General features: G+C 40.4%; 1 pseudogene; it reads right to left on the bottom strand.

The window, feature by feature from the left end:
- Positions 1–14,991: 14,991 nt before the first annotated feature.
- On the bottom strand, positions 14,992–42,496 carry LOC143594722 (BTB/POZ domain-containing protein POB1-like; annotated as a pseudogene).
- Between the last annotated feature and the right edge of the window lie 29,593 nt (positions 42,497–72,089).

Raw genomic sequence — 72,089 nt, 5'->3', positions numbered from 1 at the left:
TATAATGATTGAGATTAATTTACAATAAAATTGGTACAAGTATAAATAGAGATTGAGATAACATAAATCATGGAGGTCAATCTCTATCCTAAAATAACAAACAATTACATTCAATACATTAACTGATGTGCATAATTTAAGGGATGCTATTAGTGCATAATTTAAGGGATGCTATTACCCCCTTCAATCTAACAGGTGGTGGACCAACACGTAGCATAGCACGGAAGCGTTCAAACAACGGTCCAGGTAAGCTCTTTGTAAAAATGTCCGCTACCTGGAGATTGGTAGGAACAAATTTAGTATATAGCCAACCAGAGGAAACCAGTTCTCGAACAAAATGATAGTCTATGTCAATGTGTTTTGCTCGTTTATGTGACACGGGATTTTGACTTAAGAAGATGGAACTTTTGTTATCACATAACAGAGTTGGACGATCGGGAGGTAAGGCATGGAGCTCACGTAGGATATGTGTAAGCCATATGATTTCAGCTGTTGTATTTGCCATTGCCCGATATTCCGATTCACAACTTGATCTAGAAACGGTTGGTTGTTTCTTAGCACTCCAGGACACGAGATTACCACCAAGATAAATAGAATAGCCATATGTTGAACGCCGTGTTTCAATGCACCTAGCCCAATTAGCATCATAGTAGCCAACGAGAGTAGTGGTAGTGGGTTTATCAAAAGTTAAACCAAATGAGATGGTCCCTTTGACATAACGCAAAATACGTTTGACTGATTGAAAATGGGCTATAGTAGGTAACTGTAAGTGTTAGCTGGCTTGGTTAACCGCATACGAGAGGTCCGGATGAGTAATGGTGAGATATTGAAGGGCACCAACTAAAGACCTGTAGAGGGTGGGATCATGAAAAGGCACACCTTCAGACACAAAGGTGTCGGTGGTAGCAAGTGGAGTGACAACCGGTTTGGTGTCCAAGAGACCAGCACGAGACAAAATATCATAGGCATACTTCGATTGGCCTAAAAATAAGCCCGAGTTAGTATGCGTCACATCAAGACCCAAAAAATAACCCAAGGTTCCCAAATCTTTAATAGAAAATTCCTTGTGAAGTTGAGAAATAAATGCTTGAATAAAAGAGACATTATTACCGGTCAGAACGATGTCATCAACATAAACTAGGAGATAAATAAGCACGTTATTTCGCTTATAAATAAAGAGAGACGTATCTGCTTGACTGCAATCAAAACCATGGTTGATTAAGAATGTACTAAGTCTTTGAAACCAGGCTCGTGGTGCTTGCTTTAACCCATAAATAGCTTTCCAAAGATGACATACACGATCGGGATAATGTTTATTGATGAAACCGGGTGGTTGCTCCATATACACTGTTTCAGTGAGATTTCCATTTAGGAAGGCATTTTTAACATCCGATTGATGTAAGGGCCATTCATATATAGTGGCAAGAGCAAGAACCACGCGAACTGTTGAGGCTTTAACGACCGGACTAAAGGTGTGAGAAAAATCTAAACCGGGAATTTGGGTAAAACCTTGAGCTACTAGACGAGCCTTGTAACGATCAACAGTTCCATCAGCTTTGTATTTAGTACGATAGATCCATTTGGAACCGACAACATTGGAATCTACCGGACAAGGCACAGGTTCCCAAGTTTTGTTATGGTTCAAAGCTTCCATTTCTTCTTGTATTGCATTGACCCATTTTTCGTGTTTAGTAGGCGATTTGTACCCTTTAGGATCATGTGCTACAAAAAGAGCATGATGAATACGAGCTGAAAAAATTGAAAGATCAGCATAGTGTTTAGGTTTGTATATGCCAGATTTTGATCTAGTTTTCATGGGATGAAGGGATGTGTTTGATGGTTGGGCCGATGGAGCAGATGAATCTGTGATAGAAGGTGAAGATGATGGACTGGATTGGGTGGAAATCGGGCTTGAGTGAGTGAAGGAACTGGGAGAAGGGGCTGATGGGCTTGAGGAAGCAGATTGGGTGTGTGGTGGAGGTGAATGGGAGGGTTGGTGGGCTGGGCTAGTGTTTTGGGCTGGTGGAGAAGTTGAATTGTGTAAGGGAGTTATAGTGGGCTGGTGTAATGGACTGGTGGGCTTGTGTAGGATGTTGCAAAGGTGTGAAAGTGGGTGTTTGTATTTGATGCTGTGTAGGAATTTGGCATAACACACATGTGGAGGTGTGATCTGCTTGGTTCAATGTGGTAGTAGGTGTGGGTGGGTTAGGTTTCATGAGTGATAAAGATGGAATGGACTCGTCAAAGTTAGAAAATACCAATTTTGCCTCGTCAACTGGTGGAATATTCCCACCAAATGGAAACACATCTTCGTCAAACTGAGCATGACGAGTAATATAAATTCGGGAGGTAATTGGGTCCAAACACCTATACCCTTTATATTTAGGACTATAGCCAATGAAGATACATGAAGCACTTTTTGGAGAAAGTTTATGTTTGGCATAGTCGCGTAAATAAGGGAAAACTCGACACCCAAAAATTCTAAAATTTGCATAGGTTGGTGTTCGACCGAAAAGCACTTCAAACAGTGACTTGAATTCAAGTAGTGGGGTTGGTAGCCGATTTATAATATAAGTGGCTGAGGTGGATGCATCTACCCATAAGTTTGCCGGGGCATGAGAGTTAAATAACATAGCCAACCCGGTTTCGGTGATATGCCGATGTTTCCTTTCAGTTCACCCATTTTGCGAGGGTGTGTGTGGGCACGAGAGCTGATGATGAATTCCTTCTTGTTGGAAAATTTTTTGCACACGATTGTTTGTGAATTCAGTGCCACCGTCACTTTGAAATATTTTAACATTGCACGAAAATTGGTTTTGAACGAATGGTAAAAAAACCATTAAGGCATTGTAAAATTCTGCTTTAGTTTTTAATGGGTAGAACCACGTGAACCGGGAATAATCATCAATGAATATTATATAATACCAATAACCGTCTTTAGACATAATAGGAGCGGGTCCCAAAAGATCACAATGAACTAAATCTAAAACATGCAATGAGCGTTTAGGATTTATATCATAAGGTAATCGATGTGACTTAGAAAATTGACACGACGAAGAAAGTCCTGGTTTGGGTAACAAAGAAGTAACACATAAATGACCAGTTTTATGTAATTTGGAAATAACATCAAATGAAACATGACCAAGCCTGCTATGCCATCTATCAAAAGAAGCTTTAAGATGGTGTGACGATATAGAGGCGACAAGTGCTCCCTGTCCCTCCCGAAGGATATAGAACCCATTTTCACACGTTCCCCGTGCTAGAACTTCCTTAGTGTTCCGATCCTGAATGTTAAAGAAATGATTAGAAAAAAGGACATCAACACGGGAATCATTTGTAAGTTGGCTAATGGAAAGTAGACTTTTGGTTAAATGTGGAACAACAAGGACATTTTGCAATGGCAGACGATTTTTTAGAATAGTATTACCGATTTTGTTAACCGGTAAAGATTGTCCATTACCAAAGGTAACAAAATTATTACCCGGATTTGTGAAAGGAGGATGAATGTCATTTGGATTTGGTGTCATATGGGCAGTGGCGCCAGAGTCGGCAGTCCAATCCGGATAGTTTCCATTGACGTGGCATTGAGCTTGAAAAGCTTGTGCAAGATTTGCATCAAGCGGGGGAGCTCGTTGAGCATATGACGAAAGGGTGGGGCATGAAGAGGCAAAGTGACCCTCTTTTTGGCATAGTTGACATTTTGGTGGACGCCGACCACGACCCCGACCATAGTTGGATCCGTGTGACCGTCCCCTATTCGGATAGGAGGCGCCACGTGAGGGTTTGTTTGAATTGTGTGATCGTTTTGGTGAGCAACAAAGGCGGCTTGAGGTGTTGAAGAGGAATGAATGGTTTGCATGAAAAGCTCATGACTTTCTGCCTTGGACAGAATATCACGAAAGGTAGATTAACCCGGTAAGGCCCGATGGGTAGTAGAGAAGTTCTCAAAGGCTGATCCAAGCCCGCAAAAGAACCAGTGACACTTTTCACTTTCAGTCACGGGTTCCCCAATGGCGGCGAGTTGGTCGCAAAGGAGTTTGAACTTCCGTCCGTATTCCGAAACAGTGGAAGAGCCCGTTTTCAATTGTCTGAGAGTATCCCGAAGGATATGAATGCGCTCCAAAGAATGATTGCTGTAGGCTGCCTCTAGAGCTTGCCATACTTGACGGGCAGATTGTAGACCAATCACCTCTGCCATAGCTTCTTCAGATAGGGTAGACTGAACAAGTAGTAGAGTCTTTTGATCAGACTCTTTCCACGTGATAAAGGCTGGATTTGGGGTGGTTTTGTCATCTTCGGTGATAGTTTCTGGTGGAGGCGATAAGGATCCATCTATATAGCTAGTGAGATTCTGAAAGGTTAAGAGTGGAAGAATTTGATTTTTCCACATCAAGTAGTTTGTGGAGGTTAGTTTCATGGAGATGAGATGGAGAAGAGTGGGGATGGGAAGGACAGATGATGAAGGAGAGGTGGTGTCGGCCATTGAGGTTACCGAAAAAAAAAGATGAAAACCGGCTGTGTAAAAAGGGATGGATCGCCAAGTTAGGTTGATACCATGTTATAATAATTAAGATTAATTTACAATAAAATTGGTACAAGTATAAATAGAGATTGACATAACATAAATCATGGAGGTCAATCTCTATCCTAAAATAACAAACAATTACATTCAATACATTAACTGATGTGCATAATTTAAGGGATGCTATTAACAGCAGCTTATAATTGTTCAAAAAACATAACATATTGTTATTTTCTAATTCAGTTATGTAAAATCATGTTACAATGAATTTTTTACACACCTCTTTCATCTTCAAAATCGGAACATAGAACACAACATTTTAAATGAATAAAACCGAACTTAATAAAATTGATTTGTTTTACATGTAAAATAACGTGTAACATATAATAGTATACCATCAAATTTGAGCTTTCTAGTGGTTAATTCTAAACTCATGTTTTTTTAATTTTCTTATTACTTCTTTTACCATTTGTGTACGAAACAGATAAATCAACATGTGAGTCTCAAATATATTAGAAGATGAAGTTCTTGTCGATCGAGGACTGAAGAAACACTAAGCGACCCGGTACAGATTATAGATAATCTGGGGGTTAAGTAATGTTTCCCACGGATGAGATCTAGCTGAGAAGGCTGTTCTTCAGGAGACCTGCAAAACAAACACCGTAAGCTCGTCACTGAGAAGGGGGGGTTCCTCCTTGTGACCACCCTCCGGCGTGAGAATCAGACTAGGTTGCTCTGAATATAAGTGTATATTAAGAGATTGCTAGATGACTGGATAGCAGATGATCTTACCATTCCAAGATGTTGGAGTATTTATAGCCGAAGGTAGGTTTCCAAGCAGGTACAGCCGGCTGAATAGTATTCCTGTTCTACCAACAGTGGACTATGCACAGGCCATACTGGTTGGTGGGTAGGTTACGGCCAACAGTGACAAAGTCGGCTGCACTATTCCACCAACTGTAGATTATGCACGTCCCACCTACTGTGGATTGTACGCAGGCCATGCTGGTTGGTGAAAAGGTTACGGCCAATAGTAACACTATTCCACCAACTGTAGGCTGCGCATGTCCCACAGTAAGGGTTGGTGAGTAGGCAGCGGCTAATAGTGACAAACAGTACTAGAGGGTGCTCCTCCTCGCACTGTTGTCGGTGAGCTGTCACCCTGTGATTGGCTCATGGGCTGTTCTGGTCAGATCGTCTGTCCTATCCATACCTTGGTAGGTATAGTACAAAAGATCTTTCAGAATCATACAGACTGGCTCATTTAGGCGGGATTGTTCCCGCCTTGCTCATTCCTTCATGTGACTACTGAAGTATCTAGTGTCTTGTGCGTGTAGCCCTGCTGTCTGCGGGTAGCCTTCCCTGATGGCTTGTATCCGCAACTGCGGGAACAGGCGGGGTACTTCACCATTGGGAGGCTTTCCCTGCGTGTACAGCTTGCGTACTGCGCGTAAGATTCTATGAGCATGGTGGGTCCTGCGGGAGCAGATGGCCTTTGCGCAGACGTCCCTGTTCAAGGTGAGTCTTGCGGGACCAACTGGTCTCTGCTGGGACCTACCTCTTCAAGTCCCCCCAGTCCAATGTTCTTCTCATGAATGTTTAATGAAGTGAGGTGAACTTTTGGACTTTAAGCAAGGGGTTTTGAAAAGGGTTTTTAGTTTTAAGGTTCTTCGTGGGGATTCTTCCCGCGGGTTTCCTAATGTCACTTGCAAAAATTCCCGATTTTTTTGCTTGATCTTTGGGTATGATGCGGGTAGGTATGTAACCTTCTCGCAAGTCAGGAGCGTTGAGTCTCACTTGTGTGGATTCTCCTTGAGGTTTTAGTGGTTTTGAACATAGTGATCAATTATGTTTAAACCACCAATTCCATCCTGGAGCCTCAAACAATGTAGTTCTCGACGTTCCCGCTATGCGGGGATGTTATTTCCGTTTCCGCAAGCATTGCCCAGAAGATCCTTCTTGGTTTCAATTCCCTGCGGAGCGCTAGGTATGTGAAGGGTTTTTGCTTTAACACTGTACCCGCGCTCGTCTTACGGTTACTTTACTTTCAAGGTACCCCTGGCGTCAATTCCCTGCGGGTGTTAGGTATGTGAAGGGTTTTGCCTTGACACTGTACCCGCACCCGTCTTATAGTTACTTTGTTGCCGGGGTATTCTTGGCTTCAATTCCCTGCGGGAGCTAGGTATGTGAAGGGTTTTGCCTTAACACTGTACCCGCATCCGTCTTATGGTTACTTGGTTGCCAAGGTAAGGGGTATTTTCCCGCTTACTTTTGAACCTTTTTGAATTTTGAATTTTGAAATTCGAAAGGTTGATGAGGATAAGGACAGTCCAAACATCTGAAACGTCGTGCGACAGTTTCTTCTGACTGTGTCAGGACGTGCAGGAAGTTATGGTGACGTGACAGTACATGGTCATTCCAGACGCTTTTTCCGGCGCGTGGGCGCGATTTTTCGGGCGCGTGGCCGCGAAATTACTGGCACGCGTCCTTTTGACAGCTGTTGCCAGGTTGCTTTTTGCCACGCGTCATAGTTTCATTGCACCTTCAATTTCTCTCTCCTCCGCATTAAATTCACCGCATTAATTGCGATTAGTATATAAAGGGGGTGGAGGATCCTTTCCAATTCATACTTTCACATTTTCTCTTCATCTTTACAGCGATTTCCGGTGAATACTCTAATTAGTCGAGCATTCCCCTGAAATCGTTTTCTTCTTCCTTTTGCAAGATGTCTTCACATGATTTCGAGCCTACGAACGATGATAGGAGTACTGCTGGCGAGTGCCAGTGTGCTCTGCCCGGCGATCAGTACTGGTATGTTGTTAGGAAGTTCATGCTCGATCCTCTCGAGCCTGAGTTTCCTGAATCCCACTAAACCGTGTACGATGCCCCCAGAGGCAAGATCGGGGTTTATGCAGCATTCTTTGTCTATGGGAATCTTAGGTTCCCATTGACAAAGTTTGTTTACCGTGTCCTTGAGAGGCACGGTGTTCATTTGACCGAGCTGCACCCTATGGCGGTCGCCAAGATTCGCCACTTCGAGTGGGTGTGCCGGATTCTGGGCATCGAGCCCCATGTGGACCGCCTGATGACCTTCTATACCTGGAGGTGCATCCAGGGGTGGTACACCCTGACAACCCGTATCAAGGGTTTAAAGATTTGTGCGACCGAGCGCAGTCTCCGATCGTGGAAGCGGGAGTTCTTCTACATATCCGCCTGCGCCGTCCCCCTTGCCATGAAGTTTAAAAATGGCCAAGCAATTCCGAGCCTTCACGCCCCCAACTACCAGGAGGCGGAATGGTTCTCGAAGATATCCCTGGTCCAATCTCCGGTTTACCGGTTTGCGGAGTCCGGGATGGTGATGCTGGGGATGAGCCGGGTGTGGAAGGAGGCGTCTCAGGTTCCCATCCTTCTCGAATACGGTTTGAACTCTACTCCTTATGGTATGTCTTGTCTTTCTTGCTGATATGAGTTTGTCTTCTAACTGTTTCTTTTCTCTTAGAGGGGAACAATTTGGAGTCGCTCCTGTACCCGCGGGAAGCTGACGATCCTGTGCGGATGGGTACTCGTGCTCTTGATGAGAACGAGTTGCCCATCCTGGAGCAAACAGCGGATCGGTTTGTGGAGGTTTATCCGCTGGGCCACGAGATCCTGAGCCACCGGCGGCCAGGTAAGGCGTTATTCTCCCCTCCACCCCTCAGTGCTGTACCCGCTGCTGGAATTCCTTACACCCTGTCTTCTTCTGAGGAATCCGCAGATGGTCCTTCGTTAGTGCGGAAGAAGCGGGCTGCCGGCGGGAAAGGGAAGGAGAAGGCGGCCTCCACAGCCGATCCAGTGCTCCTATCTGACACTGAGTCAGATAGTGAAGAGGCGGGGGGGAAGCCCGGTGGTGAGAAGACCACTGTTCCGGAGGCTACGACTGTTACCTCTGGAGAACCAATGACAACCACGGTGACCGGCATCAAGAGACCGGCTCCATCGGGTCCGTCCCCGCCCGTCCGTACGTTCAAGCGGAAGAAACCCTGTAAGTACAACTCTCTTAGCTTTTATCTTCATAGTTTAATCTTCAAGTCTTTTTAACACTTTTCTTCTTTACGCAGGTGTGGATGTTGGCGCATTCCAGGGTGAGGGGCCGAGTACAACCTCTCCGCCAATGACGGTAGGCTTGGTCAGCCTACCTGAGGCGTCGACCCAGGCGCCTGCGCCTGCTTCCGCTGGTTCAGTTGCTCATTCTGAGCCGACTGTTCCAGCCGAGATGACGTCACCGCCGGCGGTGAGTGCAATTTTTACAGCATCGTTCACCGAGCCGGCGGTTACTGTTGCTGCTGACTCTTCGGCGGCGTCCGCGACGGACACCATGCCTCCGCCATCGACTGCGGCGGAAACCATGCCGCCTCCGCCATCGGCCTCGACGGCTGGACCTTCAGGTACGCGCGGGGCTTCTCGCCGATCTTTGTTACCTTCCCATCTGCCTGACCTTTTGGATGGATTTCCCTTAGGTTCAGGTGATGGGTTCGGTGGCTATCGGCCTGTGATCGACCCTACAGGTGCGTAGGGTTCTTTTGTCCTTTATGTAATTTTTATCATCTTTTCCTAACTGCTTTGTTTCTTTTGCAGTGTCGGATTCCAATGAAGTGTATGTTCCAAGATGGAACATACGCCGAGGAACAACCCTTCGTACACCTGTGGAGTGCGTGGACTGGGCTCGCCACGCTGCTCCCCATGGTGCGTTGGGGGAAGCCATGGTTAGCTACCAGGAGGGTAGGCTAACCAACGAGCTTCGGGTTCTCCTGGCCCGGATGCAGCCACGCGTCGAGCTGCTTTGTCGTGAAAACGACAAGTTGAAAGCAGCTCGTGTTAAAGAAATATCTCAGGCGCGTGCTCTCCGGGAGGAGAACCAAAAACTGACCGCAGTATCTGCGGAGAAGGAGAAGGCCTTCAAGGCCCTCGAGGTTGAGGTTCAAGCGCGACTCGAGGCCCGCTCCAAGGCTGCCCAAGCTGTTAACGAACAGCTTCGGCTAGCTAAGGAGACTGCGAGGAACGCGACCGAGAGGGCCACCAAGGCTGAAGCTGTTGCTGAGCCTCTCCGCCTGGAGAATGAAGAACTTAAAGCTAAGTTAGAGGCTCTTCAACAGGCTCATGATGCCTTGGCTATGGAGGATGCGAAGAAGCTTCAAGAGATCCTGGACTAGAGGGGTGTGCTTGCGCAGACCGAGCGGAAGCTTAAGGGCGTTGAAGAGGCCGCTGCAAAGGATGTGCTTCTCGCCAATCTTAATAAGAACGAAGCTGAACGCGCCTGCACCCAAGCTCTGGCTGCCAAGGAATGGCTTCTTCGAGAAGCGTTGCCTCAGGTATTTTAGCTTTATGTCGTCACGCTTTCCTTTGTAGAATAGAAGTTCTTATACTTGTACATTTTTTGTAGGTTGTGCATCGGGTCTTTTCAGAGACATCTTACGACGATGCTATGAGCGCAGCCCTCAACGCTTCTCATAAGGATGGGGAACGGACCGGCTTCCTGCTTGGTCTAGGGTTTGCTGAGAAAGGCGTCCCGCCTTCCAACTTCCCTTTGTATAATGCGGATACCGAAACTATTTATGACCAAGCAGTGAACCATTATGCTGCCTTCCCGCATCCGGTGGTGGAGAAGGTAAATGAAATTGCTGCTGCTGATGATGGGCTTGCTGTCCTTAGAGCTTTCCTTGAACCGTCACACTCTGCTGATGGTGCGGGTCCAAGTGGGAGTGGTCCTGAAGCATGATCCAAAAGATCCCTTTCCACCACTAGCGTAGATATTTGCTCTTGTACTTCTTTTGTATGCGGGTATATACCCAGCAATGTTTGTAATATTCAAGTTGATGAAATAAAGAATGTGTTTGTCCTTTTCTTTATTTAACGCATGTTTACACTTAGCAATTTCTTTAGTACTTAGATAAGTTAACTTTTTGACATGGTAAATTATAAGTTTATTTTTGCTTCCTCTTTCATGATTGTGCGGGTAAGACCGTCACTTGCACTTAGTAGGATGGCTAAACTTACATTTATCCTGCGTGGAAGTTTTCCTTATCTTTTCCTTGAAATTTTCTAAGTGTTCAGAATAAGTTAACCTTTGAACGTGGTAGATGATAGGTTGAAGTTTTGCTTCCTTGTTTGTGATTGTGCGGGTAAGACCGTCACTTGCACTTACAAGGATGGCTAAACTTTACTTACATCTGACCTGCGTGTAGGTTTTCCTTAGAACTTTTTAACATTTTTAGCGTTGTGTTTATGCGGGTTTTGCCGCCTTCCACACGCAACTACTTACTTCTTCACGCATTGGTGCGGTGAATACCGGCACATGGGAAGTTCATAAGTTAAAGGTAAGGCTATCAACACATTGTGTAAGGAGAATCATTTCCATTAGAAGTGGCTCTAGGCCTTTTCTTTACAAGTTTGGAATTGATCTACATATAACATTTGCGTAATTGAGCTCCATTCCATGTTCTTGGGATAGGAGTGCCATCGAGCCTTTCAAGCCGGTATGCGCCTTTTCCCAGGACTTCTTTGATAATGTATGGCCCTTCCCAGATCGGGGCCAGCTTTCCTGGGCGCTCTTGGTTTGAAGCCTCGTTGTTACGCAGTATGTAGTCTCCTTTATATATTAGAAGATGAAGTTCTTGTCGATCGAGGACAAGAGTAAAATTGACGTCATGGCTGTATTTTCTAATAAAAGATTAAAAATGTTTGACAATCTGCTGTATCAACACAAAAGCTTAAGAGCACCCACAAAGTGGTGTGGGTGCCGAGGTTTGTGCTGATCGAGTTGGAGCCAGACATACAAGAGAAAAATGGTGGGGCGGCGTTGCGGCATGAAGTATGTTGACTTTGGGCCACGACAAAGGACTTGCCCACCTATTCCACGTGAGCAAGATTAAATAAATAAATAAATAAATAAATAAACTAATTTAACTTTTTAGCAACCTTCACCTCCTGACATTTAAAAAAATGTTAAAATAAATAAAATAGCCCTATGGCTAAAAAAACAAATAACAAAATATTTTTAAATTTAAAATTAAAAAAACACCTACAAATTTACGCTCCAACCTACTTAAAATTTACTTACAATTATTTTAAAAAATCACAATGCAATCTCTCTAAAATAAGAATGAGTTCTATTGATATATATTGATGAAGTCCAACAATCTCAGCCTCTACCTCTTGTTATTTCTTTGACGATCGAATCCCAAATGATTAGTGTTGCCATGGGTTTGTATCAGAAGTTGGTGTCCGCTGCACTATCCACTATTCATGAGAATTGTGAACGATGTGTTCGCAAACTATCCATCTATGGTCTATCAAACAATAGGTTTAATGTAACTGTTTTTTTTTAAGTTTAATGTAATTTTTAATTGTAAGTTTCAATTTAATGTAGTTTTTTCTTTTAAGTTTAATGTATCTTTTTTAAGTTTAGTGTATTTTTTATTTTTTAATTTTATATTTCTATTTTGTTTTAAATGCGTGTCTTAATATTTAATTTTATCTATAATATATATATAAATGAAAACCCAAAAATCCTATGTGTCGCGATATGGTCGTTCCTCCCCTTTTATGGAAGCCACCAGATTTCTTGATTTTTAAATAGAGGTCTCTCATTGATTTAACCCAAATTCATGGGTATGAATCTTACCAAAACCAGATAGCTCTTAAACGGGTTATAACATCCCATTAAATTAAAAATTAATCTTACCAATTATTTGATATGAAAATCATACAAAATAGGAATATACTAAAATTTAATATCCAATTTAAAAATAAAAAGATATTATTTATAATTAATAAACAATTTTATAGTAAAAAAACATAAGCGGGTCATGGGTCACCAAATCCAGATAGCTTTTAAACGGGTTATAGCGTATCATTTATTTATGAAACCCTTTCATCATCAAACCCTAAGTATATTATTAACTTTCTTACAAAAAAAGAAAATTAAAATCCAAAAAATAAATATTAAAAAATGAAAATTGTAAAACAACCATTCTCTCAAGCCATCAGATTACTTTACTTGTAAATGAAAGCTTTTCACGCATTTGACCCGAATTCACGGGTAAAGGTCTCACCAAACCCAGATAGCTCTTAAACGGGTTATAACATCTCATTATATTAAAAAATAATCCCATCAAATATTTGGTATGAAAATCCTATAAAATAGGAATATACTAAAACTTAATATCCTATTTTATTTTAAAAAAAAGATATTATTTATAATTAAGAAACAATTTCATGATAAAGAAATAAATGGGTAATGGGTATCATCAAACCCAGATAGCTTTTAAACCGGATTATAACATATCATTTATTTGTTAAACCATTTCATCATCAAACCTCAAGTATATTAATTATTAACTTTCTTACAATAAATAAAATTAAAATCCAAATATACATATATAAATATTAAAAACGAATAATGTAAAACAACCCCCGTAATACGGGGGATAAAATCTAGTATCATATATAAAAAGAAGGGGAAAGTGAATATAGGGTTGTTAAAGCATTATCAACCCATCCCCTATAATTATGTAAGTGGAATTTGTAAATTATAGGGTGGAGTTGTAAGTGCAAATTATAGGATGTAGAGAGAAAATGTAGTGATTTTTTTGTAAATTTATGGAAACTTTGTTTGCCTCTATTTATTTTTTAATATTTGTTGAAGTGGTTGTGAGTAGAGGAGAGCGAAAACTGTAATGATAAATGCATAAAATATATTATTTAATTAGACATGAGAGAGAATAGTGTAATTATAGATATGGAGATGGAGGACGGACTAACTTAGATATGAAACCCATCAAAACTACACAGTTTTGATTAAATCTAACTAAAATATAATTCCATTCCTTTTATTTCTCTGCATATTTGAGTTCTTTAAATTGATGAGCACCAATCATTTTTCCTACCTCTCCAAATCGATTAGTTGGTTTTAAGGAACAATAAGTTGCAGTTTAAACAATTCATTTTGGCTCTAAGAGCATTCTCATCCTCTCTAATATCTCTAAATCCAAAATTATACTAAAAACACTAAATTTTTTCTCTCATTTTCAATCAAATAATACTTTTTCATATCTTTATCATTACCTTTCTTTTTCCTATACCCACAACTACTTTCAACGAATATTAAAAAAAATTATAAGGGGTGAACAGTACTTTTCAAATATACAGAAAAATCGCTTTATTTTCTCTCTCATCTACTCTGCTACTCAAAACACCCTAAACCATTCCTTAAATTATAAAAGCCCACTCATAAAATTTAATAGTTTGAATGTGAAAGCTCTAATTACTCAAATGTATGATTAGCAATGACGCTCAATAGTCTCGCGTTTCCACCATCCATGGGCATGGAGATATAAATAGTTCATATATACATGGGTAATTTTTCTAATTAATGATTCCCAAAAGAAAACCGATGATTGGATGAGGATTAAATGATTTTTTTTTAATGTTTAGTGGTTGCTATGATTCATCAAATTCGATTTGGAAAGGTAAGGAAGAAATACCAGCGTGAAGAAACTGATGGAGAAGATTGAAATTAGGAGGAACCTAATGAACTCGTTGGAGAGCAAGAAATCAATGGCAGTTACAAAACATTGTTGCAGAGCGTAGCTTAATAGAACATAAAGTAGGACATGATCGATGGATGGAATAATAGGGATTTAATTAGGTTTTAATCAAAACTACGTATTTTTTACTTTTGATAGGTTTCACACCAAACTTAGGCTTATAAGAGTATTCTCATCCAACCCTTGATTTAATGTGAGAGGTGTTTTTATAATTTAGAAAGTGATTCAGGGTGTTTTGAGTGAAGAGTTTTTATATTTTAGAAAAAATTAGTGGTTTTTCTGTATATTTGAAAAAGTTACTGTTCATCCCCTATAATTTTTTAATATATTTTGAGAGTGGTTGTGAGTGAAGGAAAGAGAAAATGTAATGATAAAAGGTATAAAAAGTATTATTTAATTGAAATAGAGAGAGAAAATGTAATGAGTTTTAGTGTAATTTTTGGTTTAGTGATAGAGGGTGGGATGAGAATGCTCTAACAACCTCATATATATTCAATTTCCCCTAAAACAATATATGCTATAAAAGTTATTTGATTAATTAATTGTGAGGGTAGGCGACGATGTGACGGTTTGCAAAGGATTGGTTTTATATTCTTGTGAAAGAAAATAGAAGTTTATGAGAAAAATTTATAATCTGATGTGATGGTTTATAGAGTTGTAGCGTTGACAACAAATCTTCTATGTGAATGTTCTAATGAAAGATATATTTAAGAACTTTGTTTTTAAAAATAATCAAAACAAATCAGCACACAGTCTCTACTAAGCTTACTAATAAAAAGATCAATATGACTTTTAACTGTCACATGAGTTACTTTTCTAATTTCAAAAACTGCGTTCTAAAATCAAGTCCCATTAGCATTCCCTCGTTCAATTTTCATTAAATTATCACGGTGTTCTTTTTAAGCTCAACCTAAGATGAAGAACACCATCAACGAAATAAACATTATCCTCCCCAATAAACAAACCCCAGGGGATTCCAAACAGATTCGGGCACCCAACCTTCTTTCCACACTTATATGTATATCTTCCTTTGAACTTGCTAACAAACTCTTCACCTGCCTTTAACTGTACTGCAAACTCATAGTCAAACACTGAAAAGTCAAGGTGAAACCATGAAGAAACTTTTTCCTTTTCCAGAAAAATCCCAAAACCTAGTTGCTCGTTGTTACATTCGGCCATCAGGTAAAACCCATGACCCTTCAAGCTAAATGGTTCAGAACGAACCATGCCCGATGGAAAAATACTGGCACATGCATCATGTTTTAAATCCAAGTACTTATAGGAGCCTCGTTCCACCAACCTACGGGAGTTTTCATCCTTGATACCCCGTGAAATAACCTTGGAATGTTCCGGGCGTAGGGTATTAGATTTGAAATAACTTGCTTCCAGCGTTACATAAATAGCAAAAACACCGTCGAACTCCTGGTTACATCTGACTTTTTGAAGCTCTCCACGCGTCATGTAAGGGTAGCGGATAAACTTTCCAAGGCGTTTCGTGATGATTTCACGCCGGTCCTCTATTTTTGGATAATGGGCCCGGGCCCATTTGAGAACAAACCAATAAACTGCATCTTCTGATGTCACCTTTAGATCATCACTAGCTATAATTGCCTCAACACCAGCAAGTGGCAAGCCAAGAAGCTCATCTTCAAACCTGCCATTGTTAGAAAATAAAATTAAGTTATTTTAGTAATATTAATAATTAAACATTTGTTTTTAGGAAGGTTAATTACATGCTTATGTCTTTGTAATGGACAGCATACAACTGCTTGGCAACAACAGTTAGCAACTGAAATGTTTTGGCCATTAAAATAGTGGAAGGAAGGCCAATATAATCTAGTACATATTCTGGTGTCATTGTCGGCAGATGTCTTAATAGACGACTACAAGCTCTCATGCATGAAGCAACATCAAACTTGTTAGCAGCCATTAGTACATCAAGCACAGCAGGAACAGTTGTAACCCTCAAACTGTTGCTATACATAAACTTCAATAGTTCCATGAGACCAGCTTCCTCTGTTAAAAAACCGCGGCTATAAATTATCCACATATGTAAAACACAAATAAAACATTACTAATAACCTGAGGCATTAATTCGCAAGTTTGCATGTTTTGACCCGTTTGAAAAGAGCTGCATAAAGAAACAATGAGAAAAATGAATAAAATAATGAAATCATCAAGTATGAAATCTCACCTTGTAGAAAAATGGACTTCTTGCCGCTAAAATTGGAGAGCTAACGTTCAGCGTTTTTATTCTTACTGTCCACAATCCATATTCCAATTTGAATCAGATAAAATACAGCCAATATTTGAACAAATATTATAACTGAACGGGCTATTGCTAGTTACTAACCCTGAGATTTTGAATGCCATCAACCGAGTACTAAAAATACACATATATGAAAAGAACAATTTAAAAATTGATACATATGTTTTGTAAATTGTTTAAATGTTATTATTTTGAGATACACATATATATATATATATAGAGAGAGAGAGATAAGGGTTTAATTAAAAATTAATATTTTTGTAGGAAGATATACGGTTAGCATATACTATAGATCTAAACCATCTACTGCCTTGGTTCAAAGTCATAGATCTACTCTTAAGCTTATTGAAAAACTAGGCATTCTTCCCATAACCATATTCTATTTATATACACACACGTATATATAATTTTCAAAATTTTTTAAACCCTAAAACCACCCCCCCCCCTCCTTGAACGGGCCCTAGCGCATAGCGGTAGCCCATCCCTTCCCCAGTCCCCACCAAGTAGCCGGCCTAACGCGACCCAAAAGCTGATTATTATTTCAACCTTCTTTAAAATTCAAGTGTTTCTAAAATCAAATAAAAGGCTGACATTGTATTGTGATAAAAGTATAGAAGCAATAGTTTTACTTATATAAGTGATTGCAGTAGGTGATGAATACCCGAGGTGGAGTGCATATAGTCAGAAATAATACAGATGCTAAGAACACGATCAGAGAAATTGGTATCGTCGAACGCAAAAACGAAGTCATGATGGTGGCAGACATCTTCAGGACAATCCATGACCACCGTTCTAGGATCGAACACATCAAAATTCGACTCTCTCATCTCATATAAGTGATTCAACCAATTGTTTTTCGCAAACCCTGTCCAACGAAACAAGATATTAAGACGATGCCAAGTTTTGGATATCTTTTGAAACTAAATATGTAAATGTAGATTTCGATACATATAATAAATAGAAAATTTAATCAATCACAAATATTAATTTATTTTTATTTTTTAATTTAAAAGGGTAATCTACCTAAACAAATATATATATATATATATATATATATTTGCTTTTTTTTCTTTTTATTTTATAATTTTATATAATTTACAAAACTATAGTTCAACAACAACTGGACATATTTTGCTACGCTTGCTAAAATTATAGACTTTTTATTAAGTTAATAATGTTATTATATTTTGCTACGCTTGCTAAAATTATAGACTTTTTATTAAGTTAATGTTATTGGTTTTGTGATTCTAGTCCAAACAGTGTTACCAAATACTTTTTTTATGAATAAACTAGGATAGTAGCCTGTGTTACACACGGGTGGAAAAAATTTCAAACCATATATATATATATATATATAGGGAAAGGATCAAGAGAAAACTCACCTTTAGAGAGAAAACTAAAAAACTCCTAAAAACTCTTAAATAATTATTTTTAATTAAAAATAAAAAAATATTTTCAAAATTCGGTTTTAGCCATTATTCTTATATTTTCTTATATTTCACTCGAAAAATATAAAAAAAAACAAAAAAAAACGCTGTAATGCACATACGTATTACTGTGCGATACCGTTGTATTACACATGTGTATAACTATGTATTTTTGAGTTTAATAGTGTTTTATTGCATATATTTAATATTTGTGTATTGTATATGTGTAGTAGTGTTGTATTATATGGAAAAAAAACTAATAATAAAATAAAAGTCGATGTGGTGCACATGTGCGTTAATGTTGTATTACACATACGTACTAATATGTATTCGATGTGTGTATTAGTCTTATATTGCATATATACAATAGTGTATATCAAATATGTGTAATAGTGTTGTATTCTATGCAATACAAACGCTTTTGCATATATGCAATGCATACTATTACACATGCGCACTATACCGACGAGGTTACCGACAAGTTTTTTTTTTTTTTGAACCAATAACAACATATAAGAATAATGAAAAAAAATGAAACCTCAAAAAAAATTTAAAAATAATTAAAAATAGTTTTTTAGGAGTTTTTAAGTTTTCTCTTTTAAGAGAAGTTTTCATTAGAACCCACCCCTATATATATATATAGCTATTATAAGAATTCTTTACATTATTTTCTGCAAAATCACAAGATGTAGGAAAAATATGTATATATGGTGTGAATGAGAAACTGTATAAATATAGAAATAATTGAATTGCTAAAGTAATAGTCATACTAAAAAAGGTAGCAAAAATTAGTTATAAATAATTATAAATCGGTTTTTAAATCATTTGAAAAGAAATAGTTGGTTATGATTATAAAAAACATTAATTAGTGAGGTTATGATTCTAGAAAATATTAATTAGTGAATTATGTGGCAATTCTAGAGATGGAAACCTTTTAAGCTTATGTAGACATCCTATTTGAAGGTCATGTGGATATCTTGTTTTGCTTTAATAGTATAGTAAGAAGATTAGCATTATGATTAAAATTAATTGATTAATTATGTGAAAATTAAAAGTACGAAAAGTGGATGACATGAAACATTAGGTGGACACCCTAGGAGAAGGCCAAGTGGACAAATTGGTTTTGCTTTAATATATTAGTTAGATTAGATGTATATAAGTGTTTATTTAATGTGAAATTATTCGCTTTTCAGATTATTTAAAATAATGACAATATCTATGTATAATGTTATGTAAACGGTTCCATCTTTATAAAGTCCGAACAATGGTTTAGAATTTAAATTATGATTTTAAACCAAAAAAAAAGGGCTACTGTTTAACAAACATGTGTATTATGAGTGAACACCATGTACCTTCGAACTTAAGTCACGTTAATGTTTGTAAGTTCCGCGCCATTTACTTTTCGCGTAAGGATTCTATTTGGTTACTGTTTGTAACATCCCAAATTTCATGAGGTATTTAAAAGAATCGAGTTTAAATGAATTATGGAAGATAAATGAAATTATCTATAGTACAGGGGGTTTAGTGTCATTAGATGAAAAGATAAATATGAAACCCTACCCCTTCCTATATATATATATATATATATATAGCGAACATCCCATCTTATAACAATCTTCACTCTAGCCTCTTTCCTTACCAATTCCCGTTTTTGAGAGAGCAACCCTCAAAGATCCGGCGATTCCCGGAGATCTAGCCATCGTATCGTTCTCAAATTTTAACCGAGTGTGCATAAGATATAAACAAAGATTTCCACCGGACGGATCTTCGATCAGAGGTCGGGAAGCACAGTTTTTATCAGCAAACCCGTAACAGTGGGAATTGAAGTTTTCCGGCAACTGTTTGGGTTTTCCGGCGAAGGTGGCGGCGGAAGCAGATGGCGCTGAAAGAGCTCGGCGACCCGGTCGCGTGGCTGCTTGAATCACTCAATTCCGAGTTCGTTTGATATGGTTTTGGTCTATTCGAGTGATTTCGAACATAAACCTCAAATGTGCGTTTTTATTAAAAATGTTTACTTTTCGTGAACAGATTTGCATGAAACTTGGTAGGATGAAGGATTGGGCCACGATAAGAGATAAAGTAATGAATTTTTAGTAAATGGGTTAGTTGGTTCGGTTCGGGTATACGAAGTTGGTACAACCCGAGACCCATAAAAAAGGCCAATACGGATTCTAAGGAAGAGTCTCGGGGTAAGATGGCTCTAAAACGACAAAATAAGGTAATCGGGTCTTAATTGCATGAAAAATGGCTTCGCATCGCGTGCTATGCAAAATCCAAGAATTTCGCATCGCATGGCCATGCGAAGCGAAAAAGCATGCGAAGTGAAAAAAAAGCATGCGAAGCGAAAAAGCATGCGAAGCGAAATACTTCCATGCGAAGCGAAATACCTCCATGTGAAGCGAAATTCCCATGCGAAGCGAAAATTACATACGAAGCGAAATTCTACCATGCGAAATTAATCATGTGAAATTTAGATGTGAGAAGTAGGATTTCTAGATAATTGATACTCGTGCGTAATGTATTGTACAGTTAGCCGTGCACAACTAAGGAAGGGCATTACCATTAACGGTGAGAGAAATCGTCTCCAGGTGAGTTCTAGCCCCATTTCTCTTTGAGATGGTTTCGGGGCTATGTGCATACTTGTAAGAATAGTAACATATATACTTATGTGCTTAACGTGAATGATTAATGCAAGAATGAAAGAAAGATATATATTTATGTGATTAATGCAAATGATTAATGTAAGAATGAAAGAAAGAGGTTAGAACTTGTATATGTTAGTTGTTTAACTTAACATGATTGTAAGAATATAAAAGGAATGTGAAGTAAGAGTCAGGGTGGCAGGCCCTTCTAATACCCGGGCAAGAATAGTAAGAGTCAGGGTGGCGGGCCCTTCTAATACCTGGGCAAGAATAGAGTGGCCGACTCTACGATATCGGTGCAAGAAGTCGGGTGGCGGGCCCTTCTAATACCTGGGCAAGAATAGAGTGGCCGACTCTACGATATCGGTGCAAGAAGTCGGGTGGCAGACCCTTATAATATTTGTGCAAGAAGTCGGGTGGTAGACCCTTATAATATCTGTGCAAGAATGTATGTATAATTGTGTGTTTGTAAGAATGTGTAAGAATAATGTAAGGGTAGTACAAATAATATTTGTATGTAAACGAAAGAATGGGTAAGAATAATCCTGTAAACTGTTAAACTAGAACTCACTCAGCGTAGCTGACTTTTAGTATGCACGCAGGAAAATAGGTTAAAGGAGCTGGCTTGAGGATGTCACATGGTAGGGACCGGAAGACTGGCATCTCGGGGAAGAAATGTTATGAAGTATGATGTTATGTTAAGACAATTCAACTTTTGTTAAGACAAGATTTTGTTGTTTTGTAATATGATGGTTGATGTTTTAGTATTCCGCGAAAGTTTTTAATTAACTCTGATTTTAGAACTGTGTTTATAAGTAAATCCAACACCAAAGTAGGGTCACCGAGAATGGGGCCTTACATTGTTACTCGACAAATTAAGGATAATCCGCCGTAACTTTCCGCCTCTTCGTCCAACTTTTCTAGACTACTATTCGATACCTCCCTACCATTCATGTGAGTTTACATACCCCATTTTTCCATCTTTTTATATTTTGGAGGTAGTATGTATACCTTATTCACTTTTACTCATGTTTTTACTGCATCTATTCAAAACACAATTCAAATTATGTTTATGTGTGATTATTTCATGCTCTATGATTATGCTTTATATGCTTAAGTGTTTATTTTATGTTTGGTGGTTGGTATCTCATCCTCATCTATTCTCATCTAGTATGATCATACATGTACCCAAGTACTTTGATTTCGTATTAATAGGAACATGCTCGTATCTATTTAGTTGTTTACATTTTCATATGAATTGTAATCTCATCATTGACATATGAATTGTGATTTTATCTATATATATATATATATATATCTAAACTCAAACTTATGTATTCTCACCAAATTTCGTGTTGACAAACTTTATTTTTATACATGCTACAAGTTCAAGTATTTGATGTATTCAAGATCGAAGATAGTTAGTTGGCCTTAGGATATTTAATTCAAATTACCAGTTATGATGTATATTAGTTCTACTCATTGAATTTGTGTACATGATGGATGTTGATGAAATTAAATAATTATTGGCGCTTTAATTAGTGTCTTTTGAGCTACTTTCCAATCAATACGTTACGCCCCAACATGTTTCGCCGTCTTTGATCAGGGTGTGGCAGGTATCGTTTCCCGGGGGAACACCCAAACCAAACTCTGAAGCCAGCATGGGCCCGGTTAAAACAGCATAGTCTGGCCAGAGTGGGGCATTGAGACTCTCCAATGAAGAATGCGGTAGCCTAAATACAAGAAAGTCGCTGTTCTAAAAAGAAAAATAGCATTTGAATTATTTTTTCCTTTTTTTTAAATAAATAAATAAAATATGGGTTTTTCTTAATATTGGGCCTGAACAAAAAAGCCCAAATAGGCCATCACAAATCACAATAATACAACTGAACCCTGCCGTCATCTTACATCGATACAACAGAAATCCTAAATCCAAATGGGTTCTTGGCAGGTTTGCTTTATTCTGTGTAATTTAGAATATAAAATTGTTCATTTTGCTCCCATTTTTCTTTTCCTAAGAACTAAATTATTAGGTGCTTAAAACTTTGACAGAGACTTTTATTGATATTTTGCTCATTGATGGAAGGAGATTTATTTCATTGTTCTGTTCATTATTATGAATATAATATTTTGAACTTTTTGAGTTAAAATACTAACTGAAATGAAACACATACTGTTCAAAGAAAACTTTGTCGAGTGAATTGCTTCAAAAGGGATGGAAGTCACTCTATAAGTTATTAGACAACCAACACTATTGTTTTTAGTCAATAGTCAATAGTTTCCCAACAAATGAACCAGTTAGCTTAGTGCAACTCTCTTATCTCCAAAAGCATTTTAGTCATCCCAATGTCTCTTCAAATTATTAAATATGTTGCAACAATGAGATTACCCATTGCTTAGCTCTTGCATTTTGTCACATGGAAATCACTCCAGACAGGATCGAAGAATTACAGAAAACTTTATTGAACGAATTGCTTAAAAGGTTGAAGATGAGGATTTCTCATTTACGGCACGCGCGCAGAGCACTAACGACTTAACCATCTAAACTTAACGGATGTAACCACTGTTTAACAAACATTAGAACTTTACGCACACTTTAGACTTCTACTATCTAAAATTGTAAATCAATCGATATAGTTCACACCCTTTTGATATTGTTAACAACTATTTTATTAGATTTCAAAGTTGCATATCTTTTTTAGAGTTCTTGGTGCGGACTGACCGTCCTGAATATAATCAACATTGGGCTCATAGCTGGTTTCATATTCAATATTGGATCAAATCTGTAAATATTGACCCTGTAGATGTTTCAAAAACGCCTACTTGATGTATTTAAAGAAGATGTTTCAAAAGCGCCTACTTGATGTATTTAAAGAAGATGTTTCAAGCCAACAAAATGACTATCTATTTAATCTTTCAAGAAAGTTTGATTATTGTAATGCACTTACTTATTTTAGTATAAACGGAGGTTGAAAGGTGGACTTACTTTTAGGCTGCAAGTAGTAACATGTTTGAGTTTGTTATCTAATGCTCATGATTATGGTAAAATGGGGTAAACGGTTAACAATCGCTAAACACAAAGATGCTATAGAGTGTTTGTTACCAGAAGTTTCTGCAGTCAAGTGACTTTCTTTAAAGTATTTTATCAATTCTTTTTCTTGCTATAAGCTTCATGCCTCATTGTGATTATCCTATAATATTCGTGTCACACTTTGTTTCTTTTACAGGAGTCAAGGCAGAATGATGTGCGTCGGATATGTCTAAAAGAATGACTCTCACAACTAAGCTTTAAATTTAAAACGAAAATCGTAAAACCACACACAACCGGCAAGTGTACCGATCGCAAGTAGTATAAACCTAGGAAGTCCGAGTATTGAACACGAGGACACGTAAGAACGCTAATGATCACTAACCCTAGACAAGACCTACCTACGAATAATATTTAATTGACTTTTGATTTTTTTATGACTTAACTGGACTAACCGGACTGACTGACAAAAGTTACCAAAAATAGAAAACTTAACGGAGAACTAACTGTGTTAACTTAGGATGGAGAAAAACGTCTACTTAGGTCTGAATCAAACTGTAGGCTTAACAAGCAAATGGATTGGATGATATCTAGACACCGATTCCAAAAGATGACACGACTAAGGATCGCTTGGCCTCACTGGATCACCTCTCGGTCTCACTCAACAAACCTTAACTACTCTTAATCGGCTAAAACGACCAAACCGGAAAACAATTGTTAACGTGTTTGTGACAATCGTCAATTTCAGGTTAACTCCGTTAACTCAACTCCGTCAATTCAAACTTAAGATCATTGAATCTATAACGCACACTTCATTACATTTAAACTAGGGTATAAATGACGCTTAACACTTACTACATGTGTAGTCTTTCGGGAATTGCACCGAAACGCAAACGAGTTAACGCAAACGATTGGTGAATAAACAAAAAACGTCAAAACAGTAATTATGTGATAATTATGTGTTAGACTTATGTGTTGTGTGATAACATCATTATAAACACTAACTCAAGATGTAAACAAGTTAGTTTAAGCTAGATAAGTAATACTTAGAAGTGGAGGGGCCAAAGTGTAACATAGTATTATTATAAATAATAATAATAATAAACCCTAACTCATTCTTTTCTTCCCCCCCACAATCCCGATCGGACTTCTCCCTTGGCTCCCTTGGCTGCCGCCACTTATACACACACATACAACCAAGAATTCAAGCCTTTGATTGAAGATTAAGGTGCTAGGAAGGTATAAACGACTATCCTATGCATCCTTTATACTTAATTTTGATGTTTAATGGGTTAATTGAAAACCCTAGAGGCCGATTTTATGTGTGTATGTAGTTCTTATGATTGTTGTTGATTTGTTGATGATTTGATAACTAGAATGGATATTGTTACATGTTAATTGCTTGTGTCTTTGATTTGAGTTCAAACAAAAACCCTAATCATGTATGTAATGTATAATTGATATGCATGAGTAGTGATTATGGAGTCTAGAGTGTTATATGAATGAATGATGGTCCATAGATAGTTAATATGTTGAGTTTGGATGCAAACAGTTTATGGACAGATTGTGTTATTGATGTTTAATTGACTGTAACGAAGTGTAAATGTGAAAATTGGTTGAGGTTATTGATACTACAGTAAACTAGGTTGAGTCTAGTTTTTAAAGAATATAAACATGTAATTTTTGGACAAGTAAAGGTTAACTTTTATGATTTTACAAAAACGTTGTGCAAAGCTGAGCTGTTAGACCTGCTGTTAGGTTGTTTTGTAAATGTTATATCTCATGAACTACGAGACCAATTGGGTTGGTTCCACTTCTGGAAGTTGAATCATTGAGTTAGAAACCTAACCCAAGTGATCTCGCATTTATTGGATTTTTCTTTTAACGAGAATTTCAAATAACATTCTGTTGCGCATGAATTTGACTGTTATGAGTTTGCTGTAATGATTTGATGATTGTGAGAAACCTATGTGGAATAAAAATATAATAAAATATGTTCTGGAAACCTAAGACATATATGCTTTTGTGATGATTTTTGGTAAATTAATTGTGATGCTATGATCGGTGAGATAGTACAGTCTTTCAAGTAGGATTTCTGTCTCGGTGAAACTAGCTGCTGAATTTTGTGAAAATGCATGAAACATGATACTTGCTATATAATTGATATGTTTTGACCAAATTACCCTTGCGGGGAATAATTGCTAATTGATTGTCATGATTTGACCAAATTGCCCTCATGGGGAATAATTGCTAGCTAATTGTTATAAGTTGACCAAATTGCCCTTACGGGGAGTAATTGCTAGTGATGTACTTTATGAATACATGACAAGTAAATAATTGCTTACACATGTAACGTATCACAAATACCTTTGTTAAAGTCACACACGATTCACAAACGAAACACGAAACATGTTATGTGCATAGGTATTATGTGCCGGGTCTAGAGACTCGATAATATTCCGACACTTAGAAAAATCTCTTTGTTGTTTTAGAACGCTAGAGAGAGTTTTTCTGTGACGCGCATCTTGGTGAATTATTTTGGGAATACTTCGCAAACAGTGAGTTTCACTTTCCCCTTTTAAACTTTTTAAACGCTTTTCACTTGGGGGAGATAACATACTCCAAAACGCATTTAAGATTTTGTTAATATAGATTATATATCACTTGTAAAGACTAAGTGGCAAACGCAATAACTAAAGTCCTTCATAACATCGAACCGGTTAATATTTGGATAATAGCGAGTCACTTTTGAGTAGTACTACTGGGTTTGACAAACCCCACCCAACGCTAAACTCGACTGGAGGTCGAGTGGGTGTAATCTTAGCTAAACACATACCATGGTCTGGATGACCTGGTGGCAAGGCAAATGATAAACAGTCAGCTTCGGTGTCGAACACTTAGTGATACTTGTTTTATAGGCTAGCTACCTATAGATATATAATTGACATAACACTATCTGGTAACGCAAAACGCTGTAACGCAAAACGCTGAACGCAAACGCTAAACGCTTTATTTTATATAAACTTGTGAACTCACCAACCTTGTGTTGACACTTTTAGTATGTTATTCTCAGGTAGCCGAGGCGGGCGCGCGGTTTAGGAACATGCATTGCTTGAAACACTTTTAACTATGCAAACTTATTTTTAACTGTTATCATTGGGTTTTAAGTCGTCCTGCGTGACGTAACATTGTTTTCTATGGTTTTACGCTTCCGCATTTTATTACTCATAAACGTTTTCATGGTTTTGAAACTTTGTTTTATGGTTTGATTATAACTAATGATTCCGATCCTGTTAGTTCACACCCTCTGACGGTAAAACTCCGTTAGTGGATTTTGAGGGTGTGACAGTGTTCTAATGTTGACTCACCTCTCGGTCTCATCAACACTCGACCCTAATGGTAACGAATACTACACAACCAAGGATAGAGGAACAATTCAACTTAAACCAAAATAGATCAACTAGTCGCTCAAAACACCTAAACCTGACAAGAAACAAACTCGCTCTCGCGCAATTCTTATTCTAACATGCAAAGACAATGAGACAACCCTAACTTCTTATCACCTCTCGGTCTCTAAGAAGGTGTCTAACCGCTGTACTTTAACCACAAATTCATGTAACAAAACCCTACGGTTGTACCTACCACAAATAAACCCTAAACACAAAGTCTAGAATCAAACAAGCATCGATCAATCAATACAAAACTAATCAACCAACGCAAGGAGTTTAAGCAATGAATTACCCAAAATTTCCAACCCTTAAACACAACCTATTTCATGTCTAAATCAAACTTTACAATAACAATTAAAGTCTATTAATTAAACAATCCATAAAACTCATCAAACACTAGCAATTATCATCATTCCAAGGTAGAACCGACAAGATTAGCCTCTAATCATTTTTGGACAGCAGCTATTAATCAATAAAATCACCAAATAACTCATACCAATCATTATAATAATCATTCAACAATCAATTCTAATCATAAACAATTCAATCTCTTAATCAATTGCAAAACTACGTATCAATTGAACAAGAAAAATAAAATGATTGAACAAAGTAATGAATGAAAGGATATAAAATGTTTTGGGGCTGTTCTCGGCTGCAACGAATAATGGTGAATGATCCCGAGGCTTGTTCTTGACTCCTTCCTTCCTTAGCCGCCACAAGTCCCAAACCCTAGCACGCAAAAGCTTTTTTCTCTTTTCTTTCTTCGTGCTGACTTCCAATCGCAGCTAATAGGGGCTGTTAGGGTTTTTATTTTTTTATATATTATAATATGTAGTAGGCTTGGGCTTGTATAACATGTAATCGGGTTGGGCTTTGAGTTTTGTCTTGAAATCGTATGCGTAAAAGACCCGTAAGCTCCTCGAAAAGTCCGGTTTCTTCATTCTTTAACCCTTAGCCTACAAGATAATTAAAACTATGTAAAACCTATATAAAACAAGCTAAAATACATAAAATATAATATAATAACGTAGATAAAAGGCACAGAAAATAAGTGTGTTTTACAACAAATCACAGAACTCACGGCTGATGTCGGCTAAAAACTTGTTATCATGTTCTTATCATACTTCCCAAAAGTTTGGATAGAGTGCAGGCTCACCTCACCGTGCTTTCAACAATCAAGAACTCGAAATTCAACATCCAACATGCCAAATGATATGATTCTGTCAAGATCATTTTACTCTACAGATGCTGTCACGAAAGACGTTGGTCCCACTGGTATGCGCAATTCAAATCTATTCTCAAAGAGTTTACATCATCGTTTAGAGCCGTTTATGTGTGTTTAATTGCAGTAAGGAATTGCATGATAACTTGACCAAAACCGTGAGTCCGTGACAGAACAAAGAACCACATCTCCAAATAATTGGTTATGGAGTCTTATAGAAATGTCATAATTGTGAAGACATTAAACCTCTGTATAATATCCTGGGAGATTTAATAGTGTTTGATGTTCTTTTAATTGCAAAGGCTATCGGATATTAGAATTCTTGATCATTTTAGTGATAATCTTTGTCTGGAAGTATCCAAGAAGCAGAGGCTATTGACTATAGTATAATATAATAATATGTTAATACTTGATAATGTTCAAAATGGCTTTTTCATTTTGTGGGTCCCACATTTATGATGTGAGGAGACTGAATAAGTGATTGTGAGTCCCTAAAGCTGTTCAAAAAGCTCAGGGCTTGTGACTCGCTTGAAATCTGTTCGGTTTTAACTGAGCCAAGCTTCCTTGGTTTGTAAACAAGTTGATCCCGAGCCAAGGTAAAGCTCGGTTCGTTGGCTCGCTCATCAGGCTCGTTTAGCTGGCTCATTGACCCGTTTGTCTTCTCGTTTCGAGAAAAGCTAAAATTTTAATAAGTGTAAACTGTGACCCAAGTTTTAATATGTATAAATTATAATTTTGTAGTTTATTTATTATAAATTATATGTATCTTATATATCATCTTTTGTTTTCTTACATTTATCAATATATGTTTGAAAATAAATTTCTTTGAAATAAACGAGTTGGATCAATGAGCCACGAACTGTTTACGAGTCGAGCTCAAGCTCAAAATTTCATCTTAGTAAGATAAATGAGCCGAGCCGGAGCCCGAACAGGCCCGGCCCGGTTCTGCTCGTTAAGCATGGCGTAAACCTATCTACATGTTTGCAATAGGAAAGAAGACGCTTTGGAAACACAATGTGTATGTGTAGAAACGTGAAATGAATCTGACCTGACCCATGACGATGTTTCCACGGACTTCGAGATGAACGAACCACGACTTGCTTGCTTCTGCTCCGACCGCTGCTGTGATCTGCTGTGACTTTTGGGGGTGTGGAGGTGACCGCTAAGAAATCCAGAGGATCTCTTGTTCACAGACACAAAAATATGGTGGTGGCTCTTATTGAGCTGTTTGCCAACCCTTGATAAGGAGGTGGAGACCTCCTTATATAGGGAGCCTCATGGCCACCATCATGGTACCCTAATGGGCCTAGCCCAGTTAGGGTTACCTCCACAAAACCCCCTCAGCCCAAAAACAAATGTATTAGCCCATATAATAAAATAAGCCCAAAACACAATAAATTAGGGTTCTTAGTACTATACCCCGACAAGCCCCCCAAGTCCAGTGTTGCTCCTAGGCGTGCAAGCGTTTAGGTGGAGCACTGGACTTTATAAGGTGTGCTAGATCGTGAGGCGGTTTCTTCCCTTTTCTTCGGCCTTGTCTTTGAGTTTTGGGAGGTTTTCTCCATGATGGTGACATGTTGTGATCCTTATGATGATGATGGTGCACTAGTATGAATAAGATATAGCACGCATCATAATAATATTGGCGCGGGGCCTGATAATAAAGCTTGCGCGCGAGGCGACTTATGAGCTATAATAATAACAAAAGCCTGCGCGCGAAGCGACTTACGAGCTGAGAATAATAAAAGCCTGCGCGCGAGGCGACTTACGAGCTGAGAGTAATAAAGCTGGCGCGTGCGGCGACTTACGAGCTAAGAATAATAAGTTTGGCGCGCGCGGCGACTTACGAGCTTGTAGAATAATGAGAGCCTGCGCACATGGCGACTTACGAGCTGTAATAATAAAGAAGCTGGCGCGCGAGGCGACTTACGAGCTTGTAGAATAATGAAGCTGGCGCGCAAGGCGACTTACGAGCTTGTAGAATAATGAAGCTGGCGCGCAAGGCGACTTACGAGCTTGTAGAATAATGAAGCTGGCGCGCAAGGCAACTTACGAGCTGTAAAATAATAAAGCTGGCGCGTGAGGCGACTTACGAGCTTGTAGAATAATGAGAGCCTGCGCGCATTGCGACTTACGAGCTTGTAATAATAAAGAAGCTGGCGCGCGAGGCGACTTACGAGCTTGTAGAATAATGAAACTGGCGCGCAAGGCGACTTACGAGCTGTAAAATAATAAAGCTGGCGCGTGAGGCGACTTACGAGCTTGTAGAATAATGAGAGCCTGCGCGCATTGCGACTTACGAGCTGTAATAATGATGATAATGACTGGCCAAGGGCCTCTTCTGCGCAGGATGACTATCCCGGCTTGTCTTCAAAATAATAATGGAGGCACAAACGGCCAGATAATAATAATGATGTCACAGGTGCTTGCGCGGCTCGTGGCCGAACCTTTTAGTATGGCGCGTAGCCATATGGGTTTATGAGTATTCCACCCTTGGCGCGAGGCCTGTGGGTTTATGAGTATTCCACCCTTGGTGCGAGGCCTGTGGGTTTATGAGTATTCCACCCTTGGCGCGAGGCCTGTGGGTCTATGAGGATTCCCAACTTTTAAGTTTGAGCTAAGGCTCATATTTTTGGGCTAAGGCCCTGACGTTTTAGAGTTAAGACTCGTCAACGCGTTTGAGCTTGAAGCTCGCGCATGTATGTTTTACTTCGTTTTATTTTTAGTTTGATGTCAATATAATGTTGTCATATTGCTCAAATTAATAAAAGGAAGTGTGAAACATGTATGCAAAAACATGTATGCGGTGGCGAGAATGCAAACCGCTGTGGCGAAGAGTGACCGCCGGGAGCGCGCATGCGGAATCCGAAGTTGATCCGCGGTGGCGCGCATGATCTAGAGATTTTGAATGCGTGAGCATCTGTGATGTGTGAGCATGCGTGATGCGTGAGCATGCTTGATGTTTGAGCATGCTTTATGCTTGAGCATGCTTGATGTCTGAGCATGCTTGATGTTTGAGCATGCTTGATGCTTGAGCATGCTTGATGTTTGAGCATGCTTGATGCTTGAGCATGCTTGATGTTTGAGCATGCTTGTCGCGCGCTCGGTGCCTGCGCGCATGTTTGAGCATGCTTGATGTTTGAGCATCGATGCGTGAGCATGCTTGATGCTTGAGCATCGATGCGTGAGCATGCTTGATGCTTGAGCATGCTTGATGCTTGAGCATGCTTGATGCTTGAGCATCGATGCGTGAGCATGCTTGATGCTTGAGCATGCTTGATGTTTGAGCATGCTTGATGCGTGAGCATGCTTGCCGCGCGCTCGGTGCCTGCGCGCATGTTTGAGCATGCTTGATGTTTGAGCATCGATGCGTGAGCATGCTTGATGCTTGAGCATGCTTGATGCTTGAGCATCGATGCGTGAGCATGCTTGATGCTTGAGCATGCTTGATGTTTGAGCATCGATGCGTGAGCATGCTTGATGCTTGAGCATGCTTGATGTTTGAGCATGCTTGATGCGTGAGCATGCTTGTCGCGCGCTCGGTGCCTGCGCGCATGTTTGAGCATGCTTGATGTGAGCATCGATGCGTGAGCATGCTTGATGCTTGAGCATGCTTGATGCTTGAGCATGCTTGATGCTTGAGCATGGTTGATGTTTGAGCATGCTTGATGCTTGAGCATGCTTGATGTTTGAGCATGCTTGATGCTTGAGCATGCTTGATGTTTGAGCATGCTTGATGCGTGAGCATGCTTGTCGCGCGCTCGGTGCCTGCGTGCATGTTTGAGCATGCTTGATGTTTGAGCATCGATGCGTGAGCATGCTTGATGCTTGAGCATGCTTGATGTTTGAGCATCGATGCGTGAGCATGCTTGATGCTTGAGCATCCTTGATGTTTGAGCATGCTTGATGCTTGAGCATGCTTGATGTTTGAGCATGCTTGATGCTTGAGCATGCTTGATGTTTGAGCATGCTTGTCGCGCGCTCGGTGCCTGCGCGCATGTTTGAGCATGCTTGATGTGTGAGCGAACCCATATCTGATTCAGCACAGATATGAGGGTTTTCCCCAAAATATCGGGTATTTCTTCCTGTGTACTTCCAGATCATTGTTCAGATCCGATAGAATTTCTTCTTGTGTTTTTCTTCCAACAGATCTGATAGTATTTCCAGATCTGGAAATATTTTTTAGATCTACGGAAGAACATATCTGAGAGAAGAAATCGTAGATCTGAGATATCGATGAACAGATCTGAAATATTGATGAACAGATCTGAGATATTGATGAACAGATCTGGAATATTGATGAACAGATCTGAGATATTGATGAACAGATCTGGAATATTGATGAACAGATTTGGAATATTGATCCGTATATCTGAGATCTTGATGAACAGATCTGTAGATCTTGATGAACAGATCCGTAGATCTAATGAACAGATCCGTAGATCTGATGAACAGATCCGTAGATCTGAGATGCTGATGGACAGATCGGAGGGCCGAAACGAGAAGCGAAGTGTGGATCATTGCCGTCCCACGGATGGCGCCAAATGTAGAAACGTGAAATGAATCTGACCTGACCCATGACGATGTTTCCACGGACTTCGAGATGAACGAACCACGACTTGCTTGCTTCTGCTCCGACCGCTGCTGTGATCTGCTGTGACTTTTGGGGGTGTGGAGGTGACCGCTAAGAAATCCAGAGGATCTCTTGTTCACAGACACAAAAATATGGTGGTGGCTCTTATTGAGCTGTTTGCCAACCCTTGATAAGGAGGTGGAGACCTCCTTATATAGGGAGCCTCATGGCCACCATCATGGTACCCTAATGGGCCTAGCCCAGTTAGGGTTACCTCCACAAAACCCCCTCAGCCTAAAAACAAATGTATTAGCCCATATAATAAAATAAGCCCAAAACACAATAAATTAGGGTTCTTAGTACTATACCCCGACAGTATGGATTGACTCGGAGTGTAGCATCTGCTCACAAGTTTCTATTTCTTTATTTTATATAAATTTCCATCTTTTAGTTTTATTTGCTTATTTGTAAGATTTAATGGCACATTATTTGTAAGATTTAATGTCATGTGCCATGCACATGGTGCATCTTTAAACATTCTATCTATAACAAAGTTTGGGGGTCTCTGAAGTAACTAAATTAGTAGAACATTATGTAACAACTAAACACAATGCTTCAAATCAAACAACTAATAGCATACAAATGTACTTAGAAAATGAAAATGGCAAGTTTGGCGCATTTGTGTACAATGTCTTTCATGTTCCGGTTCGTTTGTCTACCTGCAGAGGTTCTTTTTTGTAAGGTAAAATGGGCGATAAATGTTTGCGAGTCTCACGATGCAACTATCACACATATTGAAAAATCCAATTATTCAACTATTTATTTAACAAATGTGTTTATGAATAATAATACAAATGTCACACCCCGACTAGCACAATGCGGAAGCGTAAAACGGCAATGTAACAGGCACTTCTGGTATCAACCACATTGTTTATAAAGAAACATTACAAACTAATTTACAATATATTACATTACATTATTCTATCATTGTTTTACAGTCTATGTGATACAAACAAAACTAGTTCGTTAAACTATATGATCTTACTACTAACACCCTTGCTTCTATTCACATAGCATCAACCACACCTGAACACGTAGCAGATCACCAAGTTATTCCAATTTAGGTACACCTGAAAAGCAGTTTAAAACGGGTCAACTACTAAAGTTGGTGAGTTTCACGAGTTTCAAGAAAACAGTTATGAATATTCACAAGTTAACACTTGTAATTATGATATAAGTATGTATGTATGTAAATAATGTAATTATGCTAAGCTACAGTGAAGCCTTAACTGTTTGTGCTGCGTGCATCTATTTCCCACGCCCAATCAACCACTGTGGCCCCCTTTCCGCCCACAATATGCCCCAAGTAGCTATGTCTAACACTACATAGCGTGTTTGTATATTTATGGTCATGTGCATACGGGGTAAAGTCTCAGCAACACATGCCGGCTCCGTTTGGGTTTGTCAAACCAATAGTACTATTCACAAGCCACCGGCTCAAAGTTAATCACTGTGTTAGTGGGGACTTTCATGTGTTAGCACTTAGATAATTCACATTAATACATGTTTCAGGTATGTATATGTAATCAAACATGCTTTTCACCCCAAAAGTTTGTAAAACTGTTTAAAGAGAGGGGTCATGAAACTCACTGTTTAGTAGATAATCAACATTGAATCAGCTCGTGGTTTGTTTGATTCGCTATCACTAGTTCCTATAATCAATATTATAATAATATTAATATTTTAATATTATTATAATCTCAATACTAAACTTGGCTGTATATCTAATCTGGGTATAGCTGGAACCCCCAGAAAGTGTCAATAGGCTTAGGTTGTGATGCTGTTCCATGTCTAATACTTAAAATTGAACTTGGCTCAGTTTCCCCTTTTTCCCAGCTGGGCCAAGTTATTCGTTTATGCGTTCAGAAAACAGTTATGGGGAAGTAAGCTTGAGTAAATGTGTTGGTCGATAAAATGATTAAGTTATAAAGAAAGATCACACGTTGGGGTTCTGGATCGCTACGGGGCTCGTTTCCGTTTATTTAGTTTAATTTGGAGAAAAACGCGCACAATCTACCAAAATTGTACGGGTTTCTCATAAAAAGTTTGCTTTTACTTAATTAATCCAAAAATATTATTTTTTATCACTCTTGGTGTTATGATATTCCAAAAGGTTCGTTAATCACGAACTTGTCGGTTTTTATCATAATTGAACTTGTTTAATATTTAAATTAGCACAATTAATTATCCATTAATCCTTAATTTATGAAAATTTAGCCAATTATTAATTAAAATATGTAGATTTTTATAAAAATATTTCTGGAATTATTTACTGATTTATTAATTTATAAAAATTTTACTTAATCTGCTATATTTAGCCTAAAAAACGTCCGTTTATACCAAATGATCTCCAAAAATTACACCAAAATTTCTAAGTGATCAGAGTATGTCCCAACACAACCTGGAAAAATCCCAAACTCTAACAATTTTTTCAAATATCATTTCCGAGACAAAAACGACTATAAAAATTCAATTAAACGCGAATGCACAAAACCTACTTAGGCTTTTCAAAATGCTCCTAAATTTCATATGTGATCAAAATATATCAAACCTGAGTTCCCCAAAAATTTTAATAATTTTTCAAGCATTTTAACTATTTTTCCCAAATAAACGTCCCAATTCGGTAATAAATTCGCCAAATATTCTCGGATGGTCGAAAAATTACCTAATTTGAACAGAGACTCTGATATGGTCCCTGTTGTCCCTGAAAATTTTCATGACCTAAAAATATGCAAATAACAACCTTAAACTAAACAGTCCGTAAACGAGTGATTCGGCATTACCTTAGCGATTTTGGTTCGTTTTCGCCTTTCTAATCAAATTTTCAAGCTCTTGTGCTTATATGAAGGCTAGATAAAAGTCCTACATTACAAACCAAGCAAGTTTCATCAAAAAAACATCCCTTAACTTAGGGTTTCGGTTAGGGTATAAAACCGAATTTTTGAACCGTAAAAACGGTGTTTAAACCCTCTAATCCGTGTTTATGGCCAAAAAAACTATCAAACCAGGTTCTTAACCATGTAAATGATCAAAACATGTTTATGTATCATTTTTAGGATTTTTACATTGTTAGGAATGATTTTTGGCAATTAAACTAGGTTTTTATGGTATTATACCTAATTAAACATGTTAAAAAATGATGAAAATATGAAGTCACCTAAAGTTTCTTGGAGTTTTTGGATGGAGAACGAGATGAAGACCAGATTTTGCAAAGATTGATGTAAAATATCTAATGCTTGGTTTAAATAAATAAAAAAAAAAGAAAGAAACCCAAGGGGGGTTTTCCCTTGGCGGCCGGAAGTGGGTTTGGCCCCCCCCCCTGGCCCATTTTGACCCAATAAACTGAAGTTATAAGCCCATACGAGAAATCCCAATTTCAAATTTATATCGGGTTCGGTTTTTGGCGCGAAAAATACATCGGATGCGTCAAACAGTACGAAAACGAGTGTTTTTCGGCTATTTTTGTGTAAATTTATAAAAACATAGTATACGTTTGTAAAAATTGAAAATGTTTTCACGGATCACTTAAAGTATTTCAAATAAGTGTTTGGTAAGTCTTTTCGGCTTAACGGATGATACAATTCTTGGTTTGTAACTATCTTTCGCGTTTAAATCTAAAGCGGGTAGTTTAACGAGCATGTTTTCGTTTAACTTGTTTGCTATCGAACTAAGGCCATAATACTAATATATTAGCTTATATTAATTGTAACATCCTAAAATTTATAATGTTGAATAAAGAAAGTTATGTTAGTGATTTCGCGTTTTTAATTATTAATGTCGGGTAGGAGCGGATCAGGGACTTGGATTAATTGAGATGGGTTAAATGAGAATGGGATTTAAGGGATATAAATATCCCCTAAACCCAAAAATATCTTCATTTACATCTATTCCTTCACACTTCCAAAACACACACACCCCATACACAAGCTGACTGGCGGCCGAGATCCGAGGAGAGAGAGAGAGGCCGAGAGCCGTAGAGAGAGAGACCAAGATCCGAGAGAGAAGAGAGAGCGGTTGGTTGTGATTAAGCAAGGAAACAAGATCCAACAAGCTCAAAAAGGTATGATTCTTGAACTTTGAAGTTTAAAGATCCAAGCTTTTTAGTGTTAAGTGACCGGAAATGGTCGGGAAGCTTAGTGGGTGATATTGAACCATAGCGTGGGTGTTAAAATCGCTCGAAATGTTGGACAGAAACCAAACAGCAGGCTGTCTGGGCAACTTCGCCTTCATCTGGGCAACTGGGCAACTTCGCCTTCATCTGGGCAACTTCGCCTTCAAGCGATGAACTTCGCCTGCAAGCTAAGTTCGCCTGATGAACTTCGCCTGCAAGCTAAGTTCGCCTGATGACAAGTTCGCCTGAGGTTTAAGTTCGCCTGATGACAAGTTCGCCTGAGGTTTAAGTTCGCCTGATGACAAGTTCGCCTGAGGTTTAACTTCGCCTAAAGCTAAGTTTGCCTGAGGTTTAACTTCGCCTGATGACAAATTCGCCTGAGGTTTAACTTCGCCTAAAGCCAAGTTCGTTTTGAAAATAAATTAAAAATCTAATGAAAAATGTGTTAAGACAGTTAATGGAAATAAAATTTTTCCAAGCTGACCTGGCAGCTCGACCCCAGCCAGGGGCTCTGCCCCTTGGACCCTGCTAGGGGCTGCCGCCCCTAGACCCCGCTGCCAGGGGCGCTGCCCCCGGACCCCCGTTCGTTGTGGGTAGTAATTAAGACTAGAAAGATGTTATAAGTAGTGATAGTTAAATTGATATGTATACTTGTTATACAGTCAGCCGTGCACAACTGAAGAAAGGGATTACGATCAACGGAGAACGTAACCGTGTTCAGGTGAGTTTCTAGCCCCATTTATGTGTTACGTTTTCGGGGCTGTGTGCATACTCAATATGTTTGTTAATACACTTATCCTAAGAGATAAGTGTATGCCTTATGTGGATAATGTGAAATGTATGAATGATTGCTTGATAGTACGTGAACGATCTTCGGATATTGCACGTACTGTCAGGTTGTAACGCTATGTATAAGGTAAGTATGTTATGTATGTTTATGTCTATGAACATGATAGAGATACTAGAAGAAAGAAATGATAATGTATGGTTACGAAAAGGGTACCGAGCCCTACTAATACTCGAGGTATGATGTATGGTTGTATGGTAACGAAGAGGGAATCGAACCCTTCTAATATTCGAAAACTAGGGACCAGACCCTTATAATATCTGTGATGATAGGGACCAGACCCTTATAATATCTGTGATGTTAGGGAATCGAACCCTTCTAATATTCGAAAACTAGGGACCAGACCCTTATAATATCTGTGATGATAGGGACCAGACCCTTATAATATCTGTGATGTTAGGGAATCAAACCCTTCTAATATTCGAAAACTAGGGACCAGACCCTTATAATATCTGTGATGATAGGGACCAGACCCTTATAATATCTGTGATGTTAGGGAATCGAACCCTTCTAATATTCGAAAACTAGGGACCAGACCCTTATAATATCTGTGATGATAGGGACCAGACCCTTATAATATCTGTGATGTTAGGGAATCGAACCCTTCTAATATTCAAAAACTAGGGACCAGACCCTTATAATATCTGTGAGGTTATAGGGCGAAAGGCTCTTTAAAAAGTATGATTATGTATGTAAGGAAAGCATGAAGGTAAAAATGAACGTATGATTATGAATGTAAAGAAAGTATGAAAGTAAAAATGAAAGTAAAAGCACTTAGGTGTATATGAAAGAAAGTTAAGAGATTAAGTATGAAGCGTAAGAATGTATTGTATGATTATGTGATTAACTAGAACTCACTCAGCGTAGCTGACTTTTAGTATGCACGCAGGTGAGTAGGATGAGGCAGCTCGCTTGAGGAGACACATGGCACTGAACAAGAATCTGGCATCTGAAGACTTTTGATGTTTTAATTTAATACTTTAATGTTGAAAGACAAAGGATGTTTTGAGACAAGTTATGAATTATGTAAAGTTTTATGAAAGTTTTATATTCCGCGTAAATGTTTTAATTAACTCTGATATTTAGAACTGTGTTTATGAGTAAATCCAACACGAAAGTAGAGCTACCGGTAACGGGGCCTTACATTAATCGTATACCACTTATAGATGCCCCCCCGGGATATCTGGGTCATAACCAGACCCGTTCGGTTAATTGTTTGATCGTTACGTAATAAGTGTTTAATCGTTAAATCGGTAACTACGTACTGAGGTGTACCTGGTTTTGGCTAAAATGTCACAACAAACTTGAAAATATAATTTAAATACGAACTGTAGAAAGTTAGAACATTTGCTACAACTAGAGAATACCTTGATGCTTTGTTACCAGTGAATCTCATTCAATTTAGGTTTTGCAAGGTCATAGTTTGACTTCAAAAGTCAACTAATCAGTTAACTATAACTATCCAGTTTAACACAATTAACTAAAACTTAGTGAAAACCAAATCAATGCACAATCCAGTTTAACACAAAATCAATGCATAATCCAATTACATGTATGTATTCGAAAACTTTGGTAATTAATAAACCTCACTGATCCAAACACAATGTAAACATCCTCCTCACATATCGATCATGCACCTGAAAATAATTAAATATCAATTACACACATTATTATTGTGAATTCTTAATTATCTACAAGAAAACAGCAATACCTAAGTTGAAATGATCAATTAGGAGTTGGACCTTCTCATCAGTGAGCGCAAAATCCAAAGCGTATCTAGGTAAGTCATTCACACTCAATCCCTCTCCCCGACACTCTCATACGACTACAATTTACAAAATCAAACAATCAGTAATTTGTATTAACACGACACAAACTCGATTATCCAATAAATTTACAGTGTCCACGGGTAAATTGAGGTGTGCTAAGATCATATCTAGTTTCCGGTTGATGCGAACGAGTTCAGTCGAAGTTTTCTTAGTAAAACACCGCTTCCTTATCCACTGATAGCTATCCTTTACATCTTTGGCGATTTCTTCAATAAGAGAATTTACCACGGCATCAGTGAGCTTTGTGCCTGATTGTTTGCCACTCAAGTGTTTATTGAAGCGAAATATTTTTACTCTTTCTTGGTTGATGAAATATCATCCGTTTTTTTTATTCGGCTAGTTTTGTTTTATTTCAGATGATATGTTTAAAATTTTAACAACACACATCCAATTCCATTAAGGAATTTCGATGTAATTTTGCTGGTACATGATTGATTATACATCGTTTTCCAAAAGAATGATAATAATGCCGATTATAAACTCACTCGACAATTACGATACAAATAAAGAGCATCAATCGTTTCACTCCTTGTTTATGCTGTTGTTTTGATTTGTACATTTTGTTGATATAGTATACCGGTTACGTGAGCACGACGATAATCTATTCCAAATCTTGTGGCAAATAATTTCCCAATGTGATATTAATCCATGCAAATCATCAAGGAATAAATGTTTATTGAAAACCAACAAGTCACCAATTGATTTTCCTCATCTACTGTATCAGTCAAGAAAGTAGACACTTGTCAGAGTATGGTTGTTCACAAGTCGAGCCCGAGTCAAGTCAGGGTGGGTTCTAGCTCGAGCTCGAAATTAAACAAGTCAGCGCAGCTTGGGCTTGAGCTTGAAATTAAACGAGCCTATGATCGAACCAAGTTTGAATCAGTTACAAAAATGAGTAATGAGCTTTTTAAACAACTCTATGCGAGAGATAGTTTTCAATCTTAATCAACAAACATATATACATCTAAATTTGGCTTTCTCTTCTCACAATAAATAAAGATCCCTTCATTATTTGCAACCTTTACCATGCCATTAAATGAAGAAAAAGAAAAGATTAATGTCGAGCCAACCCGTCCATACCAAATATTGTACTAGAAATTAACATTATTTGATATTTTGTACTATCTAAGCACCATTATTATTAATATTATTATTAAACTTTTACAAATATATGAAAAGCGAGATGATGATTAATTATTTTGGTCCACGTCACAATTAACACCATTAATGGTTGTGTATGATAGAGTCACTTTAAAACACCAATTGTAGTTGATTTGGCTATTTTTTTAAGAAATAATAATAATAATAATGTTTGCATATTTTTTGCTCACTCATTTCTATCGCAAACGGGTTACGATGAAAGATTTAGCTACAAATAATAGGTCATTGAAACTCCTTCAAAGTGAATTCCAATGGTATGTGTGAAACCCCTATTTGTGGTGTGTGTGGTGGGGGGGGGGGGGGGGGGGGTCGTAGGTTACCGGAATGGATCTTACGACCATAATCGGATCAATCCGTGTTGATAGTGAGCGGAAATCACTAATAACGGTTGGATCTTGGAGCAAATCATAGAGAAAGAAAGAGAGAGAAAATGAAAAAGGTTCAATGAAGACATGATGGACCGTGCCCCTTTTATAGGACACCCCATATCTTCCTAGGGTTTCCATTATGAGCCCAAATGGGCTTGTCCATTGGGCTTACAAGTTACAATGGTCTCAGGCTCAAGCAAGAGTTAAACGAGAGCTTATAATAATATTACAATAACTAGGTTATTGAACCGTGTACAACACGAGCGGAAACAAAGAAACTGTCAAGTACATACATATACAACTTTAAACAATAAGATATTTTTGAATGTGTTTTTTGAGACGGCAACATGATTAAGAGAAAAGAAGAGACCTCTTATATAACATGTATCTTGAAACGTGACACAAACATCACCATCAACCGTACGAATATTTTCAAAGCATATAGTACCTTTCATCTTGTTTAAAAGAATTTAAATAGTAGGCTTCATTGAAAGGATAAGGAATAACATGAGCTCTTCCAATAATTATAGAAATCAAAGGTCCATTTAAGATATATATGTTGTATATTTGATGAAAATCGAAATTATGTATTGATATTAATGGGTGAACGGAAGAGTTACGTGTTAAAATTGTTAATAAGTTACAGAAACTTAGAAGAAGAATAATACCAATGATTTCACATTTTTATTTTATCTTTTTAATATAATTAAGGAGTGGTATAAATTTATAATATGTAATATGATTGAAAGTTCAAAATTTTCTCTAAATAACCAATTAACTTGTATTATTAAAATGCACGAAACTATTAAATACTAAAAAAATCATATAAAAAGGGTCATAAATATTCAATTTTATTTTTTATTTATTAAATTACAATAAAATTATGAGAATGATTGTTATCTTATTACGTTATAAAACAAATAGACAACCTTCCACGTCTTTACTCTCACGTTCAGACGCCGTAATATTAATCGCCCTAACCTCATGCTTCAGACTCCGGCTTCCAACTCCCACACAAACCATCCCTGCCGGCCACTTCAATCCAACCGTCGACTTCTTCTTCTCTCTCTATACGTTACAGCCTCAAACCGACCCCATTCCATTATTACGCAATTAGGCTTTACAAGGCTTGAATGCTGATCGGTTACTATTCCTATCTCTTCTCTATTTAAATGTAATCCCAGTTGGTGGTTGTAGGGTGGGTTCAATTTATGAACCGTCAGCGGTGGCTTACCTCCGATTGTCTGCTTCATCGTCGGTTGTTGCCGGGTTCAATTTAAGAACCCTAGGCGGCAGCCGTCTGCTGATGGCAGCGCTCCACTGTGGGGAAGTCACCATCATCGTCGATTGTTGCTGGGGTGGTATTTTGGTGGTGGAACTTTCTGAGGGCGATTGCCGCATCATTGTTCGAAATGGGTTATCGTGTTCATGAATTTGGTTAGTAACAGTTTCAATTTTGTAATTTTATTTATAAACTCATATTAAGGTTTGCCAATTTGATGATTTATGCAAAGCATGTGACCCAATCCAATACATAAAATATGGGGTTTATCGTATTCCACAGGTAATTGTACGTTTCATTCCAACCTGAGCCTGCTGCTACCTAAATGCTACACTTGTCCAGGTATGTTTTGTATATTATTCCAAATTTCTGTTGATTGTAATTGTTCATGTTCATGCTTTATGTTAGTTAGCTATAATGTTGTGTATAGAGTGTAGGCTGCTAGATTTGAAGTTCGATTTGGGTTGGTCCTTTGGATGGATTAATGATACAGATAGATTTGATGCTTTTGGTCTGTCTAATATCTCCACCCTTCATGTTTGTTTTAATAGAATTCTAACTTTAATTTTTTATTTTATTATTGTTTTAGGTTTGCAATTAGAAATAATCTCTGTGATTTCTCAATTTGCTTTTAGCTAATCAAATACTCTACTTTGTTAGGGTGAGAACTTCATCCCAAATTGCATAATTCAAGTGCTAAATTCTTTTCATAACTCACGATGACAAAGATGCTATAATCAATTTGTCAATATGTATTGATTTCATTTTTTGTTATTTTATAAATACTCTATTTTGGAGGAAAAGATTATTATTTTTTATCATACCGACAATTGCAGTTATTGTTATACTGAATATATAATCAATTAATACTCAATGGGCCATGTTCGATTGCTTCTAGGGGTATGCATATCGTCGTGGGTTGAACGCATCTTTATGTTGTAAGGATCATGGTCAATGTTTCCCTTCTCAAAGGAACTTGTGTTATAAGGTTAGTTCACTAACATCTGTTTGGTTAAATAATGATTCCCTTCTCATTGTTGTTGACATTTTACTAGATGGGAAGATCGGGCTTCGGGCCGAAATTAGTTACGTGTAGTACATGTTTGTCGCTGGATCTCAATTTAAGGTCACACAAAGATATCAACCCTTTTTTACCCAAAGCAAATTAATAGCTTTTTGTGTGTGTGTGTTTTATATGAGAGCATCCTTAGTTGTTCAGTTTAGTTCCTTATTATTTTTTTTTTACTTTTATCATATATTATTGCTGATGTGAATGCTTTTATTGACTATTGATTTGCCAGAAGCTGCAATGTTTGTTGGAAATCAGAAATCAGAATTGTGCATTACTTGAACCTTCAGTTGATTTTTTGAAGTTTAGTAGCAATAAGCTCTCATAGCTGTTCTGTTAAAAATGTATGCACACATATTTGCTATGGAAATATATATGAAAAAACAGGCTGCAGGCCATATGTTTACCCTCTTTGAGATGTTCTGAAAACTAAAATTTGCTTATGTGATTTTTTATTTTATTTTTTTTAGTGATTAAACCTTTTTATGTTTCAAGTTTCTCATTTTTTTTAGTTTAGAAAAAGATAGTAGAAAACTTTTTGGGTGATGCATATTGAGTATTGAGATACTAATTGACATATCATATATGCCTTAATATTAAGTAATGAGCTTATAGATATTGGATGATCAAAAGCTCTACATAATGGTTTGGGTGACATGTTATTTTGATAGGCAATAGTGCCACCGGGGTCATCACTGGATGAGTTGGTGCTGGTGTCGCGACTTCTCTTTGCGGGTGGTGACGTTATAAACAGTAGGTTCATTTATTTGATGTATTCGGTTAGTACACCGCCACTTGATTTTTAATTTGCTAGAGGTGACATTTAATGGGCTGAATCAGTTGAACGGGTCAAACAGGTCAAAATGATTTAGATAATTATCATAACCCTATTAGTTTAGTGTAATTACTAATACTTCATTAATTATTTATAAAAACAGACAACAGTGTTTGTAAGCCCAGCCCGTGAACCCGACCAGGTTCGTTTTGACCCGTTACCTCACTCATTCATCCCACCCATCTTGCCACCTCTAGCATTTACCGCTACAACAAGGAAGCAAGGCTTATATTTTACTCGTGATTTTAATAGGAGATTCAAGTCATCTAAAAAAAGGTATTTTTTTCAACTAATATAATGATAGAAACCGGAAATCTAAAGTACTGAAACTAACATAACTAGCGACATTCGAGATGGCAATTCTCCAAATACAAGGTTAAAGAAACCCAAATTTTATAATAATAGCATCGACATCTCACAAATGAATGTAAACTCTAATTTAATATTGCTACAAACGGTTATTTGCCACAACCGCCCCTGAACTACCGGGAACGTATCATGTATGCTTACATCTAACAAGTCCAATGGATTAAGCTGACAGTTTAGAAGTCAGTATGACGTTTACTAAGATGCAACGGCTTCTTGATACCATTGATCCAAAGTCGTATTGACATTTCAGTGGAAAGGTACCATCTTTACTTGATTATGATTATAATTTTGAATTATATTTGATGAAAATTTTGTAATTAGATTAAATCATGATCGTATGTGGTTTGCAGGCTCTTCAGGTTGCTGTATTTGATGAAGGAGCAGCTGCTGACGAGGCTAGAACTGCACCAACATTACTGGAATACCTGATGGAAGTTAATTACCAATAGAGAAACACAAAAACTATGAGTGATTTAGTTGAACATTTAAGAAACTTGGTTACAAAAATATTTTTTTAAACTATATGCATACTGCACTCTCTTTTAAGTTATGCATGTGCAAACTTAAGCTTTCATTCATGACTACCATGACTCTTATAATGACACGGGTCATTCTTTTTTGTTCCATTATGCTACTTAAATTCTTTACAACATAAAAAAGTTCCCGGCAATAATCATGGACGTAAGCAAGGTGTTGAACAACTTAATACGACCTTAATCGTTCATTTACTATGTTTTGTTACTGTTTGTCTGTTTTCACGTTAAGTTTGTTTTTAGTAGTTTTTAATTCTGGCTTCTATTGTTTATTTTTTCTTTGGAAATATGGTTTTTATTGGTCCCAACTTTTTCATTTTTGCCGACGCTGGTCCCAACTTTCATTTTGGCTGGCAACGGTCCCAACTTCAACATTCGTTGCTTCCACCAGTCCGCGACTAGACGTGCACAAAAAAACCGGTTCCGGAACCTAACTAGTGTAACCGAACCGGAACCGGTTCCAGTTCCAACCCGGTTGGTACAATACCCGGGTTGGGTATTTTTGTACCGGAAAATCGTACCCGGTTCTCATATTTGTATGTTAGTATCAGTTCCAACCCGGTTCCTACCCGGTTCTTAATTGTAACCGGTTCGGTTCGTACCCGGAAAAACCGGTTCCGGCGGGTTTTTTTTGAAGAGTCAAACAAAAGTCAAAGTAGCCGTTGGAACCGGTTCCAACGGTAATATAGCCGTTGGAACCGGTTTTCGAGAGACAATAGATCCGTTGGAACCGGTTTTTGATGCCCAAACCTATATATAACTTGTTTTCCACCACTAATTTCACCACCAAACTCAAAAACAAACTAAAATACTACTCCTTAAGCAAACCCGTTCCGTTACCCGACCATCCAACTAAATATTATTATGGCACCCATCAAAAAAACTAACAAGAAGGCTAAGAAGAGTGTTTTTGTTGCCCCCGTTCCTGTTACGGAGGACCCAAGGGTTGTTACGGTAGTCAACCATAACCGCAACCAAGACATATGGAAGAATTAGGATTTGATTGTGGATGACGAAGGTTATCAAAAGGCTCGTTGCAAACTATGTGGTTCAATATTAAAGCACGATTCCAACTCTACTTTGAGAAAGCACATCGAGAAGCCATATTGCAAGGCGTTGAAAGGGATTGGCGCGACCGATCAAATTGACTTGGGTAAAGATGGTACACTATTTCGTTACAACACGACTCAAGTTCAAGATAGAATGGCAAAGTTCGTTATTCAACGAGGTTTGCCGTTTAACCACTTTGATGACCCGGAGTTGACGTCGTTGATTCGCGAAACTCTACAACCGAGATACACACATGTAAGTCGTACTACCTTAAGACGTCATTGTATCAGGTTGTGGGAGTGTGCTAAAAAAGAGTTAATCGAGTCTTTTCATTCTTTAGAAGCCATGGTTAGTTTAACTACCGATGTTTGGTCGGCACCACAAGGGTTGCCCGAATCATACATATGTGTCACCGCTCATTGGGTTGATCCGGTGACATGGCAATTGATGAAACGCACCATCGCTTTTGAAAACTTCCCGTTCCCACATACCGCCGAAAAATTGTTTGAATTACTTGATGAAGTTATAACGACTTACAACTTGAGAAATAAAATATTTTCGATTTCGTTTGACAACGCTTCAAACAATACTAAGGCGGCTGAAAAATTTATCATTAAATATTCACCACCTTGTTTCGGGGATTTTTTTCATGTCCGATGTGTTGCACATATCATCAACTTGGTTGTTCAAATAGGTCTTGACAATGAAAACATTTGTGATGATTTAAAATACTTTAGAATTATGTTACAAGATGTCTTCAAAAGTGGTAAAAGAAGACATCTTGAATATAAGAACTATTGCAAGTCGGTTGAAAGAAAGTATTTGGGGCCGAATTGGGACGTTCCAACCCGTTGGAACTCAACTTGTCATATGTTAAAGTGTGCTTTTGCCCAACACCAAACTTTACAAGCTTTTCATAACAATCTTGTTGAAGAACGCGAGGCCGATATGTTTCTGGAAAGTGTTTGGGTCCAAGTCGGTTATTTGTTGGAGTATCTTGACGTGTTCAAAAAGTCAACAACAAAATTATCGGGAGTCTATTACCCTACTAGTTGTTGGGTTTTGCAAGAATTGTACTATATGTCTTGTGTTTTTAAAAGCTTTGCGGAGAAGAACAAACTCTTCGAAAATATTGTTGCGGTGATGAAAGAAAAGTTCATAAAATATTTTGAAAACATACCGCCGGTCTTTACTTGTGCCGCCGCATTAAACCCCTATTGGAATGTTAATGGGGTTGAAACAACGATTGAGGAAATATTCGACAACTTAGGTATGCACGAGATTGACCCGAAGTTGTCGACGGAAGCGAAGGACAAGTTCAACAAAAACCTTCAAGACCTTTATGACCATTATTTTCAAATGTATGGTCCAAGCACGAGATCGTCTTTTGTGAAAAAAACAACAACTAGTAGGCCGTGCAATGACCCACTTATAAACTTGATGAATGGGATTCGTGAATCGGCATCTAAGAGGCAAAGAGGAAACACACCAAGTAGCGAACTTGGTCGATATAGTGGAGCAAACTATGTTGAGGGCGCAACGGTCGACGAAATTCGCAATATTGATTTGTTGGCTTGGTGGAAAGGTAAACAAAACGAATTTCCCATTCTATCCGCCATGGCTCGTGATTTGCTTGCCGTACAAGCCTCAACGGTTGCTTCCGAATCGGTTTTTTCTCTTAGTGGGAGGGTGTTATCTATGCGAAGAACAAAACTAACTCCCGAGTCTCTAGAGGTTTGCATTTGCCTAAAGGACTATTTGGATGCGGTGGATCGTGTACAACACAAGGCGAACTTTGAAGACGAAATACCAATAGAGCGTCATATTCATGATGAGGAGGCGGAGGACGAGGTTTCTTCCGATAACGAAGACGAGGGTGAAGACGAGAATGGAGACGAAGAAGAGTTGTAATTATTTGTTTTGGTAAAATTATTTGTAACTTGTTCAACTAACATTTAGTTTTGATTTGTTTTATTATAATTACTTTTGTTACTCATGATTAATTTTTGTTACTTTTTTAATAACGACGAACATTTTATTTTTTTAAAAAATAACTATTACAAACATTATTAAAACATAAACGATACTAAACATAACAACTAAAACATAAAAAACAAAGTCCGTCGTTTTAATCCGGGAATACTTATTTTTGGGTTGTAGAGCCGGACGACTCTCCAACTTCCGTTTTTTTAGCTTCCAAACTTCTTTTCTCTCGACAATACTTATTCGTATGTTTTCGTAATGTCGAGTTGGACCCTGCTTTAAGAAACTTCGAGCAATATTTGCAACGTGCCAACTCATGTGAGTCGGTCATGAGACACAAATCATAATGAACCCAAACATCGGGGCATCTTGTTGTTTCGATCACCATAACAACATCATCATTAGTTGTCATTTGTTGTCGGTTTAAGGTTAATTGTGGTTTGGAGTGTGTTTTATAGTTTTGGAAGTGGTTTAACAAGTACACAAACAAACCTTGCTATTTAGAGTAAAAAAATAACCTATTTATAGTTAAAAAACCGGTTCCAACGGTCAAAAACGGCTATATAGCTGTTGGAACCGGTTCCTAAAGGCTATGATATTTAAATTTCAAAAAAAAACCGGTGGAACCGGTTTTTACGTAAAAACCGGTTCCGGTTCATACCCTACCCGGTTCTTAAAAGTTAGCATATCTGGGCATCGGTTCGGGTCGGGAACCGAACCGGTTCTTGATTGGAACCGGTGCCATTTTACAACCCGGTGTGAAAAAACCGGTTTCGAACCGGTTCGGGTTTTCCAGTTGAACCCGATTTGTGCAATGGATTAAGCTGACAGTTTAGAAGTCGGTATGACGTGTACTAAGATGCAACGGCTTCTTGATACCATTGATCCAAAGTCGTATTGACATTTCAGTGGAAAGGTACCATCTTTACTTGATTATGATTATAATTTTGAATTATATTTGATGAAAATTTTGTAATTAGATTAAATCATGATCGTATGTGGTTTGCAGGCTCTTCAGGTTGCTGTATTTGATGAAGGAGCAGCTGCTGACGAGGCTAGAACTGCACCAACATTACTGGAATACCTGATGGAAGTTAATTACCAATAGAGAAACACAAAAACTATGAGTGATTTAGTTGAACATTTAAGAAACTTGGTTACAAAAATATTTTTTTAAACAATATGCATACTGCACTCTCTTTTAAGTTATGCATGTGCAAACTTAAGCTTTAATGCATGACTACCATGACTCTTATAATGACACGGGTCATTCTTTTTTGTTCCATTATGCTACTTAAATTCTTTACAACATAAAAAAGTTCCCGGCAATAATCATGGACGTAAGCAAGGTGTTGAACAACTTAATACGACCTTAATCGTTCATTTACTATGTTTTGTTACTGTTTGTCTGTTTTCACTTTAAGTTTGTTTTTAGTAGTTTTTAATTCTGGCTTCTATTGTTTATTTTTTCTTTGGAAAAATGGTTTTTTTGTCCCAACTTTTTCATTTTTGCCGACGCTGGTCCCAACTTTCATTTTGGTTGGCAACGGTCCCAACTTCAACATTCGTTGCTTCCACCAGTCCGCGACTGACGGAGCACTAACTCCGTTATGTTTTTGCTTACGTGTCAATCTGAGTTGTTAAAAACATATTACGTGGCAGCCACCGTGGATTATTGGTTTATTACGTGGCAGCCACCAGAACCCTAACTCTTCAATGCTCACTCAAAACCACCGGATCCGCCCTCTCCGTCTTCGCTTCCGGCGAACCCCTCGCTGTCGCCGACCAAACTCCCGCCGTCCTCCTCCCCACCCCTTCCTCCACCTCCACCAAACCCCCTTCATTCCACCGCCACCAACCCCCACCACCACCGCCGCCGCCGACCCGGTCTCCATCTGTTGCTAGCTCAAGACCCAGATCGATTCTGGCAGCCGCCGTTAACCTCCATCAATGAACCTGTTTTAAATCGAATCTGATTTGAAGAGGAATTGGATGCGTACCGGTAAGACCAAGGGAGAATTTGGTGATGATGGTGCCGGTGATGGCGAATCCAACGAGGAACGGCCAGTTCCGGTTGAACTCTCGCTTGAAGAATACGGGCCATGGATCGAACTTCGTCATTCTCTCTTTCTCTGTGTGTTGTGTGGCGACTCAGTGGTGTTTGTGTGTGAAGGGGGTTTGGTGGAGGTGGAGGAAGGGGTGGGGAGGAGGACGGCGGGAGTTTGGTCGGCGACAGCGAGGGGTTCGCCGGAAGCGACGACGGAGAGGGCGGATCCGGTGGTTTTGAGTGAGCGTTGAAGAGTTAGGGTTCTGGTGGCTGCCACGTAATAAACCAATAATCCACGTTGGCTGCCACGTAATATGTTTTTGACAACTCAAATTGACACGTAAGTAAAAACATAACGGAGTTAGTGCTCCGTCAGTCGCGGACTGGTGGAAGCAACGAATGTTGAAGTTGGGACCGTTGCCAGCCAAAATGAAAGTTGGGACCAGCGCCGGTAAAAATGAAAAAGTTGGGACCAATAAAAACCATTTTTCCTTTTTCTTTTGAAGCATCAGGTTTCAACAAATGCATTTGGGCTTAAACCACAGTCAGGATTCAACAAAAGATACCAAATTTGGAAGAGAGAACAAATATCCAGATCTTTTTTCTTGAAGCATCTGGTAACTTATCAACATCAGGTGAAGATAAATCGGTTAAGGATGAAGTGACACTTGTCAATTTAAAAAGCAATGGCATAGCTGTCTTGCAACGACAAATTTCAAAACTACAACAAAGTATCGTTTCTTCCCCTCCTGTTGTTTTTCTGGTATGTTTACCTTGTGGTAATCAATATCTTTGGCATAATATGTACAGATGATTTTTGTTTACAATTTATAACCAAATAATTGTTTTCTGGTATGTTTCATTTGGCACATGGTGTATGGTAAATTTAAATATATGTTCTATATCTGCATTACCTTAAGTTAGGATAATGTAAATGGATCCTTAAAGAAATGTAACTTAGAAAGTAATCGGAAAAAAAATGTGAAAAAATTGTATTCGGCGCATGCCCATTGGAATGAAAACTGTTACGATCTTGATGAATCAGGTGCTCTTTGCATAATTTCTTCATGTTGCTTTTATGACACAAAATGATTGTTGATTGGTCTAAAAGTTTCAAGTTTGACCACCAAAGTCAAGCATTGACCCTCATCTTTTACATTGATGTAATCTGAAGTATGATATTAGAAATAAAAATTGGCATTCTTTTATATTTTTGTTTCATTATATCTATTTTTTTTGTCCTTTATGCTTCTGTTATGCACTAGATATGTTCTTTATACCAAACTTTGAAATTTGAAATTTTACTTATTTATCCATTATCATCACTACAAAGAAACAGTGTGATTGATTTTGGTACTGAACACCCCAAGTGTTCTTTATAATTGTTAACTATTATTTAACTCCAGCAGGAAGATATAGCTAAGTAAACAAATATTTAACTTTGAAAAATGGATAATGTAACTAAATATGGATATTATTTATTAACAGGATATTATAGCCAAATAATGCAAATATTAATATGGAATTAACTATTCATCTAAATTCTGAAATGGGTTCGTATGATATTTTTTACATTTTAATTTTATTGGGTTTGGATGAAGCTCATATTCGCGTAAACGATTTGAGCCGAGTTGGATAATAATTCGTTTGGTGCTGCGACTATTTGTAGGTATGACCATCATCTTATTCTTTTTGATCAAATTCCAAATGTTCGGGTCGGTTTGGTTTTTAAGTAATTTCGTGAACACCAAAGTTAGACAAAAACACACAGCTTGTTATATGTTCAAAATTAAAAAAAAAAAATAATCTTATAACTTAACCTTCAAAATAAAAAAAATGAGAACCTATAAATTCGGGTCGGGATTTCTCTGTATTAATCAGACGCAACACTGAAACAGAACCGGAATTTGGTTTTTAAATAGGCATAAAACAAAAATGTTGGTTTTAGTTATATTGTTTCAGTTTTAATTAGATGCAAACAGAAACTGAAGCAAGGTTTTTACTAAAACGTAAATCAAAATCGTTGGTTTCGGTTTGGTGCGGTTCATCTGATTCAGTTTTTAGGAGAATCAATATATATTCGGGTCGGGACTTTTTTGTTTTAATCAGATGCACAGTTGAAGCTGATCCGAAATTTTGGTTTTTATATGCATGTTCTTATGTTTGCATATGGTCTAGATGTTTGTTGTGACGGTTGTTATTTTTTGTTTATCTAAAAATCTACTATTTGTTTTGGTTATTGATTTATTGCAGCTTCTAATTGGGTTGTAATTGCTATAAAAAAGAAGCTCTCATCCATTTTAGCTGAGAAGACATTGGTGAAGTACACAATTGTAAGCCACTATGTTTGAAACTTTAGGTGTTAATATTGGCATTCTAATATGTAGCAAAATGTTATTTTAATCACTTCCAAGTAAAATGTATTGCATATTCTTTTTAAGCAACTAAAAAGATTTACCATTAATATTATTTTTGCCTGTTGTATGTTGTTAGAAGTTTCCTTGTATGCATTAGCTTATAATCATTCTCACTGGTCAATTTGATGTTGCCTGGTTGATCAGTGAAGAAACACTAAATGACCCCGGGCAGATTACGGATAATCTGGGGGTTAAGTAATGTTTCCCACGAGGATGAGGTCCAGGAAAGAAAGTTGTTCTTCAGGTGACCTGCAAAACAGACACCGTAAGCTCGTCACTGAGAAGGGGGGGTTCCTCCTTGTGACCACCCTCCGGCGTGAGAATCAGACTAGATTGCTCTGAATATAAGTGTATATTAAGAGATTGCTAGAGAAGATAAGATAATGAGATATCAGATGATGTCCTTACCATTCCAAGGTGTTGGAGTATTTATAGCCGAAGGTAGGTTTCCTAGAAGGTACAGCCGGCTGAATAGTATTCCTGTTCTACCAACAGTGGGCTGCGCACAAGCCATGCTGGTTGGTGGATAGGCTGCGGCCGACAGTGACAAGGTCGGCTGTATACTGTTCCTTTACTGCCGGCTATGCACTGTTCCGCCAACTGTAGGCTGCGTACGTCCCATAGTAAGGGTTGGTGAGTAGGCAGCGGCTAATAGTGAAACAGTACTAGAGGGTGCTCCTCCTCGTACTGTTGTCGGTGAGCTGTCACCCTGTGATTGGTTCATGGGCTGCTCTGGTCAGATCGTCTGTTTTGCCCATACCTTGGTAGGTATAGTACAAAAGATCTTCCAGAAGCATACGGACTGGCTCATTTGGGCGGGAGTATTCCCGCCTTGCTCATTCCTTCAGGTGACTATTGAAGTAGCTAGTGCCTTGTGCGTGTAGCCTTGCTATCAGTGCGGGTAGCCTTCCCTGATGGCTTGTATCCGCAACTGCGGGAACAAGCGGGGTACTTCACCATTGGGAGGCTTTCCCTGCGGGTACAGCTGGCGTACTGCGCGTAAGGTCTTCTCTGAGCATGGTGGGTCCTGCGGAAGCAGTTGGTCGTTGCGCAGACGTCCCTGTTCAAGGTGAGTCTTGCGGGTCCAACTGGGCTCTGCTGGGACCTACCTCTTCAAGTCCCCCCAGTCCAATGTTCTTCTCATGAATTATTAATAAGTGAGGTAAACTTTTGGACTAGCAAGGGGTTTTGAAAAGGGTTTTTAGTTTTAAGGTTTTCCGTGGGGATTCTTCCCGCGGTTTTCCTAATGTCACGCAGAAATTCCCGACTTTCCTGCTTGATCTTTGGGTATGATGCGGGTAGGTCTGTAACCTCCTCGCAAGTCAGGAGCGTTGAGTCACTTGTGTGGATTCTCCATGAGGTTTTGGTAGTTTTGAACATAGTGATCAATTATATTAAAACCACCAATTCCATCTTAAAGCTTCAAACAATGTAGTTCTCGACGTTCCCGCTATACGGGGATGTTATTCCCGTTTCCGCAAGCATTGCCCAGAAGATCCTTCTTGGTTTCAATTCCTTGCGGAGTGCTAGGTATGTGAAGGGTTTTGCCTTGACACTGTACCCGCACTCGTCTTACGGTTACTTTACTTCCAAGGTATTCTTGGTGTCAATTCCCTGCGGGTGCTAAGTATGTGAAGGGTTTTGCCTTTACACTGTACCCGCACCCGTTTTATAGTTGGTTGCCAAGGTAAGGGGTATTTTCCCGCTTTTGAATCTTTTTGAAATTTTGAAATTCGAAGAGTTGGTGAAAGGATAAGAACAGTCCAAACTATTGAAACGTCATCCGACGGTTTCTTCTGACAGTGTCAGGACGTGCAAGAAGTTATGGCGACGTGACAGTATATGGTCATTCCAGGCGCTTTTTCAGGCGCGTGGGCGCGAATTTTCGGGCGCGTGGCCGCGAAATTACTGGCACGCGTCCTTTCAACAGCTGTTGCCAGCTTGCTTTTTGCCACGTGTCATAGTTTCATTGCACCTGCGATTTCTCTCTCTTCCGCATTAAATTCACCGCATTAATTGCGATTAGTATATAAAGGGGGAGAGGGTCCTTTGTAATCCACACTTTCACTTTTCTCTTCATCTTCAAAACGATTTCCGGCGAATACTCACCTTTTCAGTCGAGCATTCTCTTGAAATCGTTCTCTTTTTCATACCCGCAAGATGTCTTCTGCTTACGACCTTGAGGCTACAGCCCAGGAGGCTGGGGTGCACGCCGAGCACCCGTCATCCATGTCCGACAAGGATGACAAGAGTACTGCTGGCGAGTGCCAGTGTGCTCTGCCTGTCGATCTATATCAGTACATCGTCAGAAAGTTCATGCTCGAGTCTCTCGAGCCTGAGTTTCCTGAACCTCATCAGACGGTGTATGATGCCCCCAGAGGCAAGATCGGGGTATATGCCGCATTCTTTGTCTATGGGAATCTTAGGTTCCCTTTGACAAAGTTTGTGTACCGTGTCCTGGAGAGGCACGGTGTACACCTGACCGAGGTGCACCCTATGGCGATCGCGAAGATTCGCCACTTCGAGTGGGTGTGCCGGATTCTGGGCGTTGAGCCCTTCGTCGACCGCCTGATGACCTTCTACTCTTGGAGGTGCATCCAGGGGTGGTATACTCTGATAACCCGGATCAAGGGTTTGAAGATTTGCGCAACCGAGCGCAGTCTTCGTTCATGGAAGCGGGAGTTATTTTTCATCTCCGCTCGCGCCATCCCCCTTGCCATGAAGTTCAAGAATGGGCAAGCACTCCCTAGCCTTCACGCCTCCAACTACAAGGAGGCGGAATGGTTCTCGAAGATTTCCCGAGTCCAATCTCCGGTTTACCGCTTTGCGGAGTCCGGGATGGTGATGCTCGGGATGAGCCGGGTGTGGAAGGATGCGGATGCGCAAAAGATCTCGATCGTCCTTGAATACGGTTTGAACTCTGTCCCTTACGGTACGCTATGTCTTCTTTGTTTATATATGTTTGTCTTCTAACTGCTTGTCTTTTATTTCAGAGGGGAACGACTTGCAGTCGCTCCTGTATCCGCGGGAGGCTGATAGTCCCGCTCGGATGGGTACTCGGGCTCTAGATGAGAACGAGTTGCCCATCCTTGCACAGACGGCGGATAGGTTCGTGGAGGTCTACCCGCCAGGCCACGAGATCCTGAGCGCCAGGCGGCCAGGTAAGGCGTTATTCAACCCTCGTCCCCTCAATGTTGAAACCTCTGCTGGAATTCCTCTAATCCTGTGTACTGATGAGGAATCCGCAGATGGTCCTTCGTTGGTGCGGAAGAAGAAGGCTGCCGGCGGGAAGGGGAAGGCGAAGGTGGCCTCCACTGCCGATCCGGTGCCTCGGTCTGATTCAGAGACCGAGAGCGAGGAGGTGGCGGGGAACCCCGGTGGTGATAAATCCACTGCTCCGGAGGCTGCGACGACTGTCACCTCCGGAGAGCCCAGGAAGACAACGGTGAGCGGCGTGAAGAGGCCGGCTCCATCGGGTTCATCCCCGCCTGTCCGCACTTTCAGGCTCAAGAAAACCCGTAAGTACAAACTTTATTTTTAACTTCATAGCATTCCATCATTAATACTTTTCTTTGTGCAGGCGTGGATGCTACCGCATTCCAGGGTGAAGCGGGGAGGAGTACCTCCGGACCCATGACGGTAGGCTTGGTCAGCCTACCTGAGGCGACGACCCAGGCGGCTGCGCCTGCGCCTGCTTCCGCTGGTTCAGTTGCTCACTCCGTTGAGCCAACTGTTCCAGCTGTGATGACATCACCGCCGGCTGTCAGTGCCATATTTACCGCATCTTTCACTGAGCCAGCGGTTACTTTTTCTGCGGACTCCGCAGCGGCGACCACGGTTGTGAGTTCACCTCCGTTGGTTTCTACTCTCGCGGCGGCCTTCACCATGCCTCCTCCGTCATCGGCAACGACGGCCGATCCTTCAGTTATGCATGGGGCTTCTCGCCAACCTTTGCCTCCTTCCCATCTACCTGACCTCTTGGACGGATTTCCCTTGGGTTCAGGTGATGGGTTTGGCGGCTATCGGCCTGTTGTTGACCCTACAGGTGCGTAGGGTTCTTTTGGCTTTTTTTTATCATCTTTTCCTAACTGCTTTTTGTTTTTTGCAGTGTCGGATTCCAATGAAGTGTATGTTTCACGATGGAACATCCGCCGAGGAACAACCCTTCGCACACCTGTGGAGTGCGTGGAGTGGGCTCGTCACGCAGCTCCCAGTGGTGCGTTGGGGGAAGCCATGGCTAGCTACCAGGAGGGTAGGCTAACCAATGAGCTTCGGGTTCTCCTGGCCCGGATGCAGCCGCGCGTCGAGCTGCTTTGTCGTGAAAACGACAAGTTAAAAGCAGCTCGCATTCAAGAAGTAGCTCAGGCGCGGGCTGTCCGGGAGGATAATAGGAGGCTCTCCGCCGCTGCTGCGGAGAAGGAGAAGGCGTTCAAGGCCCTTGAAGTTGAAGTTCAGGCCCGTCTCGAGGCCCGTTCCAAGGCTGCCCAAGCTGTTAACGAACAGCTTCGGCTGGCTAAGGAAACTGCTCGGAACGCAACTGAAAGGGCCACCAAGGCCGAAGCTGTTGCTGAGCCTCTACGCCTCGAGAATGAGGAACTTAAAGCTAAACTAGAGGCGCTCCAACAGGCTCATGATGCCTTTGCGATGGAGGACACGAAGAAGCTCCAAGAGATCCTGGACCAGAGGGGCGTGCTTGACCACATTTAGCGGAAGCTAAAGGGTGTTGAAGAGGCTGCTGCAAAGGAAGTGTTGCTTGCCAACCTCAATAAAAGTGAAGCCGAACGTGCCTGTAACCAAGCTCAATCCGCCCTCCAAGAAGCTCTGGTTGCCAAGGAATGGCTTCTTCGAGAAGCGTTGTCTCAGGTAAGCTTAACTTCATAATGTCTTTACGCTTTTCTTTGTAAACAGAAAAGGTTTTGATACTTGTATTTTTTCTTTTTTGTAGGTTGTGCATCGGGTCTTCACAGAGACGTCTTATGACGATGCTATGAGCACAGCCCTCAACGCTTCTCATGAGGATGGGGAAAAGGCCGGCTTCCTGCTTGGTCTAGGGTTTGTTGAGAAAGGCATCCCGCCTTCCAACTTCCCTTTGTATGATGTGGATACTGAAGCTGTTTATGACCAAGCAGTGAATCAGTATGCCGCCTTCCCGCATCCGGTGGTGGAGAAGGTAAACGAAGTCGCTGCTGCTGATGATGGGCTAGCTATCCTTAAAGCTTTCCTTGAACCACCACGCTCTACTGATGGTGCGGGTCCAAGTGGAAGTGGTCCTGAAGCTTGATCCTGAAGATCCCTTTCCACCATTAGCTTAGATTTTTGTTTTTGTATAGCTTCCTTTGTATGCGGGTATGCACCCAGCAATCTTTGTAATATTTGAATTTTGATGAAATAAAGATTGTGTTAATTCCTTGCCTTGTTTATTTTACGCATGTTTTGATTTAACTTAGCAATTTCTTTAGTACTTAGATAAGTTAAACTTTTTAACGTGGCAAATTATAAGTTTGTTTCGCTTCCTCTTTCATGATTGTGCGGGTATGACCGTCACTTACACTTAGTAGGATGGCTTAACTTTACTTATATCTGACCTGCGTGGAAGTTTTCCTCATCTCTTCCTTTGAAATTTTCTAAGTGTTTAGAATAAGTTAACCTTTGAACGTGGTAGATAATAGGTTGAAGTTTTGCCTCCTTTTTCGTGATTGTGCGGGTAAGACCATCACTTGCACTTAGTAGGATGGCTAAACTTTGCCTACATCTGACCTGCGTGGAGGTTTTCTTTAAAACTTGAAATTTTTACCGTTTTGTGTTTATGCGGGTTTTGCCGCCTTCCACACGTAACGACTTACTTCTTCCCATATTTATGCGGTGAATACCGGCACATCAGTGTGGGAAGTTCATAAGTATAAAGGTAAGGCTATCAACACATTGTGAAAGGAGAATCATTTCCATTAGAAGTGGCTCTAGGCCTTTTCTTTACAAGTTTGGAATTGATCTACATATAACATTTGCGTAATTGAGCTCCATTCCATGTTCTTGGGATGGGAGTGCCATCGAGCCTTTCGAGCCGGTACGCGCCCTTTCCCAGAACTTCTTTGATAATGTATGGCCCTTCCCAGACCGGGGCCAGTTTTCCTGGGTGTTGTTGGTTCGAAGCCTCGTTGTTACGCAGTATGTAATCTCCTACATTGAAGTTGCAGAGTTTTATCCCGCGTGTTGTAGTACTTTTGCATTTGTCGCTTGTAGTTCTCTTCGCGCACTGCGGCTAAGTCTCTGCGTTCCTCGGTTAGCATGAGGTCTAACCGTCTTTCCGCATCATTGTCTTCTGGCTGAATCAAGACCCTTGGTGAGGGTAAACCAATTTCGACCGGGACCATGGCTTCAGTGCCATAAGTGAGACTGAACGGGGTTTCTCCCGTACTGGCCTTTTTCAGCGTTCTGTTTGCCCAAAGGACGTGCGGAAGCTCATCCACCCAGCCGGATCTGTGTTCCAAGAGTCTTTTCTTTATGCCTTCGACAATGCTCTTATTTGCTCTTTCTACCTCACCATTACCCTGTGGGTGCGCCACTGAGGTAAAAGTGTGGGTGATTTGAAGTTCTTCCAGCCACTTTTGTAGCTTCTTGTCAGCAAAGTTGGTGCCGTTATCGCTCACCAAATTCTGTGGAAGTCCAAAACGACAAATAATAAATTCCCAAATAAATTTTTTGATATGTTTCGCGGTTGTTTGGGCTAAGGGTTTTGCTTCTATCCACTTGGTGAAGTAGTCGATGACTACCACTAGGAACTGAACATTTCCTGCTGCTGTAGGAAATGAGCCTGTCACATCGATGGCCCACTTCTGAAATGGCCATGAAGAGGTGACTGGAACAAGTTCATTTTTCGGGCGATGCGTGTTGGGTGCGTAGAGCTGACAAGACCTGCATTTTCTGATGTATGCCAGCGCATCCGTATGCATCCCCGGCCAAAAGTATCCCGCGTTGTTTAGCTTAGCTACAACAGCGCGTGGACCTGCGTGTACTCCACAAATGCCTTCGTGTACTTCCCTTAGGAGGTAGTCAGCATCTTGGTTGTCTACGCATCTTAAGAGTGGGCCAAGAAAGTTACGTCTGTAAAGGATGTTATCGATGAGTTGATAATTCAGTGCTTTACAGCGTAGTTTTCTTGCCTGTGTTTTTGATTCTGGTAGTGTACCTGCCGCAAGGTATTTTATTATTGGTGTCATCCACGTTTCTGTGCCGGTTTGGATGACACAAATTTCCTTGTGCGGGACCGAAGGTGCCTCGAGGAGTTCAATGCGGATGTCCTTTCCCAAGTGGGTGAAGGCTAATGATGCAAGCTTGCTTAACGCATCCGCAGATTTGTTTTCACTACGCTTGACGTGTATGACTTTGCAATCGTTAAAATCGCGCATAAGGGTTTTTGCTTGTGCGAGGTACAGGGCCATTGTGTCGTTCACGGCCGTGTACGTCCCGTTGATTTGATTGGCTACTAACAAGGAATCCACGTGGGCTTCCAAGTGTTTCACTCCCATCTTACGCGCAATTCTCAGCCCGGCCAAGAATGCTTCATACTCGGCTTCGTTATTCGTACTTGGAAAATCCAGTCGAATAACGTAAGTGTATTATTGGCCTGCTGGCTTGGTTAGTTTCAGCCCTGCGCCTGAACCCTCGTTACTGGCTGCTCCATCAGTGTAGAGTCGCCAGACATCATTGATGTCCTGTGCTGGAGAGGGTTGAGCCTCTTCCTGGCACTCTTTTTCCCGCGATGCAGGCACTTCCGCAATAAAGTCGGCCAAAACCTGGCTTTTTATGGCTGGTCTTGGCTTATACTTTATCGCGTATTCCCCCAACTCAATTGCCCATTTGGCTAGGCGTCCCGATAATTCGGGTTTGCGTAGAACGTTTGCAAGTTTGAAGTTGGAGAGAATGGTGATTGGGTGACCCTGGAAATATCGTCTTAACCTGCGTGAAGCGTGTATAAGTGCTAAGACTAATTTTTCGAGGGTAGAGTACCGGGTTTCTACGTCTGTTAGGATACGGCTGACATAATAGATTGGCATCTGGGTGCCTTTCCGTTCAACTAGCAGGACCGCCCCGGTTGCTCTATCTGTTGCGGAAAGGTATAGGATTAACCCCTCCCCCGGTTCTGGTGCCGTGAGCGTTGGGAGTTCGATCAAGCGTGACCGAATCTCCTGAAAAGCTGCTTCCGCTTCTGGTGTCCAGCGGAAGTGCGTTTTCTTTAAACAGTTTCTCAACGTTGACACGAACGGAAACGACTTATCCGCGTGGTTTGCCAAAAAGCGATTAAGTGCGACTAGTCGTCCATTCAGTGTCTGAGCCCGTTTGATGGTAGTAGGTGATTCCATTTTGATAATGGCTTCGACCTTTTCAGGGTTCGCTCTGAAGCCATCTTTAGTGACGATGACCCCCAAGAACTTCCCTTCTTCCATTCCAAAGGCACACTTGCTCGGGTTGAGCTTCATGTTTATCTTCCTGAGCGTGTTGAAAGTTTCTTCGATGTCTTTCAACATCGCTTCTGCGTCAGGGCTTTTGATAACCAAGTCATCCATGTAGACTTCCAAGTTCCTCCCAATTTGGGCATGAAACTGGTTGTCCATCAGGCGTTGGTATGTGGACCCGGCATTCTTAAGTCCAAATGGCATCATTTGATAACAAAATGTACCATCGGGCGTCCGAAAAGCGGTTTTGTCCTGATCACCAACGGCCATGTGGATTTGATGGTATCCCTTATACGCATCCAGGAAGCATTTAAGGCGAAACGGTGCTAACGAATCCACCTTAAGATCAATTTCGGGTAACGGATAACAATCTTTGGGGCATGCTTTGTTTAAGTCCTTGAAATCTATGCACATGCGCCATTGTTTGTTATTCTTCGGTACCATAACGGGATTTGCAACCCATGTTTGATATCTGCTAACGCGTACGATGCCTGCGTCAAGGAGTTCCTTGACTTGGGTTCTACACGCGTTAGTTTGTTCTGGCCCCATTACTCTGCGCTTTTGTACGACTGGCGTAACAGCCGGATCGCATTTGAGCTTATGCTCTGCCTTACTTCGGGGTACACCAGTCATGTCAGCTGGTGTCCACGCGAAGATGTCAGCGTTTTTCTGTAGTAAGCGTTTGAGTATGGTGCGTGTGGGATCAACAACTGTTGGGCCAATGGTAACGGCCTGGTCAGGGTATTTGCCGTTGAAGGCCCATCTTTCCGGTTCGGTGATGGTTGGTTTAGCCATCTTTGGTTTGGGTTTAGATGAGACAGATGCGATGCATACCTGGAAAATGCTGGTGATCATCGCTACACCCTCAGCTGTTGGCCATCCCATCATGCCGTGGACTGACGATACCACGGCGTTGAATCTTGCCATCCGTCTCTTCCGAAGAGAATGTCGTATGTGTGGTGTGGCTTCCTCATCACGACAAAATCCACGTCTTCAGTGCGTGAGTGATTCCCGTCCGTAAGAGTGACGGGGAAAGATAGGATACCCAGGGGGGTGTTGGTGCTGCCGTCGAACCCTTCCATCGAGGCGTAGATCGTTTCCAGGCGTTCCTTGTCTTCGTCATCTAGCTTGTTGAAGAACTGCCTGTACATCACCGTTGACGAGGCGCCGTTATCAGCAAGAGTGCGGGAAGTGATGTAGTGCCCCAGCTGGCTTTTGATGACAATAGGGCCTTCTTTGCTGGGTCCTCCTGGCACTCGCGGGAAGCGCACCTCAGCTTCCTTCCACGCGCATGGTTCTGTCGCTCGCCTTTTTCTTCCTCTGATGTTGCCATGAACCATGTTGATGCTGATGTCAACGGGCTTTCGTCCGTTGCCCCTGTACCGGTTATCATTCCTTCCTCCCTTCTTGATTGATGCCACAAGGTGTGCAAGTCTTCCATCCTTGACGAATGTTTCAACAATATCCTTCAAGGATGTACACTCCTCCGTACTTTGACCTTTTGTCCCGTGGAAGTCACAGGATTTGCCTTGATCCGCATTAGGTCGCTGCCGGATCATTGGAGCTTTTGGCCATGGTAGTTTTTCGGTGGCAAATATCTCCGTGACGCTTTTGGTGAGTGGCGTCCACCGGTGTTTTCGGCTTAAAGGGTGTGTGTTATCCCTTCCGCCAACAAGAGGGCGAGAGCTGGATGTAACACCCCGACCAAAGGCGGATTATACATCGGGGCGCCACATATTGTTTCATTACTCGTGACACTATTGGGTGTCAATATTTAATAAATACATTCATTCGCGCACGCGCAGAGTAAACACAAGATAACATAAATCATCATAAATCAATATATTATAAATCATAATATTCGAACAGCAAAAACTTGTCTTGATACATTTTAATCTAGGTCCAAAATAAAGAAAACTTCCTATGTGTCCACAAGCTCCAAAACAGCTACTGCAAACCTGAACATGTGTTAAAATAAACGTCAAACACTTGCGTGTTGGTGAGAAATCAAGTTTAATACAATACATAGATAACAATAAATCTGCGCGCAACATGTGTATGTCTGGTTTTCAACAAGGGTGTAATCTGATCGGGACCAACTCTAAGAGACAAGACTGCCAGTGCTCACAATTGAGCTCACAAACAAGACTAACTGTGCAAGTGTAACAAAAGAGAAAATCATAAACGATAGTTCTCCCGTGTTCATCTAATGGTACCATGAAAACTGCGGAATAGACCGACAAGACGGTTAATGATCCACACATACAAATAAACAGCCAAGTCTACGTCCTCAACACATGGGATACTGCGCGACTAAAGTTCATAAACAAGTTTAAGACTCTAAGTTTGTATGAACACATGAACATCCCCAAAACATTAAAAATAGAAAGGGATTAGGTACGAGATTACTCACTTGATAAACGATGCGGTGTAAGATAAAGCAAGAACCAACTTTAAACAAGCACAAGTTAACCTATAAATAAGATTATTGTTTTAACGATCGGTTTTAAGTCTTGATTACAAGTTAGCATAATTAATAAGTTATTATATATAATATATTACCGGAAAACAGGGCAGAGGAGAGGAGAAAACGGAGGCAGAGAGGGAGGCGGCAGAGAGAGCAAGGAGGAGGTCAGGAGAGAGTAAGTGTTTTGTGTGTGTAGTGTTAGGAAAAAAAAATAATACTATTATTTATAGAGAAACCCTAGGAGACATAAATCCAGAAAAAGGGGAAAAGATTCCAAGACAAACAGAACAAGACAAAACAAAAGATAACAAAAGATATCAAAAGATATGGCAGCTGCAGGGGGGCAAGATAAAGCTGTCAGGGAACAGTAAAAAAGGCATGGGCGGTTCAGATAAAGGTACTGGTCAAGCATGGCAAAAGCAGATCTCAAAAGATAATGTCAGTCACTTTTTCTACCAACCAATGGGGTTGGTACGCATGCTGCGCCGAAAGTAACTATTCAGACATTAGATAGGTTAGGTCAACAGCTCAGAAGAAAAGACATTACAAAAGCAAACGGCTAGAATAAACAGAAGACTAGACTAAAGGGTCAAGCGCGAGAAGGCTGAGTGCGCGAGCGCGAAGGCTGGCACAACAAACCTTAGCGTGCTGCGGGAAGAATCACAAATCCTTAGCGCGCTGCGTGAAGAACCTGGAATTCTAAGCGCATCGCGGGAAGAACATACATTCTTAGCGCATTGCGGGAAGAACATGCATTCTTAGCGCGCTGCGAGAAGAGTTCTCTTCACGCATCGCAGGAACAAGATGTCTTCACGCAGGCTTCCATGTAAGGAGTCTGGCGCGTGGAGCTGCAGACATCCTTATGCGGGAAGAACCAAAGGACAAGCAAAGAGTTGAAAGAGGGAAACAAGGCGTAAGGGCGGGACGGCGACAAGAGGGAAAAGAAGGCGGAAAGGGAGAAGGAAGAGGGAGGGGACGGCGGAAAGAAAGAGAGAGAGAGGCGGGAAGGAAATATGTATTATTATTATTAAAAATAAAATATAAGTATAAATAAATATTAAATCACAAAAGAAAGAGATCGGATAAGAGAAACGGGTACCTGGGTCGGGTCGGATCGGGTCAGATGTCACAGTCTCCCCTACTTTAAGAAATTTCGTCCCGAAATTTATCTCGAAGTAGGTTGCGCAGAGAACAGGTGCGGGTACTTGATCTTCATTTGATCTTCCCTTTCCCATGTAAACTCGGCTCCGCGCTTGGACTCCCAACGAACTTTCACGATAGGGATACGACTGCGCTTGGTTTGCTTTACCTCGCGATCCATAATCTCAACAGGCTTCTCAACGAAATGCATAGTTTCATCAACTTGAACTTCATCAAGTGGAATGTGAAGGTTCTCGTCAGCTAAACACTTCTTGAGATTGGATACATGGAACGTTGGATGCACATTACTGAGCGCGGGCGGCAGGTCAAGTCTGTAGGCAACTTTTCCCACACGCGCGAGAATCTTGAATGGACCAACATAACGAGGAGCAAGCTTACCTTTCTTCCCAAAGCGGACAACACCTTTCCAAGGCGACACTTTGAGGAGAACAAGATCACCAACTTGAAATTCGAGAGGCTTTCGCCTACGATCTGCGTAACTCTTCTGTCGGCTCCTGGCAGTCAGCAGATGATCACGGATCTTGGCGATTTTATCAGTTGTCTCTTGAACAAGTTCGGGTCCTGTGATTTGAGTTTCACCCACTTCGCTCCAACAAATCGGGGAGCGGCACTTACGACCGTAAAGTGCTTCAAATGGGGCCATACCAATACTGGAATGATAGCTGTTATTATAAGAGAACTCGATCAAAGGCAGGTGCGAATCCCAATTACCTCCAAAATCAAGAACACAAGATCGGAGCATATCCTCAAGAGTTTGAATAGTTCGCTCAGACTGACCGTCAGTCTGAGGATGATATGCCGTACTCATGTCCAAGCGAGTTCCTAGCGCAAATTGGAGAGATTTCCAAAAGCGAGATATAAAACGGCCATCACGATCGGATATGATGCTCAAAGGAGTACCATGGCGGCAGACAATTTCCTTGACATAAAGCTGCGCGAGTTGCTCAACACGGTAGTTTTCACGAATGGGCAGAAAGTGAGCAGACTTAGTTAATCGATCCACTATTACCCAAATGCTATCATGTTTGCTTGCTGTCAAAGGTAACTTGGTAATAAAGTCCATCGCTACACATTCCCATTTCCACGTAGGAATTTCTGGTTGTTCGAGCAAACCAGATGGGCGTTGGTGTTCAGCTTTCACTTTAGAACAAGTCAGACATCTAGCTACGAACACAGCAATATCCTTTTTCATACCGGGCCACCAATAAGTAATGCGCAAATCCTTGTACATCTTATCAGCGCCAGGATGAATAGAATACCGAGATTTGTGCGCTTCACTCAGGATATCTGCGCGAAGATTCTCATCAAAGGGAATCCAGATGCGATTAAGATAACAGAGAATTCCACTCAGATTAGGGACAAAGTGCGCTTCCGCGCCACACGCTAACTCGGCGCGAAGGTTACCATTACTGATGGATGCGCGCTGCGCGTCACGAATACGCGATTCAAGGTTGCTTTGAATCGGCGCGAAGTGAAGCTGGGTGCGCGGCAAGATACAGTTAAGCTGACAGGGTTTTCGGCTGAGCGCGTCGGCTACCACGTTAGCCTTACCAGGATGATACCGGATCTCACAATCGTAATCGCTGATGAGTTCGTTCCATCGGCGTTGCCTCATGTTAAGTTCCTTTTGATCAAAGATATGCTGAAGGCTTTTATGGTCAGTGTAGAGGATACACTTAGTACCATAAAGGTAGTGTCTCCAGATCTTCAAGGCAAAAACAACTGCACCTAGTTCGAGGTCGTGAGTTGTATAATTCTTTTCATGAACCTTGAGTTGCCTTGATGCGTAAGCGATAACCTTGCCTCGTTGCATAAGAACACAACCGAGACCTTGGTTGGATGCATCGCAATACACGACAAAATCATCATTACCCTCAGGTAGCGCAAGAACAGGAGCTTCACACAACAAACGCTTGAGCGTTAGAAAGGCTTCTTCTTGCTTCGAGCCCCAAATATACGGTTTACCTTTGTGCGTTAGAGCTGTTAAAGGCAAAGCGATCTTTGAGAAGTTCGAAATGAATCGCCGGTAGTAACCAGCTAAGCCCAGAAAGGAACGGATCTCAGAAGGAGAGGATGGCGTAATCCAGTTCTTGATTGCTTCAATCTTGGATGGGTCGACATGAATACCCATCTTGTTTACAACGTGACCAAGAAACTGTACTTCATCAGACCAGAATTCACACTTGGAAAGCTTAGCATAGAGCTGCTCGGTTCGGAGCTTTTGCAATACCAATCGGAGATGTTGCTCATGCTCGGCCTTGGTCTTAGAATACACCAGAACATCATCGATAAACACAATCACGAATTTATCCAAGAAAGGCCTACACACCCGATTCATTAGATCCATGAAAACGGCGGGTGCGTTGGTTAAACCGAAGGACATGACCAAGAATTCAAAATGGCCATAACGAGTTCGAAAAGCAGTCTTCGGAACATCTTCATCGCGGATGCGCAACTGGTGATAGCCAGAGCGGAGATCAATCTTCGAGAAACAAGAGGCACCTTGGAGTTGATCAAAGAGGTCGTCAATACGCGGTAAGGGATACCGGTTTTTAATGGTGAGTTTGTTCAACTCGCGGTAATCAATACACATGCGAAACGATCCATCTTTCTTTTTAACGAACAACACCGGAGCACCCCAGGGCGAAGAGCTAGGGCGAATGAATCCTTTAGCAGTCAACTCTTGAAGTTGGCTTGCCAATTCTTGCATCTCAGCGGGCGCAAGACGGTAAGGAGATTTGGCTACGGGGGAAGCACCAGGGACAAGATCAATACGGAACTCGACTTCACGAGCGGGAGGGATACCAGGAAGATCATCAGGAAAAACTTCAGGGAAATCACGCACAACAGGGATATCGCGAAGCTTCTTCTCTTCGACAGGTTTAACCACATGGGCTAGAAATGCAATACACTTCTTCCGCATGAGTCTTTGGGCTTCGGCGCAAGACATAAGTTTAAGACCGCGGGAGGGTTTTTCGCCGTAAATGTGAAGATCACCATTTTCTCGAGGAATGCGAATCAACTTCTTGGCGCAAATAACTTCGGCGCGATTCTTTGAGAGCCAGTCCATACCAATAATAACATCAAAGCTTCCAAGAGGCATGGGGATGAGGTCAATCAGAAAATCGTTTTCGTTAAGGTTAAGCGTGCAATCTTTAATCACCGAGTTAATTAAAACAGTTTCACCGTTAGCCAATTCAACTGAAAAATCTTCTTTTAAATCGTTGCGCGGTCGCGCAAGCTTCTGCTCGAAGGCGCGAGAGATAAAACTTCGATCGGCGCCAGTATCAAAAAGTACAGAAGCATAAAATCCGTTAAGCAAAAATGTACCATTAACTACGTCATTATTCGCTTGCGCTTGGTGCGCGGTTATGTTAAAAGCTCGTCCACGCGTCACTTGGTTTGAAATCTGGTTCACCGGATTCGCTTGTGTGATTTGCACTTGTAGTCTCGGGCACGCGTTCCGGAAATGACTGGGATCACCGCAGTTAAAGCACGATCTGGGTCGTGGGTTTTGGTAGATTGATTGTGGGTTCTGCGGGTAGACTGGTGGTGTTGGCGCAATTGGATTGGCGGGAAGGACTCTACAGTTCTCAGCAGTGTGACCAGTACGGCCACATCGGTTACAAAGTCGACACGGGGTTTGGGTTGGGTGGTGAAATCTACAGGTTGGGCAAAAGGGATGGTTTCCTGTGTAAGGTTTCTTAGTTGGCGGGGCAGGGAGTGCTGGATTGGTTAGGGCATAGTTGTGAACTACAGGGGGAGTTGGGTAAGCTGACAGAGGGTTAGGCGCGTAAACTGGGGGTTGGTATGCGGGTTGCTGGACAATGGGCGGGTTGGTAAGCGCATAGGCCTTGCGCCTGCGCTTGAGGTTGTTACGGTTTGAGGGTTCAGGTTTGGTTTCTGTTGGTTCAGGGACAGTCTTGGTGAGTTTGGTCTTTTCTGTTCCCCGCAGGAACAGGGTTCCTGCTCTGACATGGTTGTCGCTGAGCACAGCGGCCAATTCGATGGCGTCAGAGAGGGTAACTGGGTTTCTGGCCCATACAGAATCTTGAATTTCCATGGGGAGACCCCCAAGGAATTTCTCTATGGCTCGGCGGGAAGGGGTAACAAGGTGAGGGACCAGCAAGCTTAGCTCGTGGAAGCGCGTCGCGTACTCGCGCGCTTCACCGCTGTATTGCTTAAGATTCCAAAATTCCTCCTCCAGGCGCTTAACTTCGTTGGGAGGGCAGAATTCTCGCGTAAGAATTTCCTTAAATTCCTCCCAGAGCATGCTGGAAGCAGCTTCTGCGCCACGCGCATGAGCTACTCCATTCCACCACGTAAGCGCTCTGGATTCCAGGACACTGGAAGCATATAGGGTTCGTCTGTCTGAGGGGCATTGGGTGTGGAGGAAAGTGTTTTCTATTTTCTCAAGCCACTGGAGCATCACGGTGGCTCCTTCAAGACCTGTGAACTTTGGAGGGTTACCCGCGTTAAAGGACTTAATGTTATAACTCGAGGTGTTGTTTTGGCTCAAGGCTTGGGCTATCGCGGCGGCCATTTCCTGGGAACGTTGCTGTCTACGCATGCGCGAGGCTTCTCTTCTCTGAAATCGGCGAGATAGCGGAGGCATTCTATAAAAGTTTTAATTTTGGTTAATGTCTTAGCGCAAAGTATAATCTTATAAAGCTTGGTTTCACGGAGTCAGTTACAGTCAAGAGTTAAAGTAAAATAAATGATCCTAAATGCAGACTTAATAAAGGTAACAAATTCGAATCAAGAATCGACAATTCATGTATCACCATGACTTTCCGAATTCCCAATTTAAAATGTACGAGCAAACGAGTATTGGAGATTGACGATTCATGTATCACCATGACTTTTCAATCCTCAATATAAAACATACAAGAAAATGAGTATTGGAGGTTGACAATTCATGTATCACCATGACTTTTCAAGTCTCCAACCTCAGAACATAATCGTAAATGGAAATTGAAAATCAACTATTCATGTATCACCATGACTTTTCGGATCTTCAAATCCCAACAAACGAATAGGCAAGAAAAATCAATAAAAATCGAAATTCAGCAAAAATCGAAATATCGCGAAATAAAACATAAAATCATATACTGCGCAAGTGCGAGCATATTCATAAATAACGAGTAATTAACAATAAGCGTGCAAACATGAGATTTCTCTCATGCGCGAGAAGGGACTCTTAGGTATTCTAGGCCGTTACGTCTAACCACCTATCCTAAAGTCAACGAGCTCTGATACCAATCTGTAACACCCCGACCAAAGGCGGATTATACATCGGGGCGCCACATATTGTTTCATTACTCGTGACACTATTGGGTGTCAATATTTAATAAATACATTCATTCGCGCACGCGCAGAGTAAACACAAGATAACATAAATCATCATAAATCAATATATTATAAATCATAATATTCGAACAGCAAAAACTTGTCTTGATACATTTTAATCTAGGTCCAAAATAAAGAAAACTTCCTATGTGTCCACAAGCTCCAAAACAGCTACTGCAAACCTGAACATGTGTTAAAATAAACGTCAAACACTTGCGTGTTGGTGAGAAATCAAGTTTAATACAATACATAGATAACAATAAATCTGCGCGCAACATGTGTATGTCTGGTTTTCAACAAGGGTGTAATCTGATCGGGACCAACTCTAAGAGACAAGACTGCCAGTGCTCACAATTGAGCTCACAAACAAGACTAACTGTGCAAGTGTAACAAAAGAGAAAATCATAAACGATAGTTCTCCCGTGTTCATCTAATGGTACCATGAAAACTGCGGAATAGACCGACAAGACGGTTAATGATCCACACATACAAATAAACAGCCAAGTCTACGTCCTCAACACATGGGATACTGCGCGACTAAAGTTCATAAACAAGTTTAAGACTCTAAGTTTGTATGAACACATGAACATCCCAAAACATTAAAAATAGAAAGGGATTAGGTACGAGATTACTCACTTGATAAACGATGCGGTGTAAGATAAAGCAAGAACCAACTTTAAACAAGCACAAGTTAACCTATAAATAAGATTATTGTTTTAACGATCGGTTTTAAGTCTTGATTACAAGTTAGCATAATTAATAAGTTATTATATATAATATATTACCGGAAAACAGGGCAGAGGAGAGGAGAAAACGGAGGCAGAGAGGGAGGCGGCAGAGAGAGCAAGGAGGAGGTCAGGAGAGAGTAAGTGTTTTGTGTGTGTAGTGTTAGGAAAAAAAAATAATACTATTATTTATAGAGAAACCCTAGGAGACATAAATCCAGAAAAAGGGGAAAAGATTCCAAGACAAACAGAACAAGACAAAACAAAAGATAACAAAAGATATCAAAAGATATGGCAGCTGCAGGGGGGCAAGATAAAGCTGTCAGGGAACAGTAAAAAAGGCATGGGCGGTTCAGATAAAGGTACTGGTCAAGCATGGCAAAAGCAGATCTCAAAAGATAATGTCAGTCACTTTTTCTACCAACCAATGGGGTTGGTACGCATGCTGCGCCGAAAGTAACTATTCAGACATTAGATAGGTTAGGTCAACAGCTCAGAAGAAAAGACATTACAAAAGCAAACGGCTAGAATAAACAGAAGACTAGACTAAAGGGTCAAGCGCGAGAAGGCTGAGTGCGCGAGCGCGAAGGCTGGCACAACAAACCTTAGCGTGCTGCGGGAAGAATCACAAATCCTTAGCGCGCTGCGTGAAGAACCTGGAATTCTAAGCGCATCGCGGGAAGAACATACATTCTTAGCGCATTGCGGGAAGAACATGCATTCTTAGCGCGCTGCGAGAAGAGTTCTCTTCACGCATCGCAGGAACAAGATGTCTTCACGCAGGCTTCCATGTAAGGAGTCTGGCGCGTGGAGCTGCAGACATCCTTATGCGGGAAGAACCAAAGGACAAGCAAAGAGTTGAAAGAGGGAAACAAGGCGTAAGGGCGGGACGGCGACAAGAGGGAAAAGAAGGCGGAAAGGGAGAAGGAAGAGGGAGGGGACGGCGGAAAGAAAGAGAGAGAGAGGCGGGAAGGAAATATGTATTATTATTATTAAAAATAAAATATAAGTATAAATAAATATTAAATCACAAAAGAAAGAGATCGGATAAGAGAAACGGGTACCTGGGTCGGGTCGGATCGGGTCAGATGTCACACTGGATGAGGTGTCAAAGTTTACCCTTGACTGCCAAATACCTAGCTTCCTCTTTTTGTTCTGCCGGGCGATCCGAACATTGTTTTCTCTAGTCCTTTGCGTGTAGAGGTGTGTACTCTGGGGAAAATCCCTCCCCAGTTGCTTCTCCGTCTCGGCAAAGCG

The sequence above is a fragment of the Bidens hawaiensis genome, unplaced genomic scaffold (assembly GCF_021521415.1).
Source record: "Bidens hawaiensis isolate Kalapana, Puna unplaced genomic scaffold, B.hawaiensis_p1.1 tig00044100_1, whole genome shotgun sequence".
Taxonomy (NCBI): Eukaryota; Viridiplantae; Streptophyta; class Magnoliopsida; order Asterales; family Asteraceae; genus Bidens; species Bidens hawaiensis.
Note: the sequence above shows the minus strand (reverse complement) of the source record. Positions and strands in the feature narration are given on the sequence as shown.